This window comes from Cervus canadensis, chromosome X (genome assembly GCF_019320065.1).
Source record: "Cervus canadensis isolate Bull #8, Minnesota chromosome X, ASM1932006v1, whole genome shotgun sequence".
Lineage (NCBI taxonomy): Eukaryota > Metazoa > Chordata > Mammalia > Artiodactyla > Cervidae > Cervus > Cervus canadensis.
Genome location: NC_057419.1, coordinates 55,115,581 through 55,187,669, shown reverse-complemented (window position 1 = coordinate 55,187,669; position 72,089 = coordinate 55,115,581). Strand labels below are relative to the sequence as shown.

General features: G+C 41.7%; 1 protein-coding gene across 4 annotated transcripts; it reads right to left on the bottom strand.

Moving 5' to 3' along the window:
- Positions 1–29,587: 29,587 nt before the first annotated feature.
- On the bottom strand, positions 29,588–56,976 carry GNL3L (G protein nucleolar 3 like). 4 transcript variants are annotated; one of them, XM_043457600.1, is made up of 17 exons: positions 56,797–56,870; positions 54,393–54,460; positions 49,434–49,569; positions 47,238–47,278; positions 46,205–46,312; positions 44,951–45,067; positions 44,157–44,240; positions 43,862–43,997; positions 42,847–42,950; positions 40,953–41,097; positions 38,471–38,558; positions 37,803–37,977; positions 37,579–37,721; positions 36,801–36,937; positions 34,544–34,671; positions 31,477–31,696; positions 29,588–29,893 (listed from the first exon to the last, which is right to left on the bottom strand). In XM_043457600.1, the coding sequence occupies exons 3-17, from the start codon at positions 49,546–49,548 to the stop codon at positions 29,811–29,813; spliced, it is 1,824 nt and encodes a 607-aa protein (XP_043313535.1). In that variant the 5' UTR covers positions 49,549–49,569; positions 54,393–54,460; positions 56,797–56,870; the 3' UTR covers positions 29,588–29,810. The 4 variants fall into 4 exon arrangements, with proteins under 4 accessions (XP_043313535.1, XP_043313536.1, XP_043313534.1 ...); XM_043457601.1 differs by lacking the exon at positions 56,797–56,870 and adding an exon at positions 56,687–56,731; XM_043457599.1 differs by lacking the exon at positions 49,434–49,569 and having other exon boundaries at positions 56,797–56,976.
- Positions 56,977–72,089: the final 15,113 nt, after the last annotated feature.

The window sequence follows — 72,089 nt, the reverse complement described above, 5'->3', positions numbered from 1 at the left end:
CTCTGCCTTTTCTAAATTCAGCTTGAACACCTGGAAGTTCACCATTCATGTACTGTTGAAGCCTGACTTGGAGCATTTTGAGCTTTACTTTGCTAGCGTGTGAGATGAGTGCAATTGTGTGGTAGTTTGAGCATTCTTTGGCATTGCCTTTCTTTGGGATTAGAATGAAAACTGACCTTTTCCAGTCCTCTGGCCACTGCAAAACTTTCCAAATGTGCTGGCATATTGACTGCAGCACTTTTACATCATCACCTTTTAGGATTTTAAATACCTCAACTGGAATTATATCATGCCCACTAACTTTGTTCATAGTGATGCTTCCTAAGGCCCGCTTGACTTCGCATTCCAGGATGTCTGGCTCTAGGTGAGTGAACACACCATCCTGGTTATCTCGGTCATGAAGATCTTTTTTATATAGTTCTTCTGTGTATTCTTGCCACTTCTTCTTAATATCTTCTGCTTCTGTTAGGTCCATGACATTTCTGTTCTTTATTGTGCCCATTTTTCATGAAAATTTCCCTTGGTATCTCGAATTTTCTTGAAGAGATCTCTAGTCTTTCCCATTCTATTGTTTTCCTCTATTTCTTTGCACTGATCACAGAGGAAGACTTCCTTATCTCTCCTTGCTATTCTTTGGAACACTGCATTCAGATGGGTATAACTTTCCTTTTCTCCTTTGCCTTTTGCTTCTCTTCTTTTTCACAGGCCTTGTCAGACAACCATTTTGCCTTTTTGCATTTCTTTTTCTTGGGGATGGTCTTGATCCCTGTACAATGTCATGAACCTCCATCCATAATTCTTCAGGCACTCTGCTATCAGATCTAATCCCTTACATCTATTTGTCACTTCCACTGTATAATCATAAGTGATTTGATTTAGGTCATATCAGAATGATCTAGTGGTTTTCCCTACTTTCTTCAGTTTAAGTCTGACAATAAGGAGTTCATGATCTGAGCCACAGTCAGCTCCTGGTCTTCTTTTTGCTGGCTGTAAATAGCTTCTCCATCTTTGACTGCAAAGAATATAATCAATATGATTTTGGTACTGACTATCTGGTGATGTCCATGTGTAGAGTCTTCTCTTATGTTTTTGGAAGAGGGTGTTTGCTATGACCAGTGAATTCTTTGGGCAAAATCCAATTAGCCTTTGCCCTGCTTCATTCTGTACTACAAGGCCAAATCTGCCTGTTACTCCAGGTATTTCTTGACTTCCTCCTTTTGCATTCCAGTCCCCTACAATGAAAAGATCTTTTTCGGGTATTAGTTCTAAAAGGTCTTGTAGGTTTTAATAGAACCATTCAACTTCAGCTTCTTCAGCATTACTGGTTGGGGTATAGACTTGGATTACCGTGATATTGAACGGTTTGCCTTGGAAATGAACAGAGATCATTTTGTCGTTTTTGACATTGCATCCAAGTACTGCATTTCGGACTCTTTTGTTCACTATGAGGGCTACTCCATTTCTTCTAAGGAATTCTTGCCACAGTAGTAGATATAATGGTCATCTAAGTAAAATTCACCCATTCCAGTCCATTTTAGTTTGCTGATTCTTCAAACGTCAATGTTCAGTCTTGCCATCTCCTGATGTGCTCTCCAAGAGTGAAATCTATTTCCTCCACTCCTATGGAAATCCTATAATCAAATCCCATTGGCCTTCCAAGTCAGATTCCCTAGGGATTCCCTTTCCCTCTGTTGGAGCCCAGGCTGGGAAGCCTGACATGGGGCTCAGAACCATCACAACAGTGGGAGAACTTCTTTGGTATTATTGTTCTCCAGTTTGTGGGTCACCCTCCTGGCAGGTATGGATTTGACTTTATCATGATTGTGCCCCTCCTACCATCTCATTGTGGCTTCTTTGTCTTTGGATGAGGGCTGTCTTTTTTGGTGGGTTCCACTGTCCTCCTGTCAATGGTTGTTCAAAAGTTAGTTGCAATTTTGGGAGTCTCACAGGCAGAGATGAGTACACATCCTTCTACTCCACTCTTTTGAACTCACCAGTACCCACTCCAGTATTCTTGCCTGGAGAATCCCATGAAAAGAGGAGCCTAGGGCTCTACAGACCATAGGGTCACAAAGAGTCTGACACAACTAAAGTGGCTTAACACACATGCACACACAATGCTGTGATAAGTAATATAATGTATAAATAATTCAAACTAATGGTCATAAAGATTCTGATTTAACTTGGAGAAGAAAGGATGAACACAGTGAGAGCTTCACAAATGTTTATAAAATATAAAAACCAATCAGAGGTTTAAAAAAATACATAACTGAAGTGAAAATACACTAGAGGTTATCAACAACAGGTTAGATAATAAAGAAGAACAGATCAATGATCCAGAAGACAGGGTAGTGGAAATCACCCAAAAATAACAGCAAAAGCAAAACAGAATTCTTTGAAATGAGGATAGATTAAGGGAACTCTGGGAAACAACGGGCATACTAACATTTGCATTATAGGGATCCCAGAAGGAAAAGAAAGAGAGAAAGGGGAAGAAAACTTCTCTGGAAGGGAGCAGTCCTAAGATGGTGGAGGAATAGGATGGGGAGACCACTTTCTCCCCCACAAATTCATCAAAATAACATTTGAACGCTGAGCAAATTCCACAAAACAACTTCTGAATGCTGGCAGAGAACATCAGGCACCCAGAAAGGCAGCCCATTGTCTTTGAAAGGAGGTAGGACAAAATATAAATGATAAAAAGAGAGACAAAAGAGGTAGGGATGGAGACCCATCCCAGGAAGGGAGTCTTAAAAGAGGAGAAGTTTCCAAACACCAGGAAACCCTCTCACCAGCGGGTTTGTGGGGAGTTTGGAATCTCAGAGGGCAATGTAACCTGGAGGAAAAATAAATAAATAAACCCCACAGATTACATGCCTAACGGCAACTCCCAGCAGAGAAGTAGTCCAGATGCTCGGATCCGCCACCAGCAAGTGGAGGCCGAACAGGGAGGAGCGGGCTGCATTCCTTAGGGTAAGGACCGGGCCTGAATGCCCTGAGGGCAATCTGAGGGAGCTAACCTGAGACAGCAACCCAAACTGTGGGACAGCCAGAGAGAAAGAAGAAAAAAAACAGAGAAAGAGAGAGAGCTATGCCACAAAAAGCCCTAACCTAAGGCACTGCCGGGCCCTCTCACAGAGCAAAGGACTGAGCCAATACCAGAGGAGAGCTAGCCGGCTGTGGACTGGCCCATCCCCCACTGGAGGCAGGGAGGCAGGCGGGTGGCAGCCAGAGCTGGAAAGGGGCAAACTCAGCCCCAGAGACAGCATCCCCTACCAAACTGCGAGCAGGCTTCCTCTTGCTAACCAAGATTTCCTGGGATTCTGGATGGCTGACATCCGCCAGGAGGGCTGCAGCCAGAGATCAGCTCCCCAGAAGAGAAACACAGCACACCTGAGACGGTGCACCTGCTGCTATCCAGGAAACCCAGCGGCTAGGATTGGGAAGGTGATAAGACACACACCCCCGACCTGGGGAGAGTGTGCTCACCAAGCACCTTGTCACCTCAACTGCTCAGGCCTGGGAAGGGTACAAAACGCAGGCCCAACTGAGTCTGCACCTTTGTGGAGTACCTGAGAACCTGAACCTGAGCGGCTTAGACCTGGGAAGTGCACGCAACCCAGGGCCCAGTTAAGACAATTCCCCTGCAGAGCAACCTGGAGCCTGAGAACTGTAGCCAGGGAAAGCACACACGGTGTGAGCAGGGGCAAACCCATTGTGGCCAAGACACTGTGATCACTCCCCACACACGCCAGTGATATTTGTTTGCAGTGTTCCTCCCTCCCCACAGCACGACTGAACAAGTGAGCCTAAATAAGTAACCACCTTCGCCCCCTTGTGTCAGGGTAGAAATTAGACACTGAAGAGACCTGCAAACAGAAGAAGCCAAAATAAACAGAAGGAACCGCTTTGGAAGTGACAGGTGCAGCAGATTAAAACCTTGGAGTTAACACCGACTGCATTGAAAGGGGCCTATAGATCTTGAGAAGTATAAGCTGGAACAAGGAATCATCTGAAGCTGAACTGAGCCCACACTGCCCACAAGAGCTCCAGAGAAATTCCTAGATACATTTTTATTATTATCATTTTTTGTAATTTAATTTTTTTTATTTTTAAGTACTCTATTAAGTCCTTTAATTTTCATTTTTTATAACCTACTATTACCTTGCAGGAAAAAGGCCCTATTTTTAAAGCAAACTTCATATATATATTTTATAATTTTTGTGATTTTGTTTTGTTTTTTAACATTGAATTTTTGAGAGTCTAACCTCTACTCTAGATTTTTAATCTTTGCTTTTTGGTATTTGTTATCAATTTTGTACCTTTAAGAATCCAATCTTCAGTACCCATTTTTACTTAGGAGTGTGATTACTGGCTTGATTGCTGTCTCTCCTTTTTTACCCTCATTCATCTCCCCCAGGTCACCTCTATCTCCTCCCTCCACCTTCTTTTCTCTACCCAACTCTGTGAATCTCTGTTTGTGTTCCAGGCTGTGGAGACCACTTAGGGAACTGATTACTGCCTAGATCTGTCTCTCTCCTTTTGATTCCCTCTTTTCTCCTTCTGGTAACCTCTTTCTCCTTCCTCCCTCTTCTCTTCTCTATGTAAATCCATGAACCTCTCTGAGGGGTTCAGACTGTGGAGAGCACATAGGGAATCGATTACTGGCTAGATTGCTCTCTCCCCTTTTGACTCCCCCTCTTCTCATCGTGTTCACCTCTATCTCCCTCCTCCCTCTTCTCTTCTCCATGTAACTCTGTGAACCTCTCTGGGTGTCCCTCACTGTGGAGAATCTTTTCACCATTAACCTAGATGTTTTACCATCGGTGCTGTATGAATGGAGAAGTCTTGAGGCTACTGTAAGAATAAGACTGAAAACCAGAGGGAAGAGGCTTAAGCCCAAAACCTGAGGACACCAGAGAACTCTGATTCCAGGGAACATTAATCATAAGAGCTCATCTAAAAGCCTCCATACCTACACTGAAATCAAGCAATACCCAAGAGCTAACAAATTCCAGAGCAAGACATACCATGCAAATTCTCCAGCAACACAGGAACATAGCCCTGAGCTTCAATATACAGGCTGCCCAAAGTCACACCAAACCCAATGACATCTCAAAACTCACTACTGGACACTTCATTGCACTCCAGACAGAAGAAATGCAGATCCACCCACGAGAACACCGATGCAAGCTTCCCTAACCAGGAAACCTTGACAAGCTACCCATCCAACCCCACTCACAGGGAGGAACCTCCAAAGTAAAGAGAAACCACAAACTGCCAGAATACAGAAAGGCCACCCCAAACACAGCAATCTAAACAAGATGAAAAGGCAGAGAAATATTCAGCAGGTAAAGGAACATGATAAATGCCCACCAAACCAAAGAGGAGGAGATAGGGAGTTTACCTGAAAAACTATTCGGAATAATGATAGTAAAAAATGATCCAAAATCTTGGGGGAAAAATGGAGTTACAGATAAATAGCTTAGAGACAAAGATTGAGAAGATGCAAGAAATGTTTAACAAGGACCTAGAAGAAGTAAAAAAGAGTCAATTAATAATGAATAATGCAATAAATGAGATCAAAAACACTCTGGAAGGAACCAACAGTACAATAGCAGAGGCAGAAGATAGGATAAGTGAGGTAAAAGATGGAACGGTAAAAATAAATGAAGCAGAGAGGAAAAAAGAATTAAGAGAAATGAGGACAACCTCAGGGACCTCTGGGACAATGTTAAATGCCCCAACATTCGAATCATAGGAGTCCCAGAAGAAGACAACAAAAAGAAAGGTCATGACAAAATACTTGAGGACATAATAGTTGAAAACTTCCCTAAAATGGGGAAGGAAATAGTCACCAAAGTCCAAGAAACCCAAAGAGTCCCAAACAGGATAAACCCAAGATGAAACACCCCAAGACACATATTAGTCAAGTTAACAAAGATCAAGCACAAAGAAAAAATATTAAAAGCAGCAAGGGGGAAACAACAAATAACACACAAGGGGATTCCCATAAGGATAACAGCTGATCTATCAATAGAAACTCTTCAGGCCAGAAGGGAATGGCAGAACATACTTAAAGTGATGTAAGAGAAAAACCTACAACCCAGATTACTGTACCCAGCAAGGACCTCATTCAAATATGAAGGAGAAATCAAAAGTTTTACAGACAAGCAAAAGCTGAGAGAATTAAGCACCACCAAATCAGCTCTCCATGAAATGGTAAAGGATCTTCTCTAGACAGGAAACACAGAAAGGGTATATAAACTCGAACCCAAAACAACAAAGTAAATGGCAACGGGATCATACTTATCAATAACTACCTTAACTGTAAATGGGTTGAATGCCCCAACCCAAAGACGAAGACTGGCTGAATGGATGCAAAAACAAGACCCCTATATATGCTGTCTACAAGAGACCTACCTCAAAACAAGGGACACATACAGACTGAAAGTGAAGGGCTTGGAATGATATTTCACACAAATGGAGACCAAAAGAAAGCAGGAGGACCAATACTCATATCAGATAAAAAACACTTGAAAATAAAGGCTGTGAAAAGAGACAAAGAAGGACACTACACAATGATCAAAGGATCAATCCAAGAAGAAGATATAACAATTATAAATATATAAGCAGCCAACATAGGAGCACTGCAATATGTAAGACAAATGCTAACAAGTATGAAAGGGGAAATTAACAATAACACAATAATAGTGAGAGACTTTAATACTCCACTCACACCTATGGATAGATCAAATAAACAGAAAATTAACAAGGAAATACAAACTTTAAATGATACAATGGACCAGTTAGACCTAATTGATATCTATAGGACATTTCACCCCAAAACAAGGAATTTCACCTTTTTCTCAAGTGCACATGGAACCTTCTCCAAGATAGATCACATCCTGGCCATAAATCTAACCTTGGTAAATTCAAAAAAATTGAAATCATTCCAAACATCTTTTCTGACCACAATGTAGTAAGATTACATGTCAACTACAGGAGAAAAACTAATAAAATATCCAACATATGGAGGTTGAACAACACGCTGCTGAATAACCAACAAATCACAGAAGAAATAAAAAAAGAAATCAAAAGATGCATAGAAACAAATGAAAATGAAAACACAACAACCCAAAACCTATGGGACACTGAAAAAGCAGTGCTTAGGGGAAGGTTCATAGCAATACAGGCTTACCTCAAGAAACAAGAAAAAAGTCAAATAAATAACCCAACTCTACACCTAAAGCAACTAGAAAAGGAAGAAATGAAGAACCCCAGGGTTAGTAGAAGGAAAGGAATCTTAAAAATAAGGGCAGAAATAAATGCAAAAGAAACAAAAGAGACCGTAGCAAAAATCAACAAAGCTAAAAGCTGGTTCTTTGAGAAAATAAATAAAATTGACAAATCATTAGCCAGACTCATCAAGAAACAAAGGGAGAAGAATCAAATCAAAAAAATTAGATATGAAAATGGAGAAATCACAACAGACAACACAGAAATAAAAAGGATCATAAGAGACTACTCCCAGCAGCTCTATGCCAATAAAATGGACAACTTGGAAGAAATGGACAAATTCTTAGAAAAGTATAACTTTCCAAAACTGAACCAGGAAGAAATAGAAGATCTTAACAGACCCATCACAAGCATGAAAATCTAACCTGTAATCAGAAATCTTCCAGCAAACAAAAGCCCAGGACCAGACAGCTTCACAGATGAATTCTACCAAAAATTTAAAGAGCTAACACCTATTTTACACAAACTCTTCCAGAAATTTTTAGAGGAAGGTAAACTTCCAAACACATTCTATGAGGCCACCATCACCCTAATACCAAAGCCAGACAAAGATGCCACAAAAAAAGAAAACTACAGGCCAATATCACTGATGAACATAGATGCAAAAATCCTTAATAAAATTCTAGCAAACAGAATCAAACAACATATGAAAAAGATCATATATCATGACCAAGTGGGCTTTATCCCAGGAATGCAAGGATTCTTTAATATCCACAAATCAATCAATGTGATACACCACATTAACAAACTGAAAGATAAAAACCATATGATTATCTCAATAGATGCAGAGAAAGCATTTGACAAAATTCAACATGCTTTTATGATTAAAACTCTCCGGAAAGCAGGACTAGAAGGAACATACCTCAACATAATAATAGCTATATGTGACAAACCCACAGCAAACATTATCCTCAATGGTGAAAAACTGAAAGCATTTCCCCTAAAGTCAGGAACAAGACAAGGGTGCGCACTCTCACCACTACTATTCAACATAGTTTTGGAAGTTTTGGCCACAGAAATCAGAGCATAAAAAGAAATAAAAGGAATTCAGATAGGAAAAGAAGAAGTGAAACTCTTACTGTTTGCAGATGACATGATCCTCTACATAGAAAACCCTAAAGGCTCTACCAGAAAAGTACTGGAGCTAATCAATGAATATAGTAAAGTTGCAGGATATAAAATTAATCCACAGAAATCCCTTGCATTCCTATACACTAACAATGAGAACACAGAAAGAGAAATTAAGGAAACAATTCCATTTATTATTGCAATGAAAAGAATAAAATACTTAGGAATATATCTACCTATAGAAACAAAAGACCTCTATATAGAAAACTATAAAACACTGATGAAACAAATCAAAGAGGACACAAATAGATCAAGAAATATACCATGTTCATGGATTGGAAGAATCAATATAGTGAAAATGAGTAAACTACTCAAAGCAATCTGTAGATTCAATGCAAGCCCTATCAAGCTACCAGCAGTATTTTTCACAGAACTAGAACAAATAATTTCACAATTTGTATGGAAATACAAAAAGCCTCGAATAGCCAAAGCAATCTTGAGAAAGAAGAATGGAACTGGAGGAATCAACCTGCCTGACTTCAGGCTATACTACAAAGCTACAGTCATCAAGACAGTATGGTACTGGCACAAAGACAGAAATATAGATCAATGGAACAAAATAGAAAGCCCAGAGATAAATCCACACACCTATGGACACCTTATCTTCGACAAAGGAGGCAAGAATATAGAATGGAGAAAAGACAATCTCTTTAACAAATGGTGCTGGGAAAACTGGTCAACCACTTGTAAAAGAATGAAACTAGAACACTTTCTAACACCATACACAAAAATAAACTCAAAATGGATTAAAGATCTAAAGGTAAGACCAGAAAGTATAAAACTCCTAGAGGAAAACATAGGCAAAACACTCTTTGACAAAAGTCAAAGCAAGATCCTCTATGACTCACCTCCTAGAGTAATGGAAACAAAAACGAAAGTATACAAGTGATACCTGATTAAACTTAAATCTTTTGCACAGCAAAGGAAACCATAAGCAAGGTGAAAAGACAACCCTCAGAATGGGAGAAAATAATAGCAAATGATTAATCTGCTACAAAGTAACAAATGACAAGGGATTAATTTCAAATGTATACAAGCAGCTCATACAGCTCAATACCAGAATAACAAACAACCCAATCAAAAAGTGGGAAAAAGACCTCAGCAGACATTTCTGCAAAGAAGACATATAGATGACTAACACATGAAAAGATGCTCAACATTGCTCATTATTAGAGAAATGTAAATCAAAACTACAGTGAGATATCACCTCACCCTGGTCAGAATGGCCCTCATCAAAAAGTCTACAAACAATAAATGCTGGAGAGGGTGTGGAGAAAAGGAAACACTCCTGCACTGTTGGTGGGAATGTAAATTGATACAGCTACTATGGAAGACAGAATGGAGATTCCTTAAAAACTAGGAATAAAATCACCCTATGACCCAGCAATCCCACTCCTAGGCATATACCCTGAAGAAATCAAAATTGAAAGAGACACATGTATCCCATTGTTCATTGCAACACTATTTACAATAGCTAGAACATGGAAGCAACCTAAATTTCCATCGACAGATGAATGGATAAAGAAGTCGTGGTATATATACACAATGGAATATTACTCAGCCATAAAAAGGAACACATTTGAGTCAGTTCTAAGGAGGTAGATGAACCTACAACCTATTATACAGAGCGAAGTGAATCAGAAAGGGAAAGATAAATACCATATTCGGAATCTAGAAAAGTGGTACTGAAGAATTTATTTACAGGGCAACAATGGAGAAAAAGATATAGAGAATAGACATATGGACATGGGGAGAAAGGAGGAGAAGGTGAGATGTATGGAAAGAGTAACATGGAAACTTAAACTACCATATGTAAAATAGATAGCCAACAGGAATTTGCTGTATGGCTCAGGAAATTCAAACATGGGCTCTGTATCATCCTAGAAGGGTGGGATGGGAAGGGAGATGCAGGGAGGTTCAAAGGGGAGGGGATATATGTATACTTATGGCTGATTCATGTTGAGGTTTGACAGAAAATAGCAAAATTCTGTAAAGGAATTATCTTTCAATAAAAAATAAATTAATTATTTTTTAAAATTAGAAAAAGATATATGTACTCCAGTGTTCAGGCTTCCCTGGTGACTCAGAGGTAAAGAATCCGCCTGCAATGCAGAAGCTGCAGAACACCTGGGTTTGATCCCTAGGTGGGGAAGATCCCCTGAGTGTATGGCAACCTGCTCCAGTATTCTTGCCTGGAGAATCCCATGGACAGAAGAACTTGGTGGGCCACAGTCCACAGGGTCGCAAAGAGTTAGACATGAATGAAGTGACTGAGCATGCACACATGCACCCCAATGTTCAATGCAGCACTATTTACAATAGCTAGGACATGGAAGCAACCTAGATATCCATCAACAGATGAATGGATAAAGAAGCTATAGTGTATATATACAATGGACTATTAGTCAGCCATTAAAAGTAACACTTTTGAGTCATTGCTAATAAGGTGAATGAACCTAAAGCCTATTATACAGAGTAAAATAAGTCAGAAAGAGAGAAATATTGTATATTAACACACTATAATGCATTAACTAATACATTAATGCATATATGGGGCTTCCCCAGTGGCTCAGCTGGTAAAGAACTCACCAGCCAATTTAGAAGATTAAAGAGATGCAGGTTGAATCCCTAGGTTGGAAAGAGGCCCTGGAGAAGGAAATGGCAACCCACTCCAGTATTCTTGCTGGGGAAATCCCATGGACATTGGAGCCTGGCAGGCTACAGTCCATGGGATTGCAAAGATTTGGACACAAGTGAGCAACTGAACAACAATCAAAAAGTGGGTAGGAGACCTAAACAGACATTTCTGCAAAGAAGACATGCAAATGGCTAATAAACACATGAAAATATGCTCAACATTTCTCATTATTAGAGAAATGCATATCAAAACTACCATGAGATATCACCTCACACTGGTCAGAATGGCCCTCATCAAAAAGTCTACAAACAATAAATGCTGGAGAGGGTGTGGAGAAAAGGAAACACTCTTGCACTGTTGGTGGGAATGTAAATTGATACAGCCACTATGGAAGACAGTATGGAGATTCCTTTAAAAACTAGGAATAAAACCACCTTATGACCCAGCAATCCCACTCCTAGGCATATACCCCAAGGAAACCAAAATTGAAAATGGCCAATGTACCCCCAATGCTCATTGCAGCACTGTTTGCAATAGCTAGATCATGGAAGCACCCTAGATGTCCACTGACAGATAAATGGAAAAAGAAGCTGTGGTACATATATACAATGGAATACTACTCAGCCAGAAAAAGGAATGCATTTGATTCAGTTCTAATGAGGTGGATGAACCTAGAGCATATTATACAGAGTGAAGTAATTCAGAAAGAGAAAAACAAGCACTGTATATTAATGTATATATATGGAATCTAGAAAGATGGTAGTGATGAACCTATTTGCAGGGAACCAATGGAAAGGCAGACATAGAGAAAAAACTTGTGGACACAAGTTAGGGATGGAGTGTGGGACAAGTGGAGAGAGCAGTATGGAACCATATACACTATCATATAGATAGCAAAATAGATAGCCAGTGGGAATTTGCTGTATGAATCAGGGAACACAAACCAGGCCCCTCTGACAACCTAGGAGGGTGTCATGGGGTGGGAGGTAGGAGGAAATTTCAAAAGGGAGGGGATATATGTGTACCTTTGGCTGATTCATGTTGATGTATGACAGAAACCAACATAATATTGTGAAGCAATCCTTCAATTAAAAGTAAATTAATTTAAAAAATCAGTTGCCTTTGTATACACTAATAATATATTATTTGAAAGTTCAGTTCAGTCGCTCAGTCATGTCTGGGCGTTTGCAACCACATGGACTGCAGCAAACCAGGACTCCCTGTCCATCACCAACTCCCAAAGTTTACTCAAATTCAAATCTATTGAGTCGGTGATGCCATCCAACCATCTCATCCTCTGTCGTCCCCTTCTCCCCCTGCCTTCGACCTTTCCCAGCATCAGGGTCTTTTCCCATGAGTCAGTTCTTCGCATCAGGGGGCCAATGTTTTGAACCTTCAGCTTCAGCATCAGTCCTTCCAATGAATATTCAGGACTGATTTCCTTTAGGATTGACTGGTTTGATATCCTTGCTGTGCAAGGGACTCTCAAGGGTCTTCTTCAACACCAAGTTCAAAAGCATCAATTCTTCGGCACTCAGCTTTCTTTATAGTCCAACTCTCACATCCATACATGACTGCTGAAAAAACCATAGCTTTGACTAGATGGACCTTTGCTGGCAAAGTAATGTCTCCGCTTTTTAATATGCTGTCCAGGTTAGTCGTAACTTTCCTTCCAAGGAGTAAGCATCTTTTAATTTCATGGCTGCAATCACCATCTGCAGTGATTTTTGGAGCCCCCAAAAATAAAGTCTGTCACTGTTTCCATTGTTTCCCCATCTATTTGCCACGAAGTGATGGGACCAGATGCCATGATCTTTGTTTTCTGAATGTTGAGTTTTAAGCCAACTTTTTCCACTCTCCTCTTTCACTTTCATCAAGAGGCTCTTTGGTTCTTCTTCACTTTCTGCCATAAGGGTGGTGTTATCTGCATATCTGAGGTTATAGATATTTCTCCCAGCACTCTTGCTTCCTGCTTGTGCTCCATCCAGCCCAGCGTTTCTCATGATGTACTCTGCACAGACGTACTCCCTTCCTGATAAGGAACCAGTCGGTTCTTCCATGTCCAGTACTAACTGTTGCTTCCTGACCTGCATACATGTTTCTCAAGGGGCAGGTCAGGTGGTCTGGAATTTCCATCTCTTTAAGAATTTTCCAGTTTGTCGCTCAATTCCAGAAAAATAAATGACCCAATCAAAAAATGGGCCAAAGAACTAAACGGACATTTCTCCAAAGAAGACATACAGATGGCTAACAAACACATGAAAAGATGCTCAACATCACTCATTATCAGAGAAATGCAAATCAAAACCACAATGAGGAGGGAGGAGCCAAGATGGCGGAGGAGTAGGACGGGGAGACCACTTTCTCTCCTACAAATTCATCAAAAGAATAACTGAATGCAGAGCAAACCTCACAAAACAACTTCTGATCGCTAGCTGAGGTCATCAGGCGCCCAGAAAAGCAGACCATTGTCTTCGAAAGGAGGTAGGACAAAATATAAAGGATAAAAAGTGAGACAAAAGAGCTAAGGACGGAGACCCGTCCCGGGAAGGGAGTCTTAGGCGGCCTTGCTTGGGCTAGGGTCCGGGCCTGAGTGCCCTGAGGACAATCGGAGGGAGCTTCTGTGAGGTGCCAACTTGAACTGTGGGAGACCAAGGGGGAGAGAGTTGACCGGCCGGAACACACTGCCGGCCGTTCGCAGAACAAAGGGACGGAGAAAGTCCCAAGAAGAGGTCGCAGGCTGCGGACCCGCCCAGCCCCGCCGGAGGCAGGAGGCAGGGGGAAGGGGAAGGTCGCGGCGAGACACAGGGCGCAGGCACCCGACCGGCGCGGGCGGGGACTGGGGCTGGGGACGCGGAGGGCGGAAGGCGCGCGCACCCGACTGGCGCCAGCGGAAACTGAGACTGGGTCCGCGGAAAGGAGTGAGTGCGCCACACCTGGGGATAGTGCGCCCATCAAGCCCCTCGCTGCCTGGACCGCTCTGACGGGGAAGGCACAGAGAGCAGGCGCAGCTTTTCCTTCCGCGCTTTTGTGTAACACCCGAGGGCTGGAACCTAGCGCAGCGCGGGGCGCGCTCCATATAGAACAGCCGGGAGCCTGAGCAGCGGCAGACGGAGAAAGCAGAGTCAGCCCCTCCCGGCAGCGCCAGCCCGCCCCCGCAGGGCCAGCCCCTCCCCGCAGCGTCAGCCCCGCCCCGCAGCGCCAGCCCATCCCCGCAGCGCCAGCCCCTCCCCGCAGCGTCAGCCCCTCCCAGCAGCGCAACGGAACTAGCTGACTGAATAAGAGTCCACCACCGCCCGCCTGTGTCAGGGCGGAAATGAGGGTCTGAAGAGACCGGCAAACAGAAGCCAAATAAACAAAGGGAACCGCTTCAGAAGGGACTGGTGCAACAGATTAAAATCCCTCTGGAAAACACCGACTTCACTGGAAGGGCCCTGTAGATATCGAGAAGTGTAAGCTGGAACGAGGAGCTATCTGAAACTGAGCCGAACCCACACTGACCGCAGCAGCTCCAGAGAAACTCCTAGATATATTTTTACTTTTTTTTTCTAAGTAAGGAAAAGAAAAAAAATTTTTTTTTTCTTTTTTATTTTTTCTCTTTTATTTTCCTTTAAAATTCCCTATTACTCCCCCATTACTCCTTAACTTTCATTTTCATAGATTTTTACGATTTTTTTAATTAGGGGGAAAAAAATTTTTTTTTTCTTTCTTTCTTTTTTTTTGTTTTTTTTTCTTTTTCTTTTTTTTTCTTTTTTCTTCTTTTTTTTCCTTTCCGTTTTCTCTTTTATTTTCTATTTTTCTTTTTCTCTTATTTCTTTTAAAGTCCTCTAGTACTCCTCTACTACTCTTCATTTTCATTTTCACTACACTATAACCTTACCAAAAAAAAAAGAGAAGCCCTATCTTTAAACCGAAGATTATTCTCTCCCAATCTTGACTCTCTGTTTTCTACCTCAGAACACCTCTATTTCATCCTTTCCCCTTCTCTTCCCAATCCAATTCTGTGAATCCTTGTAGGTGTCTGAGATACGGAGAACACTCTGGGAACAGACAGCTGCGTAGATCTGTCTCTCTCCTCTTGAGTCCCCCTTTTTTCTCCTCCTGCTCATCTCTATCTCCCTCCTCCCTCTCCTCTTCTTCATGTAACTCTGTGAACCTCTCTGGGTGTCCCTAACAGGGGAGAATCTTTTCGCCATTAACCTAGAAGTTTTATTATCAGTGCTGTATAGCTGGAGAAGTCCTGAGACTACAGGAAGAATAAAACTGAAATCCAGAGGCAGGAAACTTAAGCCCAAAACCTGAGAACACCAGAAAACTCCTGACTACATGGAACTTTAAGCAATAAGTGACCGTCCAAAAGCCTCCATACCTACACTGAAACCAACCACCACCCAAGAGCCAGTAAGTTTTAGAGCAAGACATACCACGGAAATTCTCCAGCAACACAGGAACATAGCCCCGAATGTCAACATACAGGCTGCCCAAGGTGACACCTAACACATAGACCCATCTCAAAACTCATTACTGGGCACTCCATTGCTCTCCAAAAAGAAGAAATCAAGTTCCACGCACCAGTACACTGACACAAGCTTCCCTAACCGGGAAACCTTGACAAGCCAATCGTCTAACCCCACCCACTGGGTAAATCCTCCACAATAAAAAGGAACCACAGACCTCCAGAATACAGAAAGTCCACGCCAGACACAGCAATCTAAACAAGATGAAAAGGCAAAGAAATACCCAACAGGTAAAGGAACATGAAAAATGCCCACCAAGTCAAACAAAAGAGGAGGAGATAGGGAATCTACCTGAAAAAGAATTTAGAATAATGATAATAAAAATGATCCAAAATCTTGAAAACAAAATGGAATTACAGATAAATAGCCTGGAGACAAAGATTGAAAAGATACAAGAATTGTTTAATAAGACCTAGAAGAAATAAAAAAGAGTCAATTAAAAATGAACAATGCAATGAATGAGATCAAAAACACTTTGGAGGGAACCAAGAGTAGAATAACGGAGGCAGAAGATAGGATAAGTGAGGTAGAAGATAAAATGGTGGAAATAAATGAAGCAGAGAGGAAAAAAGAAAAAAGGATCAAAAGAAATGAGGACAACCCCAGGGACCTCTGGGACAATGTGAAACGCCCCAACATTCGAATCATAGGAGTCCCAGAAGAAGAAGACAAAAAGAAAGGCCATGAGAAAATACTCGAGGAGATAATAGCTGAAAACTTCCCTAAAATGGGGAAGGAAATAGCCACTCAAGTCCAAGAAACCCAGAGAGTCCCAAACAGGATAAACCCAAGGCGAAACACCCCAAGACACATATTAATCAAACTAACAAAGATCAAACACAAAGAACAAATATTAAAAGCAGCAAGGGAAAAACAACAAATAACACACAAAGGGATTCCCATAAGGATAACAGCTGACCTATCAATAGAAACCCTCCAGGCCAGAAGGGAATGGCAGGACGTCCTGAAAGTAATGAAAGAAAATAACCTACAACCTAGATTACTGTATCCAGCAAGGATCTCATTCAGATATGAAGGAGAACTCAAAAGCTTTACAGATAAGCAAAAGCTGAGAGGATTCAGCACCACCAAACCAGCTCTTCAACAAATGCTAAAGGATCTTCTCTAGACAGGAAATGCAGAAAGGTTGTATAAACGTGAACCCAAAACAACAAAGTAAATGGCAACGGGACCACACCTATCAATAATTACCTTAAATGTAAATGGGTTGAATGCCCCAACCAAAAGACAAAGATTGGCTGAATGGATACAAAAACAAGACCCCCATATATGCTGTCTACAAGAGACCCACTGCAAAACAAGAGACACATACAGACTAAAAGTGAAGGGCTGGAAAAAAATATTTCATGCAAATGGAGACCAAAAGAAAGCAGGAGTTGCAATACTCATATCAGATAAAATAGACTTTCAAATAAAAGCTGTGAAAAGAGACAAAGAAGGACACTACATAATGATCAAAGGATCAATCCAAGAAGAAGATATAACAATTATATATGCACCCAACATAGGAGCACCGCAATATGTACGGCAAACACTAACGAGTGTGAAAGAGGAAATTAATAGTAACACAATAATAGCGGGAGACTTTAATACCCCACTCACAACTATGGATAGATCAACTAAACAGAAAATTAACAAGGAAACACAAACTTTAAATGACACAATGGACCAGCTAGACCTAATTGATATCTATAGGACATTTCACCCCAAAACAAGCAACTTCACCTTTTTCTCAAGTGCACACGGAACCTTCTCCAGAATAGATCACATCCTGGGCCATAAATCTGGTCTTGGAAAATTCAAAAAAATTGAAATCATTCCAGTCATCTTTTCTGACCACAGTGCAGTAAGATTAGATCTCAATTACAGGAAAAAAATTGTTAAAAATTCAAACATATGGAGGCTAAATAACACGCTTCTGAATAACCAACAAATCATAGAAGAAATCAAAAAAGAAATCAAAATATGTATAGAAATGAATGAAAATGAAAACACAACAACCCAAAACCTATGGGACACTGTAAAAGCAGTGCTAAGGGGAAGGTTCATAGCATTACAGGCTTACATCAAGAAACAAGAAAAAAGCCAAATAAAAAACCTAACTCTACACCTAAAGCAATTAGAGAAGGAAGAAATGAAGAACCCCAGGGTTAGCAGAAGGAAAGAAATCTTAAAAATTAAGGCAGAAATAAATGCAATAGAAACTAAAGAGACCATAGCAAATTTCAACAAAGCTAAAAGCTGGTTTTTTGAAAAAATAAACAAAATTGACAAACCATTAGCAAGACTCATTAAGAAACAAAGAGAGAAGAACCAAATTAAGAAAATTAGAAATGAAAATGGAGAGATCACAACAGACAACACTGAAATACAAAGGATCATAAGAGACTACTACCAGCAGCTCTATGCCAATAAAATGGACAACTTGGATGAAATGGACAAATTCTTAGAAAAGTATAACTTTCCAAAACTGAACCAGGAAGAAACAGAAGATCTTAACAGACCCATCACAGGCAAGGAAATCGAAACTGTAATCAAAAATCTTCCAGCAAACAAAAGCCCAGGACCAGATGGCTTCACAGCTGAATTCTACCAAAAATTTAGAGAAGAGCTAACACCTACCTTACTCAAACTCTTCCAGAAAATTGCAGAAGAAGGTAAACTTCCAAACTCATTCTATGAGGCCACCATCACCCTAATTCCAAAACCTGACAAAGATGCCACAAAAAAAGAAAACTACAGGCCAATATCACTGATGAACATAGATGCAAAAATCCTTAACAAAATTCTAGCAAACAGAATCCAACAACATATTAAAAAAATCATACACCACGATCAAGTGGGCTTTATCCCAGGAATGCAAGGATTCTTCAATATCCGCAAATCAATCAATGTAATACACCACATTAACAAATTGAAAGATAAAAATCATATGATTATCTCAATAGATGCAGAGAAAGCCTTTGACAAAATTCAACACTCATTTATGATTAAAACTCTCCAAAAAGCAGGAATAGAAGGAACATACCTCAACATAATAAAAGCTATATATGACAAACCCACAGCAAGCATCACCCTCAATGGTGAAAAATTGAAAGCATTCCCCTGAAATCAGGAACAAGACAAGGGTGCCCACTCTCACCACTACTGTTCAACATAGTGTTGGAAGTTTTGGCCACAGCAATCAGAGCAGAAAAAGAAGTAAAAGGAATCCAGATAGGAAAAGAAGAAGTGAAACTCTCACTGTTTGCAGATGACATGATCCTCTACATAGAAAACCCTAAAGACTCTACGAGAAAATTACTAGAACTAATCAATGAATATAGTAAAGTTGCAGGATATAAAATTAACACACAGAAATCCCTTGCATTCCTATATACTAACAATGAAAAAACAGAAAGAGAAATTAAGGAAACAATACCATTCACCATTGCAACAAAAAGAATAAAATACTTAGGAGTATATCTACCTAAAGAAACAAAAGACCTATACATAGAAAACTATAAAACACTGATGAAAGAAATCAAAGAGGACACAAACAGATGGAGAAACATACCGTGTTCATGGATTGGAAGAATCAATATTGTCAAAATGGCTATTCTACCCAAAGCAATCTATAGATTCAATGCAATCCCTATCAAGCTACCAACGGTATTTTTCACAGAACTAGAACAAATAATTTCACAATTTGTATGGAAATACAAAAAAACCTCGAATAGCCAAAGTAATCTTGAGAAAGAAGAATGGAACTGGAGGAATCAACCTGCCTGACTTCAGACTCTACTACAAAGCCACAGTCATCAAGACAGTATGGTACTGGCACAAAGACAGAAATATAGATCAATGGAACAGAATAGAAAGCCCAGAGATAAATCCACGAACCTATGGACACCTTATCTTCGACAAAGGAGGCAAGGATATACAATGGAAAAAAGACAACCTCTTTAACAAGTGGTGCTGGGAAAACTGGTCAACCACTTGTAAAAGAATGAAACTAGAACACTTTCTAACACCATACACAAAAATAAACTCAAAATGGATTAAAGATCTAAATGTAAGACCAGAAACTATAAAACTCCTAGAGGAGAACATAGGCAAAACACTCTCCGACATAAATCACAGCAAGATCCTCTATGACCCACCTCCCAGAATATTGGAAATAAAAGCAAAAATAAACAAATGGGACCTAATGAAACTTAAAAGCTTTTGCACTACAAAGGAAACTATAAGTAAGGTGAAAAGACAGCCCTCAGATTGGGAGAAAATAATAGCAAATGAAGCAACAGACAAAGGACTAATCTCAAAAATATACAAGCAACTCCTGCAGCTCAATTCCAGAAAAATAAATGACCCAATCAAAAAATGGGCCAAAGAACTAAACAAACATTTCTCCAAAGAAGACATGCTGATGGCTAACAAACACATGAAAAGATGCTCAACATCACTCATTATTAGAGAAATGCAAATCAAAACCACAATGAGGTACATTACACCAGTCCAGAAATGTTGCTATCCAAAACGTCATTACAAAAAGGCATAAAAATGCCTGGGGAAAAAGAAAAAAAGGCCCTGTGGAGAAAAGGGATACCCTCTTAACTGTTGGTGGGAATGCCAAACTAGTACAGCCACTATGGAGAACAGTGTGGAGATTCCCTTAAAAAACTGGAAATAGAACTGCCCAATGACCAGCAATACCCACTTCTGGCATACACACTGAGGAAACCAGATCTGAAAGAGACACGTGCACCCCAATGTTCATCGCAGCACTGTTTATAATAGCCAGGACATGGAAGCAACCTAGATGCCCATCAGCAGATGAATGGATAAGGAAGCTGTGGTACATATACACCATGGAATATTACTCAGCCGTCAAAAGGAATTCATTTGAACCAGTCCTAATGAGATGGATGAAACTGGAGCCCCTTATACAGAGTGAAGTAAGCCAGAAAGATAAAGAACATTACAGCATACTAACACATATATATGGAATTTAGAAAGATGGTAACGATAACCCTATATGCAAAACAGAAAAAGAGACACAGAAATACAGAACAGACTTTTGAACTCTGTGGGAGAAGGTGAGGGTGGGATGTTTCAAAAGAACAGCATGTATACTATCTATGGTGAAACAGATCACCAGCCCAGGTGGGATGCATGGGACAGGTGCTCCGGCCTGGTGCACTGGGAAGACCCAGAGGAATCGGGTGGAGAGGGAGGTGGGAGGGGGGATCGGGATGGGGAATAAGTGTAAATCTATGGCTGATTCATATCAATGTATGACAAAACCCACTGAAATGTTGTGAAGTAATTAGCCTCCAACTAATAAAAAAATTAAAAAAAAAAAAAAAAAAAAAAAAAACCACAATGAGGTACCACTACACGCCAGTCAGAATGGCTGCTATCCAAAAGTCTACAAGCAATAAATGCTGGAGAGGGTGTGGAGAAAAGGGAACCCTCTTACACTGTGGGTGGGAATGCAAACTAGTACAGCCACTATGGAGAACAGTGTGGAGATTCCTTAAAAACCTGGAAATAGAACTGCCATATGACCCAACAATCCCACTCCTGGGCATACACACAGAGGAAACCAGATCTGAAAGAGACACATGCACCCCAATGTTCATCGCAGCACTGTTTTTATAATAGCCAGGACATGGAAGCAACCTAGATGCCCATCAGCAGACGAATGGATAAGGAAGCTGTGGTACATATACACTATGGAATATTACTCAGCCCTTAAAAAGAATTCATTTGAATCAGTTCTAATAAGATGGATGAAATGGGAGACCATTATACAGAGTGAAGTAAGCCAGAAAGATAAAGACCAATACAGTATACTAATGCATATATATGGAATTTAGAAAGATGGTAACGATAACCCTATATGCAAAACAGAAAAAGACACAGATGTACAGAACAGACTTTTAGACTCTGGGAGAAGGTGAGGGTGGGATTTTCAGAGAGAACAGCATCGAAACAAGTATACTATCAAGGGTGAAACAGATCACCAACCCAGGTTGGATGCATGAGACAAGTGCTTGGGGCTGGTGTACTGGGAAGACCCAGAGGGATGGGATGGAGAGGGAAGTGGGAGAGGGGATTGGAATGGGGAACACACGTAAATCCATGGCTGATTCATGTCAATGTATGGCACAAACCACTACAATATTGTAAAGTTATTAGCCTCCAACTAATAAAAATAAATGAAAAAAAAATACTAAAAAAAAAAAGGAATTTTCCAGTTTGTTATGAGCCACACAGTCAAAGGATTTGGCATAGTTAATAAAGCAGAAGTAGATGTTTTTCTAGAAATTAATAAAACAATTCTATTTACAAATTGCATCAAACAAAATTAAATTACCTTGGAATGAACCTAATCAAGAAGGTAAAAGATTCATACTTGGAAAATGAATACATTGATGAAAGAAATTGAAGATGACAAACAGATGGAAAGATATACATGTTCATGGATTGGAAGAATTAATACTGTGAAAATGACCATATAACCCAAGATGATCTAAAGATCTGATGCAATCCTTATTGAAGTACCAATAGCATATTTCACTAAACTGGAACAAAGAATCCTAAATTTTCTATGGCATCACAGAAACACATACAAGCTTGAGTACTTAAAACAGTCTGAGAAAGAAGAAAAAGCTGGAATTATCACACATGCTGATTTCATACTATACTAAAAAGCTACACTAATCAAAACAGTATGTTACTGGCACAAAAACATCATTAATCATCAGGGAAATGCAAATCAAAACCACAATGAGATATCACCTTACATCTGTCAGAATGATTATTATCAAAAAGACTACAAAACACAAATGTTGGTGAGGATGTGGAGAAAAGTGAACACTCTAGCACTGTTGGTGGGAATGCAAATTGGTGCAGCCAATATGGAAAACAGTATGGAAGTTCCCCCAAATTTAAAAATATAGCTGTCATAAGATTCAGCAATTCCACTTCAGAGTATTTATCCAATGAAAATGAAGACACTAATTTGAAAAGATATGTGCACTTCAATGTTTACTGCAGCATTATTTGCAATACCCAAGATAGTAAAGCAACCTAAGGGTCCATCAACAGATGCGTGAATAAAGAAGATATGGCACTGTATCTCAATAATTTTAAAAAAATTTTAATACATTGAATTGGATTCAATTGGATGGAAATGAAAATAAATCATACGAAAATTTGAGGAACAAAGCTAAAGCAGTGCTAACATGGCTGGCTCCACATTTGTAATCAACCAATGTAATTCATCACATCAACAGACTGAAAAAGAAATAACATATAATTATATCAACTGATACAGGAAAGTATTTGACAAAATTTCAGCATCCATTGATACATTAAAAAAAAAAAAGATAGTGCTCAGGCTTCCCTGGTGGCTCAGAGTTAAAGAATCCGCCTGCCAATGCAAGAGCCACAGGTTCAATCCCTCGTCTGGGAAGATGCCAGAGAGTAACTAAACGTGTATACCACAACTATTGAGCCTATGCTCTACAGCCCAGGAATTCCAACTACTGAGCCCACATGCCACAACTACTGAAGCCCACACATCCTAGAGCCTGTGCTCTGTAACAAGAGAAGCTTCTGCAATGAGAAGCTCTAGACCTCAACTAGAGAGTAGCCACCACTCGCCACAACTAGAGAAAAGCCCACACCACAATGAAGATGCAGCATGGGCCAAATTTAAAAATAAATTTAAAAAAATACTCAGAATAATAATGATAGAAATTTTCTTGATTTGACCAACAGCATCTGAAAAGAAAACTACAACTAATATTACACAAAATGGTGAAAGACAATGTTTTCTCCTGAGATATGGAACACGGCAAGAATTGCACTTTCATCACTTCAATTAAACGCTATCCTGGAAGTTCTCACCAGTACAGTGGGCAAGAAAACAAAATAAAAATCATATATATTGAAAATATAGAAATTAAACTGTCTAAATTTGCAGAAGGCAAAATAATCTACATAGAAAATTCCAAGATATTCGCATCTGATTTCAGAGTTCCAAAGAATAACAAGGAGAGATAAGAAAGACTTCCTCAGCGATCAATGCAAAGAAATAGAGGAAAACAACAGAATGGGAAAGACTAGAGATCTCGTCAAGAAAAGTAGAGATACCAAGGGAACATTTAATGCAAAGATGGGCACAATAAAGGACAGAAACGGTAAGAACCTAACAGAAGCAGAAAATATTAAGAAGAGGTGGCAAGAATACACAGAAGAACTATAGAAAAAAGGTCTTAATGACCTAGATAACCATGATGGTGTGATCACTCACCTAGAGCCAGACATCCTGGAGTGCGAAGTCAAGTGGGCCTTAGGAAGCATCACTACAAACAAAACTACTGGAGGTTACGGGATTCCAGCTGAGCTATTTCAAATCCTAAAAGATGATGCTGTTAAAGTGCTGCACTTAATATGCCACCAAATTTGGAAAAATCAGCAGTAACCACAGGACTGGCAAAGGTCAGTTTTCATTCCAAATCCAAATCAAGACAATGCCAAAGGTTGCTCCAATTACTGCACAATCGCACTCATTTCACATGCTAGCAAGGCAATGCTCAAAATCTTTCAAGCCAGGCTTCAATATTATGTGAAACAAGACCTTCCAGATGTACAAGCTGGATTTAGAAAAGGCAGAGGAACCAGAGATCAAATTGCCAACATCTGTCAGATCATGGAAAAAGCAAGGAAATTCAAAAAACATCTACTTCTGCTCCATTGACTATGCTAAAGCCTTTGACTGTGTGGATCACAACAAACTGTGGAAAATTCTTAAAGAGATAGGAATACCAGACCACCTTACATGCCTCCTGAAAAACGTGTATGCAGGTCAAGAAGCAACATTTAGAACAGGACATGGAACAACTGACTGGATCAAAATTGGGAAAGGAGTATGACCAATTGTCACCTTGTTTATTCAACTTATATGTAGAGTACATAACGCAGAAGGCTGGGTTGGATGAAGCACAAGCTTGAATCAAGATTGCTGGGAGAGGGGACTTCCCTGGTGGTCCAGTGGCTGAGACTCCATGCTCCCAATGCAGGGGGCCTGGGTTCAATCCCTGGTCAGGGAACTAGATCCCACATGCCACAACTAAGAGTTCACATACCCCAGCTAAGACCCGGTACAGCCAAAAAGTTGGTAAATAAATAAATAAGCAGACATTACTTTGCTGACAAAGGTCCATAAATTCAAAGCTATGGTTCTTCCAGTAGTCATGTATGGGTGTGAGAGTTGGACCATAAGGAAGGCTGAGCACCGAGGAGTTGATGCTTTCAATCTGTGATGCTGGAGAAGACTCTTGAGAGTTCCTTTGACAGCAAGGAGATCAAACCAATAATTCCTAAAGGAAAGGAATTCTGAATATTCATTGGAAGAACTGATGCTGAAGCTGAAGCTCCAATACTATGGCCACCTGATGGATGCAAAGAGTTGACTCACTGGAAAACACCCTGATGCTGGGAAAGTTTGAAGGCAGAGGAGAAGGGGACAGCAGAGGATGAGATGGTTGGATGGCATCATCAACTCAGTGGACATGAGTTGAGCAAACTCTAGGAGATGGTGAAGGACAGGGAGGCCTGGCATGCTGCAGTCCATGGGGTCACACAGAGTTGGACATGACTAAGCGACTGAAAAACAACACTGATGAGAAAGACATCTTTTTTGGTGTTAGTTCTAGAGGTCTGCATAGAACCATTCGGTTTCTTCGGTGTTAATGGTTGGGACATAGACTTGGACTGCTGTGATTTTGAATAGTTTGCCTTGGTAATGAATCGAAGTAATTCTGTTGTTTTTGAGTTTGCATCTAAGTACTGCAGTTCAGACTCTTGTTGACTGTGAGGGCTACTCCATTTCTTCTAAGGAATTCTTGCCCACAGTAGTAGATATATGGTCATCTGAATTAAATTCACCCATCCCAGTCCATTTTAGTTCACTGATTCCTAAAATGTCGATATTCACTCTTGCCATCTCCTGTTTGACCACTTCCAATTTACCTTGATTAATGGACCTAACATTCCAGGTTCCTATGCAATATTGTTCTTTATAGCATCAGACTTTACTTTCACCACCAGACACATCCACAACCGGGTGTAGTTTCTGTTTGGCTCAGCCTCTTCCTTCCTTCTGGAGCTATTTCTCTGCTCTTCTCCCGTAACATATTGGACACCTACCGACCTGGAGGGGGTTCATCTTTCAGTGTCATATCTTTTTGCCTTTTCATCCTGTTCATAGGGCTCTCAAAGCAAGAATATTGAAGTGGTTTGCCATTCCCTTCTTCAATAGACCATGTCTTGTCAGAACTTTCCACCATGACCCACCTGTCTTGAGTGGCCCTACATAGCATTGCTCACAATTTATTAAGTTCAACAAAGCTGTGATCCATATGATCATTTTGGTTAGTTTTCTGATTGTGGTTTTCATTCTGTCTGCCCTTTGATAGATTAGGATAAGAGGCTTGTGCAAGTTTCCTGATGGGAGGGACTGGCTGTGGAGAAAACTGGGTCTTGCTTTGGTGGGCAAGGCCATGTTCATTAAATCTTTAATCCAATTTTCTGCAGATGGGTGGGACTGTGTTCCCTCCCTGTAGTTTGGCCTTGATGACAAACCATGGTAGGGGTAATGGTGACCTCCTCCAAAGGGACTTGCCAGCTCTGTGCCTCCCAAGACTGCTGCTGTCAGTGCTCCTGACCAGCAGCAGGTCACTGTTGATCCATGCCTCTGCTGGAGACTCCCAAACACTCACAAAGTCTCGCTCAGTCTCTTGTAGCATCACTGCTCCTTTCCCTTGGGTCATGATGTGTGCGAAGTTTTGTTTGTGCCCTCCAAGAATTTCTGTTTCCCTAGTCCTGTGGAAGTTCTGTAATCAAATCCTGCTGACCTTCAAAGTTAGAGTCCCTGGGAATTCTCAGTCCATTTGCTGGATCCCTAGGTTGGAAAGTCTTGTGGGGCCTAGAACTTTCACAACAGTGTAAGAACTTCTTTGGTATAATTGTTCTCCAGTTTTATTTGTATAATTGCTCAAACCTGGGATCAACCCAACGTCCCTTCAACTGGGGAATGGATAAGCTAATGATGGTACACTCATGCAATGGAGTATAATTCGGGTAAGGAACTATTAAACCCAACAATGTAGATGAATCTCAAATGTATTATGCTTAGTGAAAGAATCCTGTCTCCAAAGGCTCCATATTGTATAATTCCATTTATATGACATTCTCCAAAAGATAAAACTATAAGGACAAAGAACAAATCAGGGTTGCCATGAATCAGAAGTAGGGAAGTTTTTACTATAAAGTAACCAGTATGAATTTGACATGGGAGGGCAGAGGGTAATGGAACAGTTCTGTACCTTAACTGTGTTGGTTACACAACTCTATGCATTTGTCAATGCTTATCAAACTGTACACCAGACATTACTCTATGTAAATTTTTTAAATAAAAAAGTTTAAAATATAAAGCATAAAAGAGCCTCCCAGGTGGCTCAATGGTAAAGACTCTGCCTACCAATGCAGAAGATGCAGAAGACATGGGTTTGATCCCTGGGTTGGGAATATCCCCTGGAGAAGGAAATGGCCACCCACTCCAGTATTCTTGCCTGGATAATGCCACGAACAGAAGAGTCTGGCAGGCTACAGTCCACAGAGTCGAAAACAATTGAACACGACTGAGCACACACACACACACTGTGGCAGTGGCATAAAATAAATGCCTGCATGCTGTATGATTCTTTTTACATGACGTTCATATTAAGGCAAAACCATAGGAGCAGGAAAAAAAAGATCAGTGGATCTGAAGGTGGGGGTAGGGATTGACTACAAAGGGTTCTGAGAGTTTGGAGGTGATGCAAACTATCACATATCTTGATAGTGATGGTAGTTCACTACTGTATATATTTGTGCAAACTCACAGAACTTACATTATAAAGGGTAAACTTTATCATATATAAATTATACTATTAAGGCAAGAGGGAAAAGACTCGAGAGACTTTTTAAAAAACCTGTGGGGATCTCCCTGGTAGTACAGTGGATAGAAACCTGCCTAGCATTTCAGGGAACATGGGTTTGATCCCTGGTCTAGTAAGATTCCACATGTCACAGAGCAACTAAGCCTGTGCACCACAACCACCGAGACTGTTCTGCAACTACTGAAGCCCACAAGCCTAGAGCCTGAGAAGCCACTGCAATGAAGAGTACACCTCACTGGCCACAACTAGAGAAAGCGTGAGCAAAGCAATGAAGACCCACTGCAGCCAAAAATTGTATTTTTTAAAGTTGGAAATTATTTAAAGAATTGTGATATGCTGTAGAAAATCTGGAATCCCACATTCTTATCCTGGCATGAGTACCTTAGTTCTTCTGTTTGACTTGGACCAAATTTTGTTCCCTTACTGTTTCTTCCTTATCAAGATACCTATTTCTAGTACTTAGTTACCAGTATCTCTCAGGAGCACTAGAAAAATTTACCAAGTTAAATTATGAATTGTCATATGGTTATTAAATGACCTTAACTGTCCTGGTACCTAATTTTTCACTGAAGCACTATTATCTTTCAGGAGAGTTTGCTAAGGTAGCCCCCATTAAAGGATATTTGGAGCCGAATTTTAGCAAGACTATTTTTAAAGCCAAAAAATATTAATATATTTAAAATTTGATTAACAGAGGCTGGCACACCATAAGTACTTAATCAATGTTAAGGAGGCAGTACAATGCAAAGTAAAGGGCCTGGCATAGTTTTGATCACACCTAGGTTCCAATATACATGTATGTTGTCTTGCGTACTTCCTGACAACTTTGAGCCTACTTATCTTTCATATAGAAACTTCCCTGATGGCTAAATGGAGAGACTAACCTCTTACTGGCAAATTGCATTGAAGGTTAAGGGAGGAATCAGGGTACTGTGCTCAAGCAATATGTAATTCTCTCCTCTGGCTGTCCCAGAATGCAGGAGCAGTCTACACTTCCCTGCCAATCATCCTGCAGCCAAGGGCTCATCAGTCCACTACATGCTTCTAGTCTTAGGATTTGAATAGGTAAATTAGGGGGTGACAGCAAGAGGCAAGGCTAAGCTGTGAATGTGGTTCCAAAGACGAGGATGTGGAAGTTTGGGGGTGAGGGGCAGACTGCAGTCTAAGACCCATTCCCTTCAAATGTGTCCAGTCTCTGGTTGACTGCTGGGAACTGAGGTCCTAAGCATGACTCAAACAAGCTCTGGTAAAGCAAGATTTGTGTTTCTGTTGCCATCATTTACCCAAGTCCCTTACTGAGGAATATTGACACTGCCTGGGCCTTTGTCTGATAGGGCAGCCTCCTCCAGAAGAGGTAGCTAACAGTTTTAAGGGGTATAATGTTTAGAAAACACTGAGAAAGGAGTTGGTAGCTCTTGAGGATGCAGCCTATGAATAAATGACACCAGAACTCTTTTGAATCAAATGCTGGTGCTGGGTGAGACATGGTGACACAAGGACGGGCCCAGCCAGAGTACAATCAATCAGTTCAAGGGATTCCAACTCAGTCTGCCCAGAAATGCCCCATAACAAGCACCTACCAACAGGTGCCTTATTTTCCGTGTGTGAACAAGCAGTGCTTACCACACCTCAAACCAGCCAGGCTTCTGTGTTGTCTTCTTTCCTCTATCCTATCCCTAGATCCTTCCAGAGTCTCAGAAGGCTCATCACTGTTCCCTTTACTCCCATTGCCACAGCAAGGATCTGTGGACTTGGGTGGGAGGAAGATGTGTGGCCTGCAGCCCATTGTAGGGATGTCTTACTGCTGAGCTCCATTGTGGACTGGTAGAGAAACCATCAGACACACACACACACACACACCCGCCAAGGAATCCCCAAATATACAGCAGCCTAGCCTCTAGTTGCAGTCTCCAAGAGTGTTTTGTGAGGGGTCGGCCCTCCAACCAATCCAACCTATAAGGTGGAGGATAAATTGTTGGCATAAGGGATCTTCTGATTATTTTTTTTATTTCTCTTGTAAACAGAGTAGGGGTTAAATAAAGGTATTAGGTTTGTCAGCTTCAGACACTTGGGACCTTTTTTTTTTCCTGGAGAAAGGAGGGAAGTGGGTGAGGGGTTCTTTTAATATGCAGGTGCTTCAGGGAGAAGCAAACCATTTCATCTGTTATTTCCATTGGAACTGGAGTTGGAGAGGGAGGTGAGATCAGTGGATCAGTCACCAGCACTGTCATCAGCATTGCCAGAGAGGTCAAGAGCGGACATCATGGAATCAGACAGCTTGCTGGCAAGTTTATCTGCAGATGGAGAAAAAGAGGAAGTCATTTGGTGGTTGGCTTGCCAACAGAAGGCTTGCAGGAGCTAGGCTACATTTATCTTTGTCTGCACCAAACTCCCAAACAGGCTCCCTAACCGCCCACCATCAACACTGAACAAAACAACTGGTGGGCTACTGGCAGCCCACTACTGAATCTCACAGAAAGACCCATTTGTCTACCTGTGAAATGATCACCCCAAAATAGCTTATATCTCAGAGTCACACTACTGAGCTTCAAGTATTTTTATCTCTTCCTAGTATCAAAACAGCTCTTTTCTTTTACTGTGTTGAACTCAGCACTCTGCCATCAGCAGTGCTTTGTTAAGACCCCCAAAGCTCTTACAGCAAACCAACAGGATGGCAGTAGGGGCTTTGAACCTGAATGCTCACCTCCAGCCTTCAGCCACACCCTATTATTCCTCGGGATTTTCCTCAGACATAACCTCCTTCAGGAAGCCTTCTCTGATCACCTCTATCCCACCACAACCTTCAGGCTGGGTTAGGTTCCCTCATTTTGTTTTCTGTCTTCATGGTGATCACTTTGTGTTCCCAATGTCTGTTTTCTTATCTCCTCCTCACTCCAATAAGACCAGCAGTTAAAGAGCAATTAACCTCTGTATTCCCAGGACTCAGTGTAGAATCAGGCCAAGAGCAAATGGTTATGAACATAGTCTAGTTCAAAGAACAGGGCTTATGGGATCAATCAATCCTAGGTTCACATTTTGGCCCAAATACCTGGAGTTTCTGGGACCCAGTTTCCTCACTTACCGAATGAGAATAAGACTTGCAATGAGTTGGTGAAAATTAGTATAGCATGAAGACCTAAGTGGACCAGCCACACAATGGACCACCATTAAAATAAAGGGACTTCTTTTGTGAATTGATGGGGAGATATCTGTAATATATGTTGAGTGGAAAAATGATGTGGCAAATTGAATGTTCAAGAGACTAACATTTGTCTAAAAAACAGAACAAGGAATATATAGATATTTGCCTGTAAACCTACCCCAGGAAATGAGATACAAGAAATTAACTGGTTGCCTCTGGGGGGAGGCCTGGAACTAGGGGACTGGAGGAGACTTTAATGTATATCCTTTTGTATCCTTTGGATTTTGAGTGTTTTATCTATAGATAAAGTAAACATATGTATGTAGCCTGAAAGTTTCTTAACACATAGAAAGCAATGATAAATAAATGGGGTATTTGATACATAAGACTAGGCCAGTGGTTCTCCAAGTGTGGCCCCCAGAGAAGCAACATCAGCACTGACTAGGAACCAGTTAGAAACACAAATTCTCAGCCCTCACCAACAGCCAACCTACTCAACTAGAAACTCTGGGGGTAGGTCCCAGAATCCTGTGTTTTAATAAACCTCCAAGTCACTTCTAAAATAAGCTACTGAAGTTTGAGGACCACTCTGCTAGCAGGTGATCCTCCTAACCCATCCCTGCCCCTTAATCCTGACAGAGGGTTAGACACATGGAGATGCTCATTTAGGAGCCCTTAATTAAGGCCTCAGGTGGTTCTTTTTTGGAGCACAGGAGGGTGGTCAGGTCCTCCCACCTGCACGCTTCTGGATCTTCTTCTTATTCTTCAGGGCAGATGCCAGAGCCTGGCCCTGCTGCAGGGGGTCTGTCTCCATGATCCTCTGTAGCACTGGGCGGCGGTCCACTGAGCAAACATCCACCATGCTATTGTTCCTAGGCTGAAGGTCCACATTGCGCTTAGCCCATCCCATCTGATGACGGTTTGGATTGGTGCAATACCCAGTAAGATCTCCAATCTGGGGAAAGTGAGGACAACAGTGAGGTCTGGGCCCCCAAAATAACCCCAAAGACTTCTGCAAAGGAGGTAGGGACAGGCTTGCATTAAGAACAGGAGTCTGGAGTTACAAAGAACTAATCTTCAAGTCTGGCTCTACCACAGATTGGCAGGTGCTTAGTTATTCTTTCAGCCACAATTTGCTCATCTGTCAAATAAGGGTGGGCAGTGGGTAGCTTGCCTGGCTTTTACAAGAATAAAATGAAAAAGTAGAACTACTTGTCAATGACAATTGGTATTACAATGATTCTTTGTTCAAATGACCTTTTAAGGTCCTACTCAATTTAACAAATATGTTCCAACATCTATCTTGTGCCCAGTTCTGTACGGGGAAATGCTGGAGAAATGATTCGCATGTACACCCATCTTTGGGAAGCAACCAGGCTAAAGAGGAAAAAACCCAACCACATCACAAGTTAGAATATGGTAAGTGTCCACCAAAGATATGCAGCCTAAGTGACAGAGGCTGAGGGCATGGTGGTGGTCAACATACTGTGGATGGAAGGGTCATTCCTGACTGAACACTGGAAAGCACAGAGCATACCTGGGCACCCAAAAGGGTATCTACTGGGCTGGAGTAGAAGGTACACAGGGTCAGTAAAACATAATATTGACAGAAAGCTCACTATGTGCCAGGTACCTTTCTAAGCACATACATGTATGTGTGTCATATACATACATATGAATATGTATACCTGTACTCACACACACGTACATATTAACTCATTTAATACTGGCAACAATGTCTTTGACAAACAAGGTAACACAGCTAGTAAGCAGTGGAATAAATCAGAACCCAAGCAATCAGAATTCTATATGTATGACTACCTACTACACTACAGCGGAGGAAAAGCAATGCTACAAACCCTACAACTCTGGGGTTGCAGGGGGCGGGCACCATTCACAACACAGCACACTTAATGGTATCTCCCAGAGTTGGACAATAGAGTGGCCCTTCTCATGGCCCTGAACCTGAGCCTGGAACTTGTAATACAGAGCAGGGAACTACTGCTGGTCTATGAGGAAAAATGGTATGTTCTGGGTGCTTGGGGGATGGCCTTAAACTCACAACTTTAAACTGATTTTCCTATAAGCACTAGGGGGAGTTTTGAAACTATGTGAAAATGGGAATGGGCATAATTCCTACCACTGCCCTAAGGCAGGTCTTATCTCTTACAGAGCACAGGCAAGAGTTTCCTTCATAGACTCCCTACCTCTACTCTGGCTCCTTTTTTTAAAACTTGATTCTTACTGCAGTCACTGGAGTGATAGTTCTAATATATAAACTTGACCAAATCACTTCCCTGCTTAAGAAACCCTTCCAGATATTATGTAGCCACCAAAAATGAAGTTAAGTAATCATATGGAACAATCTACACTATGAATTTGTAAGTGAAATAAGGAATGTGCAGAAAAATACAAACAGCATATGACTATTTGGATTAAAATAGATCTGCTATCTGCTTTTATGTGTTTGTGTGTTGAAGATGCAATAGCTCTGAAAGGACACTCAAGTCTAATAGTGATTGCCTCCAAGGAGGGCAGGGTGGCTGGAAGAGAGAAGCAGGAGAGATTTACTTTTATTGTATACTCTCTACCTTTTTTTTGGGTGGAGGGCACCCTGCACAGCTTGTGGGATCTTAGTTCCCCAGGGATTGAATCCAAACCTTGGCAGTGAAAGCATAGAGTCCTAACCATTGGACTGCCAGGGAATTTCCTACCTTTTCAGTTTTATACCATGTACCTAGTCAAAATATTTTAAATAAACAAAATAGGAAAAAATTTAAACCCTTTGCCTTTCCTCCTCCTGTACAAAATTGCCAACTTTCAGTGTTTACCTATTACTCATGGTTTAAAGTCAAACTCAAGGCCTTCAGGGATCTGACACCAGATTCACCCTTCCCTACCTCTACCCTGACTCCAGCCACCTCAGACCACTAGTGATTTCTGCAAAATACCATGCTCTCACCCTTTCAGGTCTTGGCACATGCACAGGCTGAGCCCCTGCCCAAGGGCTGCTGCCCCTCTTACCCAGAGAATTCCTCAAATTTCAAGATGTGGCAAAAGTATCAGAGCCCCCAGGAAGACTTCCCTGGCTCACAAGTAGTATAGGTTAGGGCCCTTAGATTTATGCTTTCCCACCGTCTGCCCTGAATCCCTGTGTGTCTCCCATCAGTGTGGATATCTACGGCTTAAACCACTACACTGTGACCTCTCGAAGGGCAGAGACGGGGGGGACTGGCAGATGAAAAGGCTGAAAAAGCCTCCGAGATCACAGCACAGCATATCAACTTGATCCTGTAGGTGCTGGGGAGCCATGAAAGGGCAGGTGACCTTTGGGACCTGCCATATGGGACATATATCCAGGTCAAAGACAACTGGAAGCTTAGGCTAGGGTTACAGGAATGGTAGGCCACAAAGACACCAAGAGCATCTATTAAGATTTAGGAGGGAGAAGACAGACTTGGTGACTGTGTATAGGATCCAAGATACCAGTTAGAGGGAAGGACAAGTAAGGGATGTCCAGGTTTGTAACTTGAACAGCTGGGTGGATAGATGGGGATCCTGTTCTCTAGGGCTAAAGCTGGGCTTGGAAAGCTGCCTGAGAGCATGCCTCCTCCTTGGATCTGCCATTGGTTAGCAAAGGATGTACCCTGACTACAGCCAGAGTGCCCACAGGGAGTGAATGAATGACCTGTACCTCCCCACTATTATAGGTGGACTTCGTGGGAGCCAGGTGGAAGGGACTGACCATTTCCCAGAGCCCTTGGGTAGACGAGAGGGTTGCCGTGAAGAAATAGACAGGTACCTTATACACGGTGGTTTTATTTTCCATGGCATCTGCTATTTTCACCATCGGAGAATGGAGCCACTTGATCTCCATTTCGAGCGGGTCCATGTCACCCAACAGCTCATCCGATTCTCCAGTGGCCAAGCCTTTAACACAATCAATACCACTGTCAGGGCCCTGGCTCCTTTCTGCTACCAGTCCCCTGGTCAGGCCTCAGTGGAAAGGATATGTGGATACTGCCCAGGGGAGTCAAGAAGGAAGGCTCTTTTATTCCTGCTGGGAGGCCACATAACAAAGGATTAAAGGTGTGGGTTTTCCACTAGGGTACTTGCCTGCGAGTCTTAGAGTCTTAGCTTCCTCATCTGAAAAGCAGAATGCCACAAGCCCTGTAACACAGGGCTGCTGTGAATCACAGCAATGGGTGCCTGAAATGCACTAGCCTGAGACACTGCTCTATAAATGGCAGCTACTAGGATTCCCTCCCCAAGACCAGGCCTCTCTCCCTATTTCACTGGTGCCTTGTCTGGAGCTGGCCTCTACTGCAGACCACAAATGTGTACATTGCCCTGGGCCCATACTACCCTTGCACCTCTTCTAAACTTTGCCCCATCTCCTTCCCTGGGCCTCTAATTGCTAATCACTCTTCAAGATTCAACACTAGGGCAACTAGGAAACTCTGATTATTAACCACTCCCTCTTCTCAATTTCTGGGACCTCAATCATTTGCTAAAGTGCATTCTCACTGCCAGAGCCCCACTTGCCCTCACATACAGCCCTAAAAATGTAAGCTCTAATTCCTCCCAAATGTCCACCTGACAGAAAAGTAAAGTTCAGAAAGAGGGCTGACTTGCCCAAAGCCACATGGGGAATATATTCTGAAGCAGGCAAGCCTCTTGTCCTCATTTGTAATCCAAGCACACTAAAAGGCCCAGAGAAGGAAAACTACTGGCCCTCAAGAGAAACAGAGTAACTGGAAGCCAGGCCAGCCAAGACTTTCTCCACTACCCAAGAATGTCCACAGACAGGCCCAGAGAATACCGGGTACCTTTCTTGGGTGGGGTAGAAGAGGAAGGAGCTGCAGATGGTAGAATAGCTGAAGAGAATTAACTTCCCACAGGAGTTTCTGAAAGTCATACCTTTGTACTCCAACAAATAACCATCTTAATAACAGCTAATATTTACCAAGCATGTGCTATATGCCAGGCACTAGGTTTTACATATTAAATAAGTCTTCACAACTATCTTATCAGGTATGTGCTATCATCCCATTGTACAGATGATTTCATTGGTCATGGAGAGGTTAAGAAACTTGTGTAGCACTACACAGCTAACAAAACTCAGATTTTAATCCAGGCAGTTCATTCTTCTAACCACTCAGATACACTGAGCTGGAAGAGTCTTCAACAACAGGGCAAGAGAGCTAGTTTGAATGCCACATCTACCTGTCACTGACCATGTACCATTTAGCAAGTATCACCTTTCTGTGTCTCAGATGCCTCACCCACCAATGGGGACAAGAGTAAAAATGCAGGAATGGACATGCAATGGCTGTGACAAAACCTGGGGCAATGAGAAGGGTTTTCTTTTTTGTTTCCTTTTTTAATTGGAGGATAATTGCTTTACAATGTTGTGATGGTTTCTGCCATACATCAATGTGAATCAGTCATAGGTGTATATATATATATGCCCTTCCCTCTTTAACTTCCCTCCCACTTCCCATCCCATCCCATCCCTCTAGATTGTCACAGAGCACAAGATTCAGCTGCCTGTGTCATACAGCAAATTCCCACTGGCTATCTATTTTACATATGGTAATATATATGTTTCAATGCTACTCTCTCTATCCGTCCCACCCTCTCCTTCCCTCCATTATGTCCACCAGTCTGTTCTCTATGTCTGTGGAGAGAAAGGGTTTTTGAGAGAAGTATCTCAGTCCACTCCAGGCCTCAAGAGATGGGGAAAGGAAACTCACCCTTCCTAAACACCTTACCATGTTCCAGGTACTTTGTTGATTTTTTTCATATCTACTAAGAGCCCACAACCAGCCAACCCCCCACTCCACTCCACCACCACCCTATCTTCCTGTGACCCAAATTACAGTTCCTCACTTTGTGGGAAAAGACATTAAACTTAAAGATGTTTAAAATAGTTCTCCCCAAGCCAGACTAGGGCCAGAGCATGGGGAGGTCAAACATGGGACCTGCTGTCAGGTGTTTGTGGCTCCACTAGGGCAGGACCAGTTGCTGGGCAGGCCAACCCACTCAACCCTACTTACATTCCATGGTGTCTTCATTGGCTTGCTCAGTATCCTCAATGTCAAAGACCTCAGTCATCTCCTTAACGATTTCAGCACTGAGATGGGTAGGCAGAGTGTGGGTGGAGGGTGGGAGTGTATAGAAGCTGATCTTCCCGCTGCATTGGGAGGTGGGAAGAAATTGACGTTATTAAGACAACAAATGACAAATGAGGACTTTGCTGGTGGTCTAGTGGTTAAGAATCCACCTGCTAATTCAGGGGACATGGGTTTGATCCCTGGTCCAGGAAGATTCCACATGCCACAGGGCAACTAAGCCCATCGCCACACCAGCTGAGCCTCATACGCTGCAACTACTGAAGCCTATATACTCTAGAGCCTGTGTTCCACAATAAAATACTGAAATAAGAAGCCCACACACTGCAACTAGAGAGTAGCCCCCACTCACCACAACTAGAGAAAGCCCACACACAGCAACAAAGACCCAGCACAGCCAAACATAAATAAATGAATAAATAAAAATTTTAACTGTATGTTAAAAAGCAAATGACCAGTCAAAGAAAGAATGAGTTTTCAAGTCAGAAACAGTGAGAGTCAACTAGAAAGCCCAGACAGTAACTTCTGAACAAGAGGTTGAATTGCTGGATAATCACTAGGCATGAGTTGCTGAGAAGGATGTGACTTGATGCCTTGGCCTTCCCTACCCAGGAAGTCAGGCTGCCCCTCTGCTGCAGTGAAAACAGATGGGCCCCCTTGTGGAACCTGACTCCCAGAAGGCCTCACCCTTACCCCTACTCACCTCACCCAGTCAGCCAGGACAGCTTTGGCTGCCTGCTCCTGACTGCACACGCCCCCCTTCTTCTTCTTCCCCAAGCGGTGGGCCACTGCAGTCAGAAAGTGCTCAGTGGTCTGAAACCCAGAGACACCATAATAGCTGGAAATCTGGTAAAGAGAGGAAGAAATCATGAGTAAGAAAGAAGGGCCCTTGGAGCAAGGCAGGGCATAAGTGAGAGCCCTGCATACCTCCTCCAGGTTGCAGCGTTGCAGGATGGTCTCCACCGGGGTCACAGGGTCCGCCAGCTTCTGCATGTGAATGCAATTGCGCAGGATAGTGCCCACCTCTGAGTTGGGTCCTGGGACGATGCCCGGGGCATCCAGCAGCCTGATGAACTTGTCCAGGTAGACCTCCTGCATGAACCTGGGTCAGGAGAGGGGAGATAAGAGAGGACGTAGGACAGTGATGAGTCCAGATGTGTCTGGCATCCTCTAGACCAAGCACCCAGTGGAGAGAAGGAGTGTGACAAATGGCACACAGATGAAGGTGAAGAGATGCGGGGTCTGATTCTAGTCTGATTCACTTCCACCACCAGGGACTGAGCTGCAGGACCACAGGCAAGCCTCTGACTCTCTGAGCCTGTCACTTCATCGAGGAAGCAGAACTGCTTACTCAGAGCCCAATCTTGCATGACTGTCAGGAGGCTTGAAGGAGCTGTGGTGGGGGGGGGAACACCCAGCTGGGTGCTTGGCCCAAACCCAGGGTGTGCCAGGTAAATGAGGGCTATTAATGAAACTCCCAGGCCTACGGCAGAATCAGAAGGTGGTCCAGGATAAGGGACAGGGGTTAAAGGCATGGGAGTTGGGAAATGGTAGGGTAAAGGACCTGTGAAGTAGGGGAGCAAGCAGGTACTTACTTGGTGACCCCAGGAACAGCTCCCACACTACACGCACGGCTGCGCTTCAGACTATTGATCAGGCTGCTCTTCCCAACATTGGGAAGGCCTACAAAGAAACAGCAGATAGCTCAGGGCAGGAAGGGTCCTCAGAAATATTTGGGACAGCCTGTGTGTGGGAGGCCCAGGCAGGGGCAGTGTGACCAGGCCATGGGAAGCCAAAAACAGAGCTTGGCCTCCTGCCTTTCTGTCCAAGGCCCTGACTAAGCCCCTCCATGGCCTTTCTATCCCTTTCCTCTACACGTGAGCACCCTGGCTAGATGTGTTCCTCTCACTAGATGTGACACTCACCTCCTACTTACAACCAGCTTGGGAAAGGTGCTGGATGCAAGGCCTCTGTGACACAATCCAACGGATGGTGGGCACTAGGAAATGTCATGAAACAGAACCATCCATCCTGGTGTATAATTCACCTGGCAGGGGATAGGGAGTGGGAGGTGGGGCTCCTTTGAGATGTCAGTCTTTGAGGAGCTTTCTGTCTGTGGTGTGTTTTTCTGTTTGGGCACCTGTAAGCGCCTCTCGGTCTATGGATGTCCTTGTCTATTTCTTACTCACTGGGTCTCTCATTCCCACCATTCTCTTTCAATGTGTGCTAGAACTTACATGTGTACTATTTATTCCAATAGATGTGCCTGTGTGTATATCCCTTGTGTGGAGAAGTCTCTGTGTATCTTCTCTTAGCTGTTCTCATTCTAAATACCATTGCTTTTCCAATTTCTGTCTTTCTCTCTGTGTATCTAAGCAACTCTTTTCTCTGCTGGTTTGTCTCACTTTCTCTCATTATGGCCATTGTCCTTTCTCTCAAATTCTCCCCACCCCAACAATTCTGCCTCTTTGTTAATTCCCTCTATGCCAACTCCTCTCAGCTCTTTCTGTATATGGTCCTTCTCTCAGTGGGCTTGTCTCTCTACATGAATCACTGTGCTTCTTTTTCTCTGTGTCTCCCTAGTCCTCTCTCTGACTCTATTTCTCTATATATACATATATATCTGTCTCATCATAGATGTGTATCTGCGTCTCTGACATGATTGTGTCTGAGGGTCGAATGCATCTGGGCACACGTGTCTCTCTATGGCTCTGTTTGCTTGGAGGGGAGTTGGCTAAGTGTGTGGGAAGGACTTGGTCTGCATGTATTTTGCCTCTGGATCTGTATGTGTCTTCATATGTATGGATCTATACATGTGTCTGTGGATCCATATGTGTGTATAGGTGTGGGTGTACATTATTCAGTGTCTGCAAGTTTGTTCCTGCTTCTTTCTACGTGCATCTCCCTCTGAATCTCTTTATCCCTGAGTTTGACTCACTTGTTCTTTCCTTGGGTATACATGTCTCCCTCCCTACTCACATGAGAGGATCTCTAGCCCTCTCATGTCTCTCTCTGCAGATCTCTACACACATTTTTGTGATCATATCTCCCTCTGTCTGCATGCCTCTGTCATTCAACTCTGTCTTCCTTTTCCACTCCCCACCAATCCCACCATTTGGTTTTCCAGATATTTTTCTGTATCTATTCAGGTATTTTACCTTTTTCTGTTTCCAGCTTTTTCTCCAATGTTTTTTTCTCTTGGCTTCATTCCTTTTCCCTGCTGGTCTATCTCTGCCTCTCTCAACTTCCCAGTTCCTTTCCCAACAGCTTTCCTTCAACGCCCTGGGTTCCAGGTTTGAGCCTCAGCTCTTGTCTTGTCTCAGACAGGGGTGAACCCTCCAAGTTCCTTTCCTTTCTCTGAGCCCTAGTATTCTTATCTATGAAAGGGAGATGTTCACCCCTCTCTCCCACAGCTCTGGTGGGATGCATGCATATGTGCTCAGTCATGTCTCGACTCTTTGCAACCCCGTGGAATATAGCCCACCAGGTTCCTCTGTCCATGGGATTTCCCAGGCAAGAATACTGGATGAGGCAACCATTCCCTTCCCCAGAGTGGTAGGATGACATGGGTCAACTCTAAGCCTAGCCCCACACATTTAGTCCATGGTTCTAATACTCCAACTACAGTGGTGATTCTGAGTATGCCTCCCCATGTCCACCAATCCAAATTACAAATCAAAAGAGCCTTCCTGGGACTTCCTTGGTGGCACAGTGGGTAAGAATCTGCCTGCCAATCCAGGAAGATTCCACACGCCTCAGGGCAACTCAGCCCATGCAAGCTGCAACTACTGAAGCCTGCACACCCTAGAGCCCATGCTCCACAATAAGAGAGCCCACCATAATGAGAAACCCAAGCACTGCAACTAGTGAGCACTTGCCGCAATGAGAGATAGCCCATGCAGCAACAAAAACCCAGTGCTGCCAAAATAAATACCTTAAAAAAAAAAAAGGACCCTTCCTGAACAGCTCCTCTCCTCCCTAGCCAAAAGTAACATGAAGTTCCCAGAATCCTTTCCCCCAATGAAGCCCCTGCACAAGGAAGAAGTCTGGGCCCCATAACCTCCCCCAAGGCCTTACCCACAACGCCCACACGGATATGGGTGCGCACTTCACCAAGGCGGCAATAGTTCCCCAGAACCCTCATGAGGTTTTCAGCTCCAAAGCAGGCTTTGCTTTTCAGCAGTGACTCAGAGGCTTGATCCACTGGCACACTGCAGCGATTCTGGAAAATGAGGGGTATTACAGAAGAGGCATGAGATGAGAGCTGTGGTCTGAGCGCAGATTTCCAAATTTCAGGACTGCTTCCCTGTTATCACCAACATCACCAGCATGAAGCAAAGGGCTTCTTACACAGGCCCTGAACAAACATCTGCCATTTCCCTGCTTCCACAAGGCCTATTTTTTCCAGTTTTTCCACCTCCAGTCTTCTGTCTCAGTCTCTGCCTAAACACACATCTCTTGCCTCCCTCAGCAGGAGCAGGACAGCCTCCTCGCCTCTAAGCAGGCCAGGTTTGATTTCCAACTCTGCCTCTCACAGGTATGTGGCCAGCAAATTCTGATTCCATGCTCTGGGCTTCAGTGAACCCTGTCTACATGATGAGGACATTTGCCTCCCTGTCCAGGGAAAGAAGAGATACTGTCCGGCCCACGTAGAGCCTACCTTCCCTTGATTCTTCACACAGGACAAGACCATTTCAGCCTCCATCTCTTTATTCCTGATGCCACCTCCTCTGCCCTGAATGCCCTTTCATCTCTTCCTCTGTCCTTACTTACCTACCATAGTACTGCAAAATAGAAATTGACTTAAATATCCATTAATAAGAAATAGGTTAAGGAGCTATATCCTTAAAGTGGAATACAGATCAAAGAAAAAGCTGTTATAAAAGGATGCTTATCAAATTTTTGATATCTAAAAGGTAAAAAATTATAAAGGAACTACCATGTTTCTCCCAGATGAACAGAGATTTAAATGTTTAATGATATCAAATATTGGCAAGGGTATAGGGAATTAGGCCCTCTCACACATTCATCTGTCCCAGTAGTGGGAAGATAAATTGGTATAGCCACTTGGGTGGGGGGTAGAGAAGGGAGGTGGGGCTGGGGAGCAATTTGTCAGTATCTAGGAAAATCTAAAATGCAAAGTACCTATGACCCAGCCACTCTACCTCTCAGTACCCAACCTACACAAACACTTGCTGACTAGCCAAAAAGATGTGTAAGGGTATGTATTATAGTACTGCTTATAATGATTAAAAAAATTGAAAACTATATTTATTTAGTGTAAAAAAGGTAGAACTCTATAGAAAGATCTTCAAGGGAAAAAAAGTACACCTCAGGATGACATATATGATACACCCAAGCACTATTTTCTCTATATACAAATCCACATATAATATAAAGCACAGAAAAACATCTGGAAGGATACACACCAAACTAACAACGGTGGTTAATCTGGTGTATGGATAAAGGAGACTGGAATTAGGGGTAACAGTGAAAGGATATTCAAGTTTCATCTATACAGTTGACCCTTGAACAACATAGGTTTGAATGGTGCAGGTCCACTTACATGCAAATTTTTTTCACTAATACATACTATGGTACTACATGATTTGCAGTTGGGTGAATCTGTAAATGCAGAACCATAGATACTGAGGTCCAACTATAAGTTATACATTGATTTTCCACTGTGCAGAAAGTGGATGTCCCTAACCCCTGTTTAGTTCAAGGGTCAACTGTAATTGCTTTTACTTTTTCTACTTTTTTTTTTAATAATTAAGTTTTACACTTCTTACAAAACTGAAAAAAAATGTCCCTCAGGACCCACTGTCTCTCCCTAGAAGCAACAAATGTTTCTGTACACTTTAATTTAGTCTGACATTGAAGACATATTTCTATGTTAATAATATAATTAGAAAAGAGTATAGCCCCAGGCTACTGTGTAAGAAGCTAGATGTTTCTGGCCCCAGCTTACCAGGTTTTTGACCTGATGCTGGGTACTGGCCTTGAAAGCCACAGTTGGCAGCTCATTCCGAAGGTATTCCAGCCACTTCTCCACAACCTCCTTGGGGACCAGGTCTAGGAAAAATAGGAATGGATAGGACTGGTAAGAACATCACCTCATGGCTCAGTCCAAAGATGCAGCCACCCACAACCCAGGCTTGGCCCACTTTCTGCCAACAGATATCTCCCTAGCCTGCCAGTCCCTGTCCAGTCCCCAGGTTGGTCAGAAAGGACAATCTAGTCTCGGGGACAAGTTGGCCCTCTCTAAGTAGACCTGTTTCTTCAAGGACAATGGGTAACCAGCTATATTTCTAGACGCCTTCCTCCCAGACCTGGGGTCCAGTACCAGAGGCCTCCCAAAGACTATTTTCCATTCCCTCCCTGGATTATTCTAGGTTGGGCCAAATGTCAAAAATAACCTTGAAAAGAATGGCTACCACTTATGAAGTACTGACCATGTATGTACCAAGCACTTTATCATTAATTCTCACAATGATCCTATGAGATTGGGACAATCACAGCCCATTTCACACCTAGAAAAATGGAAGCTCTCAGGTGACATGACTTGTCAAAGATTCCAGAGAAAATAGACATCAAAACTGGGATGAAACCCAGACCAGAGTGACTCCTGAGCACATCCATGTGCTCTTCTGCCCCACCATCTGGGATCCAGCATGAGGGAGAAGAGGAACTGTCTAGCACTGGCCAGGCACAAATAAAGCTCAAAATGGCGAAAACAGGGAAGTGAAAGGCAGACAGACTTTAACTCCATTCTCAACTTCTGTTATATTATGTGGTGTGTGTGTGTATGTTTCAACAAGTGACTTTACCTCTCAAATCCCTAGCTTTAAAAACTCAAACAAGAATTCCTACCTTGCACTATTTTGAATACCATTGAGTTGTTGTGTCTCAAGGTTAGGTCCAAGCTAGTCTTTTAAGAAGGCTTGGCCCCTGCCCTGCCTTACCCAATCCTGTCCAACACCTACCAATCTTGTTCAAGACCAGGACCAGCTTCTTGTTCCCTTCTGCCTGTAGGACAGTCTCCTCCATTTGGAAGCAGCGGCAGCCCAAGGGGTCCCTGGAATCCAGGACTTCCAGAATCACATCAGAGTATTCCACCACCTGCAGGGCAGGGAAGAGGGTAAGAAAGCAAGGAAAGAACTGGGCAGGAATCAAAAGGCCCATAAAAGAGGCCTTCATCTTAGGAAAAACAGAAACAGAGAGGAGACACGACTGGATTGGTGCCCTCCCTAAAGGGCCTTAAGAAATGGGCCCCCATACCTTACGGAACTCCTTGTAATAAGCCTTCCTTGTAGCCTCATCATCCAGTTGAGGAAACATATTTAATTCTTGCAAAACGTCCTCCTAAAGGAAAAAAAAGAGGATGGTCCAGGGGAGGAGAGTGAGAGCCATCTTTGGCAACCATGGGAGACTGGGAGAGTCATGTGAATTCCAGCCCACCACAAGCAACAAAATCAAGAAGAAGAAGGACAGACCCACATGGTCCATGTGTGTGCCTATTTGTAAGTCTGTGTTTGAGTACCAGCTAGAGGACTGGGTATGCACCTGAGTATATAAGGGAGGAATTTAAGAGGGAGGTGTAAGTGAGAAAAACAATCTATGGGGAACATGGGATGGAGGAAGCAAAATGTGTACTTTATACTAGACAAGAAACTTTGAACTGGAAATCGTATATTCTGTGAGATGAGATTATATGCCAGAAATGCAGTAAGAAGTCCTAGAAAGAAGTGGACTCCTCTCTTAACTTTCACTTTACACTCTCAATCTTTCTCTCCTCCTGTCCCCCAGTCCTCCCGACTCCCAATCCCCAGTCTTTGTGTTTCAGCTTGGGAGAAAGGACCTAATCAGGGCTCTCCAATCACAGATACAGCTCTTCACCTCCCTCTCACCCTCCCTCCATGTCCCTACCGTTTCCCATCCTCTCTGAACTGGTTCCCTACTCCCCCTCCAAAAATCTCACACCCTTCCTCTTTCCTTTTCACAGAGCAATGGCAAAAGATGCTTTTGAGCAAGCTCACACCAGTTCTACTGAGGGGCAAAGATTGCTCTCTCACCTTGCGCTCAAACTCCTCTTGGCGTCGCAGGACATCCTGGCAGTAGCTTTCAATGGTCCTACGTCGGTGTCTCTCTTGCTCCCGGGCAGCCTGCTGCTTCCCCCTCATCTCCTCAACCTAACAAGTGACCATACAAAAGGGCTGAAGCTGATGAGGTCTGCAATCTAAGGGAGGGATGGAAGATCAAGAGTAATAGGGAGTAGGTGACAGAGGGAGAAAACACTGTGACTTGGCACAAGTGGGAGGAGCAGGGATACAGGGAGGGAGAAGACATGACAGCAAGAGATAAAGAGATAAGGGGTTTGAGGGAAAGAAAGACAAAGAGATGAAGGAGGGGAAAGCATGGCAGACACTAATACAAGGAAAGTATATAAAGCTGAGAGAGATCGTGTCCTAGGCAGTGGGAACCACTTAGGATCAGAGAGGGGGAAAAAAACAAGACCCTGGGATGACAGAGGATGAGATGGTTGGACGGCATCACCGACTCGATGGACATGAGTTTGAGCAAGTTCCAGGAGTTGGTGATGGACAGGGAAGCCTATCATACTGCAGTCCATGGGGTCGCAAAGAGTCAGACATGACTGAGTGACTGAACTGAACTGAACTGACTGGGATATTCTGTCATTTAAAGAACACCAAAAGAAACTGGAGAAAAGGAAGAAGGACATCCAGGAGAGAGAGATGACAGGAAAACCAAAGTGACAGTGCTTCAAAAAAAAAAGCCTACATATGTAAAATAGATAACCAATGGGAATTTGCTGTATGACTCAGGAACTCAAACCAGGGCTCTAGAGGGGTGGGATGGGGAGGGAGGTGGGAGGGAAGTTCAAGAGAGAGGGGACATATGTATACCTATGGCTAATTCATGCTGATGTGTGGCAGAAACCAACACAATACTGTAAAGCAATTATCCTTCAATTACAAATAAATAATTTTTTTTAAAAAGCATTGTCTCAAATGCTGAGAATTGAATAAGATGAGGGAAGAAAGCGATCCATGAGTCTGATGTCAGAGAACATGCTGGTGAGACTGGCAGGATCATTCCAGTGGAGCAGTGAGAACAAAAACCAGACAGCCATGAACTGGGAGGTGAGCAAATGGAGACACTAAATCAAGTATCAAAGCAACTGCCCTTTCTTTCCTTTCCACAAACAGCCTCAACAACCCTAACAATTCTGGCCTTTGCCTGTCAACATTTCCATGGACCTGGCAGTCAAGTCAGGCCCTCTCTCTCCCCCAAGGCAAAGGACTTACCCTCTTCTTCTTTAACTCAGCCTCCCGACTGGCATGATCATTGGAGTGAACAAACTGGGGAGAGGAGGCCACTTTGGTGGCTGCTTTCTTTCCATTCTGCTTTGCAGGCTGGATACCAAAGAAGAGAGAAAAAAATGAAGATTTAATGAACCCATAGAAATCACCCTTCCCGGGGTGGGGGGTGGCGTTAAAGCTGCTCATAAGTAGATTTGTGGGAGGAAAGAGGAGAGAAGCAAACAAAAAGGGCTCTGTCCCCAGAGGTCCCCATATGACCAGAGAGACCCTTCTTCCCCTAGCTAGGCAGGGACTAAGTAAAGAATACCAGGAAAGGTCAGGGCGGGGCGGGTGGGCAGTAAGTAGAAAGGTTTCCCAAGTAAAGGCCAAGGGAATACTAAATAGCTCTCCAAGTATAGCCCTTGGAACAGTAGTAGCATCATCTGGGCACTTATCAGATGCTGAGACAGACCCACTAAATCAGAAACTCAAGCAATCTGTGTTTTAACCAACCCTCCAGGTGATTCTGGAGGGCTAAAGTTTGAGAACTTTAACCATGCTAAAATTTAAGAACTGCTGCTCTGATGCAAGTTTTATTTGTCCACAACTTTCCCAGCAGGACCAGGAGATTGAGGAGCTGGGCCAAAGACTGTTTGAGTCCTGCCTCTCCATGAAGAATAGAGACTTGGGAATTAAGACTCAAGTCCCAGCTGAGCTACTTGAACCTAGGAACTTTCTCATTGAGGGTCAGTTTCCTCATCTAAAAAAAAAAATGAGATAATGACAATCCATATCAAGGTAAACTAAGCACAAAGCAGTATATGGCTTGTGGTGGGAACTTAATAAATGTTGCTGCTTCTATGCTGAAGCCACCCAAATGGCTTTTGGGAAAGCCAAATCTGCTGATTACAATGTGGTGCTCTATTTGGAGTCAACCAATATCTACTTAGTTTTGTGGGCCTCTTCTGAAGTGGGCAACCTGTTCCCAACCTTGTCCCCAACAATGGGTATACCTTACCTGAGAGCGGTACCAACTTACCTTCTTGCAGCCTTTGGAACCTTTACCTGGCTTTTTATTTTCTAAAAAAAAAAAAAAAGCCATCATCCACCTACCCAACATGCTTTGAACCTTAATGGAGGTCAGGCAATACTAGGAATCTAAGGAAGCCTCAGACACCATGTCTCTCTAGGCACACAAGACAGACATAGAGCTGGCAGCTGCAGTGTCAGAAGAGGTACTGGATATTTCAGTGAATACCTGAAACATTATACCCAGTGCAAACTGAAATAATTCTTAAGGGAATCCTGTGAAGAGAGCAACAGGAACATGCACTTATAACTCCTCTCTTACAACTTCTAGCTGAGGCAGCTCAACAATTTTGGCACCAGGCTGAAGTGGGGGACTGGCAGCATGAGAAGGTGATCTGAGGAGTCCCACCCAGCTAAACCAGAGTAGATGCCCTCAGCCCATGGGGAGAGAACTGTCCTTTCCTGCCGACCCTGTTCATGCCATTGCCTCCCAAGGGAATTACACTACTCAGCCAAACTGTAGCCTCCCTTTGATTTAAGGAGAAGAGAGCTCACCTTCTACAATCACACCTTAACCAAGCCTAGGAAAGTAAAAGGCCTCTCCCCACTTCAATTAGAAGTCCCTTCTGTCACCTCCTTCACAACTGGCCTCTCAGAAAGAATTCTCACCATTTGCAAAGGGGCTAAAGGAATTCCTACAAGAAGAGGTTCTAGAAGGTCAGGATATGCAAACAAATATAGGAGCAGCTTGAGATTATCAGACAGAGGACAGGCTTCCCAATCACATCAGGTGGTTCATATCAAAGCAGAGTTACTGTAGGAAACAGAGGATTTAAATACTACTTATTCTTAAGGAGATTCAAGAAGATACTTCAAAGGAACTGTATAAGAAAAAGATTCCCAAAACTTGATATTGAGTAAAAATTCAATCAATGTAGTGAAAAACAGAATGAATATCACTAACAACCAAATTAATAAGCCAGAAGATCAAGGGAAGAGCTTCTTTGAAACAGAGCAAAAATACAAAGAAAAGTATAAAATAGAAAATGGAGAATGGACTCAAGACAGCTAGTATCTAAATTAAGAAGAGTTCCAGAAAGAGAAAAGATACAAATGGAGAAGCAATTATTTTTTAAAAATACTAGATAAATATTGTCCAAGTTGAAAACAGGATTTAGGCTTCAGGCCAGAAAGGTGCATGGAGCATCAAGATTAACAAACAAAAGACACATATATGCCCTGGACATATACTGATGAAATTTCTGAGCCCCAAAGACAAAGAGAAAACCTTATAAACTTCCAAATAGAAGACATTCCCAGCAAAGGAGAGAGAAATAGACAGCCTTCTCAAAGCCACAATTCTGAACACCTAAGACAGAAGAATAATAATTACAAAGTAATGAGACAAGGGACAGTATTCCAAGTTAAATTTCTACAACTGACCAATAAGATCACTCTTGTGTGAAGGTAAAGGAAATTTTCAGATGTGGAAAGATTACCACCTGCCTTCTCCTTCTGGTAAAATGACTTGAGGAAGTATATCAGCAAAAAATAAGCATAAAACCATGCTAAAGGTCTCACAACTTTGGAAGAGTAGGATAAAAATAGTTATTTTTTAACGTTGATAAAGTGATACAGAAATTTAGTTACACTTGATTTAAATATGAATGCAATTACCAACATAATTTTAAGTACTGATGGAGGATTTTTTTAACTTGTTAAACTTTTTAGAAGTAATAAGGGGATAAGAAGAAACAAACAAAAAATATAAAATAAGATGGTAGAAATCAAACCAAACATATTAGTTATTACAATGAAAGTAAATGAACTGAATTTCCCTGTAACAAAAAAATCAGATCCCAAGTCTTTTCTTCCACAATATTCACATTGCAATGAAAAGAATGTGAGGCTTAGAATTAACCAAGTCTGGCCATTTTACTCAACAATTTCCATTGACCTAACTTCCCTGGAAAATGAGGGCCACGATGAAAGAAAATATATCACTTAGAGAGAGGAAAAAACATCTGCTTCAGAGAGAAGGAGGTGGGGGAGAAACAGAGAAGAAGGCAGGGGTGCATTCACCACTCACAACACTGCAACACCCAGGAGCCCCTGTTATCGTTCTTTAATAGCTTCAGAGAGAAAACAGCTACCATTTTTTAGCCAGCCAGAGCTAGGTTCCTGTTCTGGTTCAATAAGTACCTACCTATATGACCTTGAAGAATTTTCTTAAATCTGAGCACCAATATTGCCATATACCAACTCTCACTGATATTCAGCAGCAGAAGGTAGGGGAGATGCTTCGTGGTGCAGCTCTCCATATCCTGGGCTAGAGAGATACCCTGGACCCAAATGGTAATGATAATGATTAAATCTAGGAAGATTACTGAGAAGCCTAGAAAGAGTGTTCAAATACAATTTCAACTGCTGTACATTTTTGAATGGCTATTAAAAAGGAGAGTGTTTTATCGTTTAAAGGAAAAGTAGTCTTAAGACATCCCTCTCAACTATCTTCAAGCACATTTGTTCAACCTCCCAGAGACTTCCAAAACACTGATGCCACTTGCTTCTTCATTCAGTGGCCACCCCATTTCCCTCCCTGTGCACCTTACACAGTCTGCCATTATGATGGATTACATAGCTGTGCAACCAATCACTGATGGCTGTAAATGTTTTAAATGTCTTTAACAGGTAATACAGTCATACAGTTCCAAAAGAAAACCATGTCAGATACAGAAAACAAACTTACGGTCACCAGTGCAGGAAAGTGGAGGGATAAACTGGGAGATTGGGACTGACATATACACACTGCTATAAAAAATGGGGTTTCTCTGGTGGCTCAGACAGTAAAGAATCTGCCTGCAATGCAGGAGACCCAGGTTTGATCCCTGGGTAAGGAAGATCCTCTGGAGAAGGGAATGGCTTCCAGTATTCAACCCTGGAGAATTCCATGGACAGAGGATCCTGGCGGGCTACGGTCCATGGGGTCGCAAAGAGTTGGACACAACTAAGTGACTAACACTTTCACTTTCAGATATAAACTAGAAAACTAATAAGGACAAACAGTATAGCACAGGGCTTCCCTACTGACTCAGATGGTAAAGAATCCACATGCAATGCAGGAGATGCAGGTTTGATCCCTGAGTCAGGAAGATCCCCTGGAGAAAGAAATGGCAACTCACTCCAGTATTTTTGCCTGGGAAATCCCGTGGACAGAGGAGCCTGGTGGGCTACAGTCTATGGGGTCGCAAGAGTTGGACATGACTGAGCTACTCAACAATAGTAATAACAGTATAGCACAAAGAACTGTACTCAATACTCTGTCATGTCCTATATCAGAAAAGAATCTAAAAAAGAGTGGATATATGTATAACTGATTCACTTTGCTATACATCTGAAACTAACACATTGTAAATCAACTATACTCCAATAAAAATTATTAAAAATAAATAAAAACATGTATTCTCAGAGGTCTCCCTCCCACACTTGTCCCTAGTCCCTGCAGTCCTCTCACCACAAGAAACCACTTTATTAGTTTGTCACGCATCATTCAGTTTCTTTGTGCAAATATAAACATATATTCTTATTTTCCCATTTTCTCCCAAGGAAGGTAATACACTATGTACTCCTGTCAGTAACTTGCTTTTTTCACTTAACAAATCCTGGAGATCTTTCCATCTGTTTTTCCATACTACTTCACTTCTTTCACTTGCCAGGGTTCCTTTGTATGCATATACTCTACTTAACCAGCTAATTATTGTCTTTTTCATCACTATCAATAATTGTTACCAATAAAAATTAATTAAAAAAAATAAAATAGAAATTCTATTATCTTGTATTTAATGTTCTTAGAGTATAAACTAATTTTGTTCACTTTTCTTGTGTTGCTTGAAGAAATGATTATTTGCTTTTGGTACTGACATAACCAAAGCCTGACTCTTGATGAAATTTTTATCATTATATAAAGTAAGTGAATTTTTTTTAACCAAGCCCTACATAGGCAGGGCCACCATTCACACAGAATACAAGGCCACTGGGTTGCACAATTTTCATCCAGTCTATCCAGTGTGCTATCCACATGCTATTTTCTCCTTGGGCGATGGCAGGATAAAGGCAGGGAAGCACAAAGTCTGTCCTACCACCCTTGCCTTATCTCTTATGAGAAAGAGTCCATGTATCATATTTGTCTTCTTCTAGACTATAAACATCATGGTGGAAGGAGAGGGAATTGAGTTAGCATTACTGAGACATTCTAGTGCCCGACACACAGTAAGTGCCCAATAGCTATGCCTGGTCATGTTGCACCCTTGGGACAAAAAGATAAACCAGGAGTCAGTGAGAAGTTGAAGAGACAGGGGCTTCCCCAGTGGCTCAGTGGTAAAGAATCCGCCTGCAACATAGGAGCCGCAGGAGACAAGGATTCGATCCCTGAGTCCGGAAGATCCCCTGGAGGAGGGCATGGAAACCCACTCCAGTATTCTTGCCTGGAGAATCCCATGGACAGAGGAGCCTGGTGGGCTATAGTCCATGGGATTGCAAAGGGTTGGACATGACTGAAGTGACTCAGCAGCAGCAGAAGAGACAGACACAATCTACAAAGTTAATAGCCCTGGTCCCTATGGGTGCACAGGCAAGTGTAAACCAAGGGAGGAGGTTAAGAGGAGCAATTTCCAGAGGAAGTTATGTAAAAGGTGAAATCTGAAAAACAGGCAAGAGTTATCCCATTAAAGGATGAGAAGGAAAAGGAGTCCTGAAGGCAGAAACAACAGCCATTTATCCACACTGTCTATTTCACAGTAAGAAAAATCCATAGCTCAAAAGATGTCAGACAACAATTTAGTGGCAGAACACTGTATGCATCCTCTGAAGGGTTAAATTCCAAAGAGAAATGAAGGCTGAATCTTTTAAGCCAATACTTAATAGAGTGCTTATTATGTGCCAGGAACCCTTCTAAGTGTTCTTCTATTTTAATGCATTAAATCCTCACAACAAAGATCTTCACGACCCAGATAACAACTCAGATAATCAGATAACAACTCAGATAATGGTGTGATCACTCACCGAGAGCCAGACATCCTGGAATGCAAAGTCAAGTGGGCCTTAGCAAGCATCACTATGAACAAAGCTAGTGGAGGTGATGGAACTGCAGTTGAGCTATTTCAATCCTAAAAGATGATGCTGTGCAAGTGCTGTACTCAATATGCCAGCAAATCTGGAAAACTCAGCAGTGGCCACAGGACTGGAAAAGGTCAGTTTTCATTCTCCAATCTCAAAGAAAGGCAATGCCAAAGAATGCTCAAATTACTGCACAACTGCACTCATTTCACACATTAGTAAAGTAATGCTCAAAATTCTCCAAGCCAGGCTTCAACAGTATGTGAACCAAGAACTTCCAGATGTTCAAGCTGGATTTAGAAAAGGCAGAGGAACCAGAGGTCAAATTGCCAACATCCACTGGATGATCAAAAAAGCAAGAGAGTTCCAGAAAAACAACTACTTCTGCTTTGTTGACTATGCCAAAGTCTTTGACTGTGTGGACCACAACAAACTCTGTAAAATTCTTGAAGAGATGGGAATACCAGACCACCTGACCTGCCTCTTGAGAAACCTGTATGCAGGTCAGGAAGCAACAGTTAGAACTGGACAGGGAACAACAAACTGGTTCCAAATCCAGAAAGGAGTACGTCAAGGCTGTATATTGTCACCCTGCTTATTTAACTTATATGCAGAGTACATGATGAGAAACGCTGGGCTCGATGAATCACAAGCTGGAATCAAGATTGCCAAGAGAAATATCAATAACCTCATATATACAGATGACACCACCCTTATGGCAGAAAGTGAAGAACTAAAGAGCCTCTTGATGAAAGTGAAAGAGATTGAAAAAGCTGGCTTAAAACTCAACATTCAGAAAACTAAGATCATGGCATCTGGTCCTATCGCTTCAAACTCAACATCCAGAAAACTAAGATCATAGCATCTTGGTCCTATCACTTCATGGCAAATAGATGGGGAAACCGAGGAAACAGTGACAGACTTTATTTTTTGGGGCTCCAAAATCACTGCAAATGGTGACTAAGCCATGAAATTAAAAGATGCTTGCTCCTTGGAAGAAAAGTTATGACCAACCTAGATAGCATATTAAAAAGCAGAGACATTACTTTGCCAACAAAGGTCCGTCTAGTCAAAGCTCTGGTTTGTCCAATAGTCATGTATAGATGTGAGAGTTGGACTATAAAGAAAGCTGAGCGCTGAAGAATTGAATCTTTTGAACTGTGGTATTGGAGAAGACTCTTGAGAGTCCCTTGGACTGCAAGGAGATCCAACCAGTCCATCCTAAAGGAAATCAGTCCTGAATATTCATTGGAAGGACTGATGCTGAAGCTGAAACTCCAATCCTTTGCCACCTGATGCGAAGAGCTGACTCATCTGAAAAGGCCCTGATGCTGGGAAAGATTCAAGGTGGGAGGAGAAGGGGACGACAGATGATGAGACGGCTGGATGGCATCACCAACTCAATGGACATGCGTTTGAGTAAACTCTGGGAGTTGGTGATGGACAGGGAGGCCTGGCGTGCTGCAGTCCATGGGGTCACAAAGAGTCGGACATGAATGAGCGAATGAACTGAACTAAAATCCTCACAACACTATTTGGCAAATACTATTTCTTTTTATTTCTTTATTAAGTAGGAACTATTATTATTCTCCTCTTCCCCCACCCCACTCCCACCCATTTTGTAGATAAGGAGAATGAAGTTAAGTAACTTGCCCAAGGCCATACACATGTAAGTGGAAGAACTGAGATTCAAACTCCGTCTGCTCCAGAGTCCATACTCTTAACCACTGGCACAATCCATGATACTGACTTATAGGTACAACTTATAATAAAGAAAAATGCTAAGCTGTGTTAGGGTTACAGGCAGTATAATATGGTATTTACCCCTATTCACCTACAGTCTCTTGATCAAGTCACTTAACCTTGCTGAGCCTTGGTTTCCTTATCTGTAAAATATGTATGGGGGATAACATGAGGGAAAACAACAATAATACCATACATAAAAGACAGACTGAATGATCTGGCTTATACCAGGCAATTTTTAAAGCTGCCTTAAAATACTGTATTTATTAAAGCTTAGGACTGGGAAGGAGCAGTAAAAGAAACTCACTGTGTCTAAGTTTCATCATGATGACTAACTTGAAAGCAGGTAGATTCAAATCTGCAGGCTTTTGTTTCCTGTTGGAATGGGAGAAGAACCAATTTGAAGACAGAGAGGGGAACCACAGTGCCACAAGCTCCCTACTAAGCCCCCTGAAGGCAAAAGTACACGATAAGGAAGCCCTAACAATTAGAGGAATTTGAGTGAAGGGGTTATACTGGAGCTGGTGTCTGGTATGGCTGAATATAATTATTAATAATAATATAGGGAAGGTAGGTGTAAACCTCTCTTCCTGGGTGGAGTCAGTGCCTCAATGCATCAGATGGGATCCTGGGTCCTCAATCCTCCACCCTGTAGTGTTATATACCTTAGGTAAGGGACTAGCACTAAACTTCTCTACTCTAAGGGGAGAGGGGTATGCAAGGACAATCTGTCTCTACACACAGTATTTACTGCATCTCTTTTCCCCAAATAGGGAGTTCTATGTCTCATCTATCCTGGGAGAGAGGTGAGGGGGGAGACATATCCTAGGAGATAAGGGACCTCTGAATAGAGCTTTTCTGTATGTCTATGTGGACTGAGGTCAGTGCAAAATCTTGGGGGAGAGGGGGAAAAAATCTGTGCCTGTATATATGGCTAGGGTCTGTTCCTTGGCAGATTCCTTGACTGCAGGGAGAGCAGGATACCTTTTGTCACTCTACTCCAGGATACAGAGGAACTGGAAAAATTGGCACAGTGGCTGTGTGCATCTCTGCTGCATGGAAGAGGAGCACAGGTCTGTACATCTGTGTGTGTGGCAGGGGGAGGGTCTCTTTACCCTAGGAAGGGCCATGGGATGGGACTGATATGCCTACTTCCACTACAAGATGACATTAGTTCATTAGTGCCATGCTAACAAAGGGGGGAATTATTCAGCTTTCCATGAACAGGGCCTGCACCTTGCCTGCAGTGGGCTATTCTAGACCTTTCCAGGGAGGTGGGAGGGGCATCATCTGCTTATCTTGCATACCTGTTGAAGTCAGCAGTGTAGTAATACTGAAGGAAAAGGACCTCTGGTTCTCTATATGGGGAGGGGGGATGCAGCTATAAATTCAATGGAATGGCCCTTACACTGGGGGGCCGGTCGGTTTCCTATGAGTTTTTTTCCCCTGGATGGAGAGAAAAAGGTCTGAGCTCCTCTACCTTGGATAAGGGGGAGCCCAGATGCACTGCACTGTGGGGTGATCAGTGATGTCACTGCCTCTCAATATTGCAAGGCACCTCTCTGCTCCTTTGGGGTCTCTCCTTTCCTACAGTTGGTGATTCTAAATCCTTGGAAGGGCAGGGAAGAAGGAATGATCTGCGTCTACCTAAAAAGAAGAATAAATCTGAGTCCCTCTTCCCCGGGGGACCCAGAAGAGGCAGTTCTCTCTCTTCATTGGTTAAGGCCTGCTGCTGTTTGCTGCAGGGCATTTTTGGTGGGTCAAGCCTTAACAAATTCAGTAAGCCAGCGCCTGGGGAGAAGGTGATCAGGCCTGACTTTCCTCAATGGGGACTCACTCTAGCCTAGAAGGGGTACATCTGTGTGGTTCTCTGTGGGCTGAGACCTGTGCCTCAAAACACTTAGGGAGGGGTGGTCTCGCACTTCTGCAGGAATGGTCGCAGGGCATCAGTCAATTAGTTACACAGGGGCAAGGTAGGAAGGTCTCTAGGTCTTGACGCTAAGGGAAAGAGGTTCACTCAACTGTTTATTAGCTCTTCTGTTCTAGTGGTCGAGCAGGGGTGGGGGTAAATACATCAAAGCTTCTGTCATAAGGGAAAAGGTGCACCGAAGCAGACCTGCCAGTAGAAATCTGCGCGGTTCAGCCTCGTGAGAAGGGAAGATATATCTCTTTATGGGGGAGTGTCGATGTCGCCACACCTTTGGGGTGTCCACGCCCGTCTACACGGGAAAAGTGCGGAATGGAGCCTCACTACCCTAAAGGAGGAGGGCACTCCACGCTTCTCCACACAAGTGGGGTCTGTAACTCTCTCCATAAAGGGTGTCCAGGGGTCTACTGGGAAAGGGAATAGCAACCCACTCCACTATTCTTGCCTGGAAAATTCCATGGACAGAGGAAACTGGCGGGCTACAGTCTATGGGATCGCAAAGAGTCGGACACGACTGAGCGACTAACACACACACAGAAGGGTCCACGCCTATCTAGATAAGGTGGTCCGTGCCCCTCTACACCCAAGAATGAGTTTGGGCGTGTGTCCACGTGCCGAGCAATCCCTGTCTCTCATCCAGGCCCTTCTACCCTGAAAGGAACCTGACTCTTTACCTCTCTGTTCCGGGGCTGAGGGAGCCTCTGGTTTCACCGCAAACAGTTGATCCTTTCCGCGCGGCCGGCTAGGTGAGCTCTCATCACGAAAAAAGAGAGTAGTTTCTTACCTCCACTTCCGGCGGAGCTCTGAGAAGAGAAGACAGCACAACACTCTTGGCCCAGGGGCTGCGCTCGCCCCGCTAGTCTTCGACTTCCGGATCCCGGTCTCGCGGAGCCGGTTCAGTACTTGGAGCGTCCCCAGAGGCGGAGCTTCGGATTGACGGTTCGCGCCCGCCCGTCCCTTCCTCGCGGCCCCACTGGCCCCGCCTTCCGGCTGCGCAGTAAGGTAAGGTTATCGCTGAGGGGGAGGCGGGGAAGAGGGAGGGGGCAGTTCTTCATCGGCTGATGTGGCCATATAACCTACTTGTAAGGCAAGTTCTTGTCTGCGGGCCTCTGCCCGGGCCTATATATGTGTGTTCTCGAATCTTAGTGACCAAGCTTTCTCCAGGGCCGCATCAGACAAGGGTGGGGGTCGGTGTCTTTGTCTACAGTGCAAGATGGCGACGGGCAGGGTGTGAGAAAATGGCTGCCTGGGTCACATGTTTTGCAGCGTATACCCACCTGAAATGACTGGCTACTACCAAAAACCATCCTGGCGTGCAGAGCCCCAGACAAACCCTGAGGGAGCCACTAGGAGCTCCTTCTGCATTAGCAAAGATCCACGGCAAGGCCCAGGAACCGGACAACTGGAAGTCTCTCCCACCCATTTGCTTTCTTTTCCGCCTCCCTCCTTCCCTCAGGTTCCAGAGCGGCATCTGCTGGAGGGAATGGATTTATCTTTGGAGTGGGGGCAAGTGAGGGTTTCTTAAGAAGCCATCTCGGGGAACTCCTGACCTGGCCGGAGAATAAAGTCTCCCCATAAAGAAGTTATTATTAGTCTGAAAATGTCTTCTTCCTGATAACTTAGTTCGAGTGACGGCTCTTCCTCTAGCCTAAACTTTGGGGTGAGGCCAACCTTCTCTATGCCAAGGATGTGTTCCTGACTCCCTCTGCCTATTCCTACCCCTTACATGCACAGGACTCACTGCCACTACATCCATGGAAGGCATCTAAACTCTTTTCCCTAGAGAAACACAACTCTGGACCCCAAACCAGCCCTGGCCACCTTCACCTTCCCCTTTGCATTAGCAAGTTCTTTAAGACTTAACTCTTGTCGCTTCTTTGAACTTTCCCAGCTTGGTTAAAAACTCAGCACCTTGTTGCATTTATCTCAGTACGGTAATCATTGATGTTGCTGTATCTCCACAGGAGAGCAAATTCCCTGAGACTAGGGGCCTATATTTTTGAGCCCTCTGCAAGACCCAGCACAAGACAAGGCAGGCTTCAGCAAATATTTGTTAAATGGGTAAGTTTACAGGCCTACACCACAAATCAATGGGAAATGGACATTTTAGTAGATAGCACTGGAAAATTTGGCTTACCATAACAAGAAAAAGTAAACTGGATCCCTATTTATTTCCACATGAGATGGTAGAGAATATCTTTGTGACCTAGGACGGTAGAAGGACTTTTTAAACAAAGTGCTAAATGCACAAACCATGGGGAAAAACTGTAATGAAGTCTTTGATAAGAAAATTGGTACTACTACTTCAGAAAACAATTAAGTAATCAGAAAAAAATAAAAAGTAATCCAAATAGTTGAAGATGGCCCTGGAACCCAACAATTTTGTTAGAGATGTGCACATATATACCTTAAGTCCTAGAGAAATTCTTACACATATACACAAGGAGGCATGTGCAAGAATATTCATTGCAAAATAAAAATTTTTAAAGCAGTAAAAAAAAAAAGTATTCATTGCAGAACTGTTAGTAATAGAGAAAAAACTGAACAATCTAAAAGTTCACCAAGAGGCGAATAAGTAAATAATTGTACACCCACACAACAGAGTACTATATACAGCAGTGAAAAAAATCGAAGCAGAGTTGGGTATACCAATCCACATAAATCTCAAAAACATAATTCTGTGATAAAATGCAAGTTGGGAAAGGATACATGAAGTGTGAGACCATTTATACGAATTTTTTAAGCAAGAAAACAATTCACTATATTGTTTATCTATTATATAGATACGTAAACAATATTTTTAAAACAAAGGAATTAAACACCAAATGCAGAATGGTGATTATGTTGACTAAAAAAAATTGTCACAACCTGAAAGTAGAGAGTGTTTTATTTGGTAGGGATGTTTAGGACTCCCCGCCCAGGAGACAGCATCTCAGTAGCCCTGAGATTACCTCTGGGGAAGAAAACAAGGGAACAACATGAGAGAGAGAAATTGACAGGGACTTAGCAACTGTTTCTCTAATATTTTATCTGAGTAATAGGCACGTGGGTGTGTGTTGTGTTATTCTTCATACTTATTTGTATGCCTGAAGTAGTTCATATTTTTTAAGAAAGACTGTATTTGTAACAAAATTAATGGTGTCTAAATGGTTCTCAAATTTGGCCAGCAGCAGAATCACATGGGAAAGCTTATTAAAATACCAATTGTTGGGCCCCACACCCAGAATAGTGTTTTAGTTAAATCTGTAGTAGAGTCCAGGAGTTTACATTTCTAACAAGTTCTCGATGATGATGATGATGAAGCTGCTGCTGCAAACCCAGGTACATTTTGAGAACTACTGACAGGGAAAATGAAGTTATCAATGAATTTAGTTTTCTTCATTGTGCTTTTCTCTGTTTTTCATGTATTCAATGAGCATATGTTACTTTAGGGAGAGGTTTTGTTGTTTTTTTTTTACATTCTTTTTCATCTCTACTTCCCACTCTTATTTCCCTCATGTAGACAACCATTTGAAAGTCTTTTATGCATATCTCTTTCTTTATATGTGTTCTTGCAAAATGTGTATTGTTTTACATGCATGTATTTCCCCCAAATTGTCATTTTTCCATTTTTCAAAATTCAGAACAGTTGAAGAAGTAGAATGAAGTGAAAGAGTATACTCTTAATATTTTGCCAGATTTGCTCTACTTTTCTTTATATGTGTATGTATACATTTTCTTGCAGGCAGTATAACACCTCCTCACCCCTAAAAACTTCAGCACATATGTTGTAGAATAAGGACATTTACCTACATAACTGCAGTACCATTATCACACCTAAGAAAACTTACTAATTCCATAATATCATAAATGATACCCTATACTCAGATTTTCCAGTTAAGCCCAAAATGTTCTTCAGTTCAGTTCAGTTGCTCAGTCGTGTCCGACTCTTTGTAACCCCATGGACTGCAGCACACCAGGCTTCTCTGTCCATCACCAACTCCCAGAGCCTACTCAAACTCTTGTCCATCACATCAGTGATGCCATCCAACCATCTCATCCTCTGTCATACCCGTCTCCTCCTGCCTTCAATTTTTCCCAGCATCAGGGTCTTTTCAAATAAGTCGGTTCTTCATATCAGGTGGCCAGAGTATTGGAGTTTCAGCTTCAGCATCAGTCCTTCCAATAAATATTCAGGACTGATTTCCTTTAGGATTGACTGGTTGGATCTCCTTGCACCAAGGGACTCTCAAGAATTTTCTCCAACACCACAGTTCAAAAGCATCAATTCTTCAGCACTCAGCATTCTTCATAGTCCAACTCTCACATCCATACATGAGTAGACAGACCTATGTTGGTGATGTAATGGCTCTGCTTTTTAATATGCTATCTAGGATGGTCATAGCTTTTCCAGGGAGCAAGTGTCTTTTAATTTTATGGCTGCAGTCACCATCTGCAGTGATTTTGGAGCCCCCAAAAATTGTCACTGTTTCCACTGTTTCCCCATCTATTTGCCATGAAGTGATGGGACCAGATGCCATGATCTTAGTTTTCTGAATGTTGAGTTTTAAGCCAACTTTTTCACTCTCCTCTTTCACTTTCATCAAAAGGCTCTTTAGTTCTTCTTCACTTTCTGCCATAGGCGTGGTGTCATTTGCATATCTGAGGTTATTGATATTTTTCCTGGCAATCTTGATTCCAGCTTGTGCTTCATCCAGCCTGGCATTTTGCATGATGAACTCTACATGTAAGTTAAATAAGCAAGGTGATGATATACAGCCTTGACGTACTCCTTTCTGGGTTTGGAACCAGTCTGCTTTTCCATGCCCAGTTCTAACTGTTGCTTCCTGACCTGCATACAAATTTCTCAGGAGGCAGGTCAAGTGGTCTGGAATTCCCATCTCTTTAAGAATTTTCCACAGTTTCTTGTGGTCCACACAGTCAAAGGCTTTGGCATAGTCAGTAAAGCAAAAGTAGATGTTTTTCTGGAACTCTCTTGCTTTTTTGATCATCCAGTGGATGTTGGCAATTTGACCTCTGGTTCCTCTGCCTTTTCTAAATCCAGCTTGAACATCTGGAAGTTCTTGGTTCACATACTGTTGAAGCCTGGCTTGGAGAATTTTGAGCATTACTTTACTAACGTGTGAAATGAGTGCAATTGTGCAGTAGTTTGAGCATTCTTTGGCATTGCCTTTCTTTGAGATTGGAGAATGAAAACTGACCTTTTCCAGTCCTGTGGCCACTGCTGAGTTTTCCAGATTTGCTGGCATATTGAGTACAGCACTTGCACAGCATCATCTTTTAGGATTGAAATAGCTCAACTGCAGTTCCATCACCTCCACTAGCTTTGTTCATAGTGATGCTTGCTAAGGCCCACTTGACTTTGCATTCCAGGATGTCTGGTTCTAAGTGAGTGATCACACCATCATGATTATCTGGGTCATGAAAATCTTTTTTGTTTAGTTTGTCTGTGTATTCTTGTCACATCTTCTTAATATCTTCTGCTTCTGTTTGGTCCATATCATTTCTGTCCTTTATTGTGCCCATCTTTGCATGAAACGTTCCCTTGGTATCTCTAATTTTCTTGAAGAGATCTCTAGTCTTTCCCATTCTATTGTTTTCCTCTATTTCTTTGCGTTGATCACTGAGGAAGGCTTTCTTTATTTCTTTTTTGGAGTCCTTCACCAACCCTGAAGTTTATTCATGAAAATCCATTTCACAATAGCAGTGACATTTAAGACATCTTTCAGACGTTTATGAAAAAATAGGGTCAGAGAACTGACTTACCTATGAACACTTACGTGGCCACTGCTGAATTTTCCAGATTCACGGCATATCTCACAGCATCATCTTTTAGGATTTGAAATAGCCCAACTGCAATTCCATCACCTCCACTAGCTTTGTTCGTAGTGATGCTTCCTGAGGCCCACTTGACTTTGCATTCCAGGATGTCTGACTCTAGGTGAGTAATCACACCATCATGGTTATCTGGGTCATGAAGATCTTTTTTGTATAGTTCTTCTGTGTATTCTTGCCACCTCTTCTTTTTTTTAATTAATTAATTTATTTTAATTGGAGGCTAATTACTTTACATTATTGTGGTGGTTTTTCTCATACACTGACATGAATCAGCCAGGGGCGTACATGTTCCCCATCCTGAACCCCCCTCCCACCTCCCTCCCCATCCGATCCCTCAGGGTCATCCCAGTGCTGTTCTGTCAAATCATCCCACCCTTGCCTTCTCCCACATAGTCCAGAAGTCTGTTCTTTACATCTGTGTCTCTTTTGCTGTCTCGCATATAGGATCATCATTACCATCTTTCTAAGTTCCATATATATGCATTAATATACTGTATTGGTGTTTTTCTCTCTGACTTACTTCACTCTGTATAACAGGCTCCAGTTTCATCTACCTCATTAGAACTGATTCAAATGCATTCTTTTTAATAGCTGAGTAATATTCCATTGTGTATATGTACCACAGCTTTCTTATCCATTTGTCTGCCGATGGACATCTCTCCTTGCTATTCTTTGGAACTCTGTATTCAAATGGGTATATCTTTCCTTTTGTCCTTTGCCTTTCACTTCTCTTCTTTTCTCAGCTATTTGTAAGGCCTCATCAGACAACCATTTTGCCTTTTTGCATTTCTTTTTCTTGGGAATGGTCTTGATCGCTGCCTCCTGTCCCGAACCTCCATCCATAGTTCTTCAGGCACTCTGTCTATCAGATCTAATACCTTGATTAGATCTATTTGTCACTTCCACTGTATAATCATAAGGGATTTGATTTAGGTCATACCTGAATGGTTTAGTGGTTTTCCCTACTTTCTTCAATTTAAGTCTGAATTTGGCAATAAGGAGTTCTTGATCTGAGCCACAGTCAGCTCCTGGTCTTGTTTTTGCTGACTGTATAGAGCTTCTCCATCTCTGATTTTTTGATCCCAGTATCTAATCAAGGTTTGTGCATTACATTTGGTTATTGTAACACTTTAGCCTCTTTTAATCTAGAATAGTACCCCTATATTTTGTGTGCATTTGATATTACACTGATAACTTTTCAGAAGTTCAGGCCAGTTTCTTATAGAGTGTCCCACAGAATATCTGGATTCACCTCTTTCCACATGATTAGATTCAGGTTCAATAATTTCAGCAATAACAGTACATAGAGGGTTTCATTTACTTCATGTTGTATCTTCTCAGGAGCACATAGCATCAGGTTGTCCCACTGCGGAGACTGCTTTCTGTCTATGTATTTTTGTTTTATATAAATGGCATTTCATTCTGTTTCTTACTTTTTTTCATTCAGCCTTTGCTTTTAAAGTATCCATATTGCTGTATATACATCTAATGCAATTAGAAACTGTTCATGCTAACCACTGCTCATGCTAATACAATTAGAAACTGCTCATGCCTCCCTCATAGCTCAGTTGGTAAAGAATCTGCCTGTAATTCAGGAGACTCCAGTTCAATCCCTGGATTGGGAAGATCCCCTGGAAAAGGAAATGGCAACCCACTCCAGTATTCTTGCTTGGAGAATCTCACGAACAGAGGAGCCTGGCAGACTACAGTCCATGGCGTTGAAAGAGCTGGACATGACTTTGAAACTAAACCACCACCACCATCTAACCACACTGTGCCTTCACCACATTTTTCTTGAATATTACCCCAATGATGGACAGCAAGATTGCCTCCAGCTCCATGACACCACAAATAATACTGTGATGCACATCCTTGTACATGTCTCCTTATTGGCCTGTATAAGAATTTCTTTTGAAATATATATTCAGGAACAGAATGACTTTATCATAGTGTGCATATACTTAGTTTAACTAAGAATACCAATACTACTAAATGCTTCTCTGGGATGGCTACACCAGTCCAGTTTTACCATCAGTGTACAAAGATTCCTGGACCCCTCCATCCTCGCTAACACTTGACATTTTCCACCTTTCTAGTTTTTGCTGGTCTAATAGGTGTAAAGTAATATCTTACCTTGTTTTAGTCTACATTTCTCTGATTACTAATTAATTTGGGTGTGGCTACTGTCGAGCGCCTTGTGGGATCTTAGTTTCTGGCCAGGGATTGAACCTGCACCCTCAGCAGTGAAAGTAGAGAATCCTCACCACTATACACCACTGGGGAATTCCCACTAATTAATTTTTGAGCATCTCTTTAGATGTATGTTAAATACCTCTTCTGTAAATTGCCTGCTTGTATTGTTGGTCCATTTTTCTATTAGGGTTTCTATCTTTCCTGTTGATTTGCTAGAGTTCCATATATAGTCTAGCTATTAGTCCTCTGTCAGTTTCAGGGGACTAATATTCTTCCCTTGTTTTAACTTTGCCCATAATAGACATCTTTGAACAGAAACTGTTAATTTTACAAATTCATCACATTTTTGCTTTATGGTTTTGGGTTCGGGGGAGACTTAAAAAGTAGTTCCCTCCTCCTAAGTTACAAAGATATTCTCCTGTTTTTTTTTTCTATTAACCTTATAGTTTTACCTTCCATGGTTTTAATCCATTTAGAATCCATCTCATATATGGTGATAGGTAGGTATGCAATTTTATTTTTTCCACATCACATTTCCCACCACCAAATACTAAGCAGTCCTTCCCTTTTCACTGATTTGCCAAACCATCTTTTTCATATATTATGAAATGTACACAAATAGATTGTTTCTGTTCTTGTACTAATGCCACCTTGTTTTTAATATTTTATAATGTATCTTAAATCTGATAGGGCAAGTCCCTCCTCTTTAGTCTTCTTTTGGGTTGTCTTAACTATCCACATAAATTTTAAAAAGAGTTTATTGAGCTCTTCAAAAAATCAACTGTAAATGTGAGGGTGGGATATTTCATAAGAACAGCATGTATACTATCTATGGTGAAACAGATCACCAGCCCAGGTGGGATGCATGAGACAATTGCTTGGGCCTGGTGCACTGGGAAGACCCAGAGGAATCAGGTGGAGAGGGAGGTGGGAGGGGGGATCGGGATGGGGAATACGTGTAAATCTATGGCTGATTCATATCAATGTATGACAAAACCCACTGAAATGTTGTGAAGTAATTAGCCTCCAACTAATAATAAAAAAAAAAACCACATACATTAAAAAGAAAAAAAATCAACTGTAATTTTTATTAGGATTGCACTAAATTTATAGATTAATTTAGGGGAGTTGACACCATCAGAATATTTACTTGTCCCATCCAAGAGTATGGAATGTTCTCATTTGTTCAGTTCACCTTTTAGCTGTGCTCTTTATTAAGAGTTTAAAGTTTTTTCTTTAGAATTATTATGTATTTTACTAATTTAATTTCTAGTAGCTTTATCCCCTGGTTTTTGTTACTATTGTGAGTATTTCTTTTTGAATAGGTAATGCACGTGCATTTTGAAAGCAAACTTATATAAAAATTATAATTTGAGGATTGTCACTTAACCTTTCTGCATTCTACCCAGTTACCACCATACACACTGCCCATGGTTACCAGTTTTTTTATTCTTCCAGTTTCTTTATGTTTCTTTATGTACTTACAAACAAGTATAAATGTATATCCTGTTCTATCTCCCTCTTTCTTACACAAAAGTTAACATACCATATATATATATATAGTTATACATGTTGCTTTTTTCACTTGATACATCCTGCAGGTCCTTATATATCAGAGCATTAGAAAGTTTCCAGTACATAGACACTATATGGAAGTGCAAAGATAGAGTACTTCCTCAAACTATTACATTATGTGGATGTATAATAGTTCATTTAATGACTGCAGTACCCTACTTATAGATGTTCAGGGTATTTTAGTCCTTTGGTATTAAAAATGGTGCCATGATGAACAGACATTTCATATGTATGCAGATATATATCCATAGAATTAGCTGTAAGAATCACATTTGTAACTTTGCCAAAATTTCCCTCCATTGGTGCACCATTTTGCACTTACCATTCATATATGAGTTTATGTTTTACCACAACCTCATTCAAAAGTGTATATTGTTAAAGATTTTCAAGTTTTTATGAGTGACATTGAGCATCTTTTCATATGTTTAAGGGTCATTTTTGTCTTTTTCTGTGAGTTGTCTGTTTATATGCTCTGTTTTTTTCTGTTGGGTTATTCGCCTTTCCTTGATTTCTACAAGCTTATTAAATTAGAGAGGTTATACTTTTGTGAATGATATCAGTTGTCAATATTTTTTTCCCTGTTTGTTGTTCTTTTGATTTTTCCATTGTATTTTTTCCAAGCAAATTTTACTTTATTTTTATGTAAACAAATTTATCCATGTTTTCTTTTATGGATTCTAGATTTTGATTTGTACTTCTGAGATAGATTGGATTAATGACTCCAATTTTTCATGTGTCTCCATACCCTTTGGTAGTACCCTCCCAAACTGACTGAGTTTGGCCATACAGTTTAGTTCAACCAACAGAATAGTAGTAAATTTGATATAAGCAGAGACCTGAGAAAGCCCTTGCATATTCTGCTTCCTCTCTTGGACTCCCGACCACTGCTACAAGAACATACCCAGGCTAGCCTACTAGAGTGAGGGACATTTAGAAATGAGCCTGGGCCTCCCAGCCAAGGCATCCTATAGCAACCAACCTCTAGCCAAGCCACCAACTTAGTGCAAACACATGAACTAGCAGTGACTTCAACAGAGCCTGACCCAGAGCACAGAACCTCTCAGCTGACCATAGACTCTGTCTAAGTTTGGGTATCTAAATATTCATTTTGGTTTTTTACAGAGAATTATTGTGGCAATAGTCCCCCATCATTATTCTTCCTTTTCAGAGATATCCTGGTTGTGCTTGTTTGTTATTTTTCCGTTTGAACTCTAAATCAGCTTGTCTAGTTTCAGAGAAAGAAAAAAGGGTATTTTTAGTTAGCTTATACTAAATTTAGAAATTAACTTTATATCTTTATGATTTTTAGTCTTAAGAAAATGGGGTGCCTTTCTATTTGTTCCTGCCTGTTCTGTTTGTTCAGAGTTTATAAATGTTTTCTCTTGAAGCTTTTAAACATTTCTTGATAAGTTTGTTTCTAGGTAGACTGAATGTTTGTGTTTGCCCCCATCCTCCGAATTTATATGTTGAAACCTAAGGTGATACTGTTTGGAGGTAGGACCTTTAGCAGCTGATTAGATCATGAGATTGGAGCCTTCATGAATGAGATTAGTGTCCTTACAAAAGAGACCCAAGAGAACTCCCTTGCCACTCTTGCCATGTGAGGACACAGTGAGAAGATGGTTGTCTATGTACCAGGAAGCATGCCCTCACCAGACATAAAAATCTATGAGTGCCTTCATCTTGGACTTCCCAGCCTATAGAACTGTGAATAGTAAGTTTTGGTTGGCTTATAGTCTGAGTCTGTGGTATTTTGTTATAGCAACCCCAACAGACCAAGACAATATTTTGTCTTTTTGTTGTTATAATAAATGGACTTCTCTTCTGTACATCATCTAAACTGAATGATTTCTATAATTAATTTTATATCCTGCTACCTTGCTGAGTTCTCTTGTTTGTAATTGTTTTCTATTGATTCTCTTGGGTTTTCTGACTATACAGTCTTATCTATAAGTGATGACAGCTTTACTTCCTCCATTCCAATTGTAATTTCTTTTTCTTTTCTACTCACAGTGTTTCTGCTACCTTAACTATAATGTTAATTTGTAGTGGAGAGAGTAGATACCCTTGTGATTTTAGTATATAAACACTGCTAGTGTTTCCCCAGTTAAGTGAAGTGCTAGGTTTGGGGAGATGTATGTAAATACATATACATACATATACAAATATAAATACATATACATACACATAATTATATTAAGGGAGAAACCATATATTCCTCTTCTGCTGAATTCTTTTAATAAAGAATGGGTATTGAATTGTGTCACATGGTTCTCTGGGATCTCTGAAAATGATGATATGATTTTTCTCCTTAGATTCACAATGTTAGATTGTATTAATGATATTGAATGATTTTTGGAATAAATGCCACATAATCATGGATTCTGTTTGCTAATATTTTGTTTAGGATTTTGTATCAATATACATGAGTAAAAATTGCTCTTTATCATTTTCTTTTTTTGTGTGGAATCTTTGTTAGATCTTGGTATCAATGTTATACTCACTTCATAAAAGGAATTTGAAAGTGTTCCACTTTTGTCTAGGCTCAGAAAAATAAGAACAGCATCAAATCATCTGCTTTTCAGTGTTAGTAGACTTCCCCTGTGGAGAAGGCAATGGCACCCCACTCCAGTACTCTTGCCTGGAAAATCCCATGGACGGAGGAGCCTGGTAGGCTGCAGTCCATGGGGTCGCTAAGAGTCAGGCACGACTGAGCGACTTCACTTTCACTTTTCACTTTCATGCATTGGAGAAGGAAATGGCAACCCACTCCAGTATTCTTGCCTGGAGAATCCCAGGGACAGGGGAGCCTGGTGGGCTGCCGTCTGTGGGGTCTCACAGAGTCGGACACAACTGAAGCAACTTAGCAGCAGCAGCAGACTTCCCCTGTGAAATCATAATGGCCCAGTGCTTTTGGAGGAAAGTAGCTTTTCATAACTTTTTCTGTTTCTTCCATGGAAATTGGTCTATATGAACTTTGCTCTTTTAGAGTTTTGGTAAATTATGTTTTCCTAGGATGTTTCCCATTCCTTCAAGGTCTTTAAAATGATTTGAATAGAGTTGTATGAGGAATCCCTTATAATGTGTAAAATGTCCTCGTACTGTGGTTATGTCCAACTTTTCGTTTCCTGGTTTGTATTTGTGCTTTCTTCTTTCTTGATTATTATTTATGGCTTATATATTTCTTTTTCACAGAATTAGTTCATCTGTTTATGTATTACTTCTACTGTTGTTATTCAGTTGCTAAGTCATGTTCAGCTCTTTGCAACCCCATAGACTGCAGCACACCAGACTTCCCTGTCTTTCACTATGTCCTGGAGTTTGCTCAAATTCATGTCTATTGAGTCAGTAATGCTATCTAATCATCTCATCCTGTGCTGCTCTCTTCTCCTTTTGCCTTCAATCTTTCCCAGCATCAGGGTCTTTTCCAATGAGTCAGTTCTTTGCAACAGGTGGCCAAAGTATTGGAGTTTCAGCTTCAGCATCTGTCCTTCCAATGAATATTCAGGATTGATTTCCTTTAGGATTGACTGGTTTGTTCTCCTTGCAGTTCACGGAACTCTCAAGAGTCTTCTCCAGCACCAAAATTCAAAAACATCAATTCTTCAGCATTCAGTGGTCAAACTCTCACATCCATACGTGACTACATGACTGCTGGAAAAACCATAACTTTGACTATATGGACCTTTGTCAGCAAAGTGATATCTTTGCTTTGTATATTTATTTATTTATTTGGCTGCACCGGGTCTTAGTTCTGTCACATAGGATCTTTACTTATGGCATGTGGGATCTAGTTCCCTGACCAGGGATCGAATCCAGCACTGGGAGTGGGGAGTCTTAGCCATGGGACCAACAGGGAAGTCCCAAAGTCTTTGCTTTTTAATATGCCATCTAGATTTCTCATAGCTTTCCTTCAAGGAGCAAGTGTCTTTTAATTTCATGGCTATAATCACTGTCCGCAGTGATTTTGGAGCCCAAGAAAATAAAATCTGTCACTGCTTCCACTTTTTCTCCTTCTATTTGCCATGAAGTGATGGGACCAGATGCCATGATCTTAGATTTTTGAGTGTTGAGTTTTAAGTCAGCTTTTTCATTCTCCTCTTCCATCCTAATCAAGAGGCTCTTTAGTTCCTCTTCACTCTCTGCCATTAGAGTGGTATCATCTGATTATCTTGAGGTTGTTGAAAATTTTCCCAGCAATCTTGATTGCAGCTTGTGATTCATCCAGCCCAGTATTTCACACAATGTACTCTGCACAGAAGTTAAATAAATAGCATGAGAATATACAGCCTGGTCATACTCCTTTCCCAATTTTGAACCAGTCCATTGTTTTACATAAGGTTCTAAGTGTTGCTTCTTGACCCACATATAGGTTTCTCAGGAGACAGGTAAGGTGGTCTGGTACTCCCATCTCTTTAAGAATTTTCCACAGTTGGTTGGATATCTCTTGTGTTGTTGGAAAAGGGTGTTTGCTATGACCAGCGTGTTTTCTTGACAAAACTGTTAGCCTTTGCCCTGCTTCATTTTGTACTCCAAGGCCAAACTTGCCTGTTACTCTGGGTATCTCTTGACTTCCTCCTTTTGCATTCCAATCCCCTGTGATGAAAAGGGCATCTTTTTTGGTGTTAGTTGTAGAAGGTACTGTAGGGCTTCATAAAAGTGGTCAATTTCAGCCTTTTTGGCTTTAGTGGTTGGGGCATAGACTTGGATTACTGTGATGCTTAATGGTTTGCCTTGGAAACAAACCAAGATCATTCTGTCATTTTTGAGGTTGCACCCAAGTACTGCATTTTGGACTCTTGCTGAGTATGAGGGCTACTCCATTTCTTCTAAGGGATTCTTACCCATAGTATTAGATATAATGGTCATCTGAATTTAATTCACCCATTCCCATCCACTTTAGTACACTGATTCCTAAGATGTCAGTGTTAACTCTTGCCATCTTTGTCTTTGTCTGACCACTTCCAATTTACCTTGATTCATGGACCTAACATTCCAGGTTCCTATTCAGTATTGTTCTTTACAGCATCAGACTTCACTTTCACCACCAGACACATCCACAACTGAGTGCCACTTCATTCTTTCTGGAGCTATTAGTAATTAGTAATTAGTAAACAGAGGAGCTATTATTAGCCCTCTGTTCATCCTCAGTAGCATATTGGACACCTGCCAACCTGGGGAGCTCATCTTCCGGTGTCATATCTTTTTGCCTTTTCATACTGTTCATGGGATTCTAGTGGCGAGAATACTAGAATGGTTTGCCATTCCCTTCTCCAGTGGACCACGTTTTGTCATAACTCTCCACTGTGACTCATCTGTCTTGAGTGGCTGTGTACAGCATGGCTTGTAGCTTCATTGCGTTAACGCAAGCCCCTTTGCCACAACAAAGCAGTGATCCATGAAGCAGAGTTCTACTTTTATCTGTTTTCTAACTCCTTTATTTGAACTTACTTTTGTTAATGCTTTCCTTCTGTTCCCCTTAAATTTATTTTCTTTCTCTTTCACTGACTTTCTGAGTTGAGTGCTTATTCATTTAATTTTTTCCGTGTTTTTAATACAAATATTTTGAGGCAATGTACTTTTCTGTGACTGCTGCTTTATCTGTATCCATAGATTCTGATATGTAATGTTTTCATTATCATTTTGTCCAGAAATTCAGCAGTTTTGGTTTGAGTTTGCCCTTTGACTCAATAATTGTTTGACAGAGAAGTTTTATATATTTAGATGGAAGATTTTACATTGATTTCTTATTTTATCCAGTTGTGATCAAAGAATTTTATCAATATTAGTTCTACCTTTTGGAATTTACTGAGATTTTCTTCTTGGCCTAATATTGATTTTGTTTATGTTTTCTGTATTCTTACTGGGCTCTTGTTGTTACTTTATTTCATTGATCTGTCGTGGAATGGAAAAGGTGAGTTAAATTTCTCCTGTTTTTAGAGTGTTTCAATCTATTATCTATTTCTCCTTGTCTCTCTTAACATTTCAGCTTTGTGAAAGTTGCTGTGTTATTTGATACAAAAATAGTCATAACTTTATATTTTCATTGTTGTCTCAATTAATTTTCTTGTAATAAGCTTTTTATTTTAGAATAATTTTAGTTTTATAGAACCCTTCATCTAGTTGCCCCTCATGTTAATATCTTGTATGACTACATTTGTCAAAACTAAGAAATTGGCATTTGTATACTGCTATTAACTAAACTCCTGACTTTATTCAGATTTCACCAGTTTTTCCACTCATGTCCTTTTTTCTGTTCCAAGGTCCAAACCAAAATCCCACATTGCATTTAGTCATCATATCTCCTCCAAACTGTGGACAGTTCCTCAGTCTTTTCATGACCTTGACAGTCAATTAATGCCTTTCATTTTGAGTTTCTAACTTGTCTGATAATTATTGCAACCTCTGCTTTCTTTATTTGCATTTGACTGGTATACCTTTGCCCTTCTTGTATTTTTAACCTTTCTGAAT

What these genes read in the sequence shown, in the direction of transcription:
- GNL3L (XM_043457600.1), bottom strand. Translation starts at nt 49,548, where the DNA reads ATGGAGAGCTGCACCACGAAGCATCTCCCCTACCTTCTGCTGCTGAAT. An exon ending in AAGAGGAGTTTGAGCGCAAG is followed by an intron (nt 44,241 to 44,950) that starts GTGAGAGAGCAA and finishes TTTTTCCTTTAG; the next exon opens with GAGGACGTTTTGCAAGAATT. An exon ending in CAATGAAGACACCATGGAAT is followed by an intron (nt 34,672 to 36,800) that starts GTAAGTAGGGTT and finishes ATTGTGTTAAAG; the next exon opens with GCTTGGCCACTGGAGAATCG.